The sequence below is a fragment of the Falco peregrinus genome, unplaced genomic scaffold (genome assembly GCF_023634155.1).
Source record: "Falco peregrinus isolate bFalPer1 unplaced genomic scaffold, bFalPer1.pri scaffold_40, whole genome shotgun sequence".
In the NCBI taxonomy this organism is placed as follows: domain Eukaryota; kingdom Metazoa; phylum Chordata; class Aves; order Falconiformes; family Falconidae; genus Falco; species Falco peregrinus.
Window position 1 is genome coordinate 124,062 of NW_026599607.1, and position 71,460 is coordinate 195,521.

Genomic DNA, 71,460 nt, shown 5'->3' on the forward strand with positions numbered 1-71,460 from the left:
CAACGATTTGTAAACAACTCGGCCAACCCCTGCTCACAGGGTCCAACAGCTTTGATAGGTATGCCACCGGTTTCTTTTGTCCGGCCCATCCCTGAGTTAATACTCCGAATGCCGTTCCTTCATATATGTTAACAAATAAATGGAATGGCCGCTTTAAATCTGGGAGGCTTAAAACCGGCGCTTGGCTTAGCTCCCTTTTGAGACTGGCAAACTGCTCTTGATCCTGAGGGGTCCACTTGGGCATTTTGTCTTTAGACAGTTGTTCATATAAGAATTTAACTTTAAAGCTGTAGTTCTCTATCCATTGCCTACAATACCCAAATAGCCCTAATGCCTGCCGAATTTGCCTCTTAGTGACAGGCATAGGTAATTCCAGAATTCCTTTAATGCGCTCTGGATCCAATATCTTCTCGCCGTTAAACAAATAATGCCCCAAGTATTTCACTTTTTCCTCCACAAATTGTAACTTTTCTTGTGATACCCGTAGTCCCTTTTGTGCAAGAAAGTTTAGGAGTCGAATGCTTTCTTTCCTTACATCCTCCTTATTATTCCCTGCTATGAGCAGATCATCTACATACTGTAACAGCACGTTTCCCGTTTGTACTTGGTATTCTTTTAAGAGCTCTTCCAGGGCCTGTCCAAACAGATTAGGGGACTCAGTGAACCCTTGGGGGAGCACGGTCCATCTCAATTGCTGTCTACGGCCTGTCTACGGCTTAGCTCAAAAGGGAGCTAAGCCAAGCGCCGGTTTTAAGCCTCCCAGATTTAAAGCGGCCATTCCATTTATTTGTTAACATATATGAAGGAACGGCATTCGGAGTATTAACTCAGGGATGGGCCGGACAAAAGAAACCGGTGGCATACCTATCAAAGCTGTTGGACCCTGTGAGCAGGGGTTGGCCGAGTTGTTTACAAATCATTGTTGCTGCTGCCTTATTACTTGAGGAAACAAATCGCATTACCTTTAATGGAGAAGTTGTCTTATATGCGCCTCATAATATCAGGGGAGTGTTACAACAAAAAGCAGAAAAATGGCTTACAGATAGCCGATTATTAAAGTATGAGGGAATACTTATAGAATCCCCTAAACTATCTTTGAAAACTATTGCAGCAGAATGTCTTCCCATTCAAAGGCAAAATAATCACAGCATTCTTCTGCCAGTGGACAGGCCCAAAAGGCATCCTTTAAATCAGCCACACTATACCAGGAGTTATGGGGTCCTAGCTTGCTTAGCAGTGTGTATGGATTTGCTACTACAGGGAACCGGGTGATAGTTCTTTTGTTTATTTCCCTTAAATCATGTATGAGCCGATATTTCCCATTTGGTTTCTTTACAGGCAGAATGGGGGTGTTAAAGGGTGACATACAAGGCTCTAAGATTCCTTGTGCTAACAATCGATCGATTTCTGGTTTTAATCCCCTCCGTCCTTCTAGGGATATGGGATATTGCCTTACCCTCACAGGTATGTGGGGTTCGGAAATTTGGATTTTAATCGGTGGGATTTCCAGTCTACTAATTGTGTCCGGAGAGTACCAGACATCGGGGTTAATTTGTTTTTGATCATCCACGGTCAAAGGATAAGCAGACACTGTTAGCTCTTGATTTTTTACTTTAATTTCTAATTGCAATTCAACAATTAAATCTCGTCCTAACAGATTAAATTCTGCTTCAGGGACGAGCAAGAGTTCACCCATTCCAAATTTATTTTCAGTTTCGAATACCACATTTTTGATTTTGCTTACTTTAAAGGGTTCTCCTTTTGCCCCAATTACTTGTACTTTTTCAGGGGAAACTTTACATCCCTCAGGTATATGCTTAATAGTTGATTTCTCAGCCCCAGTGTCTACTAAAAAGGTGAACTCTTGTTTATGGGGACCTATTTTTAATTTTATCAAGGGCTCATGATGACTCCGGTCCCCTAAGATATAGAGCCCCTGACCCTCCTATTCCGTTTTCAATATTTCCTCATCCCTGATCCTTTCTCTGCAATTCTGTTTTATATGTCCCCTTTTTCCACAGTAAAAACAACATCTCTGTTCCTTCTTTACTACTACGTTCCCTTGTTTCGTTCCAGCAGTTCTGTGTTCACCAGTTCGCCCTTTGCGATCCTCTCTGACCGCTGCTACCATCATTTTTACTTGTCGCTTGCTGCTCTCTTCTTCCCGCCTTACGTAGACTTTCTGAGCTTCCCTCAATAATTCATCCAACCCTCTATTCTGCCAGTCTTCTAACTTTTCAATCTTCTTTCTGATATCTTCCCATGATTTTGCCACAAACTGAGTTTTGAGGAGCGCTTGCCCTAAAGGGTCGTCTGGATTTACCCCAGAGTACAGCTGAAGGGCTTTCCTCAGTCGTTCCAGCCACTCAGTAGGGCTTTCATCTTTCTTTTGCATTTCATTAAATGCTTTATTGATATTCTGGCCACGGGGTACTGCTTCCCTAATCCCCTGGATTACTATAGTTCTCAGGTCCTGCATATGAGTTCTATGCACTGGATCCTGATTATCCCAGTTAGGTCTTTGGAGTGGCCATTTAATATCTGCTTGGGGTCCCTGGGCATGCTGAGCATCCCACAGTCTCATTCCTGCTCGTCTAATCATATCTCTTTCCTCGGTAGTAAATAATTGACCAAGGATAGATTGCATCTCATCCCAAGTATAAAGGTTTGGTCCCAAAAATTGATTTAATCTTTCTGCCACTCCGAGTGGGTCCTCAATTAAGTTTCCCATCTCGGTTCTTTTAAAATCTCGTAGGTCAGCCGAGTTTAGGGGTACGGAAATATATCCGATCACAGGTTGAGGTCCCCCCATGGGTATTTCCCTTAGGGGGTACATCTGAGCTGCCCCTTTCTGACTTCTAGTTACGTGTCTAGGAAGAGGGGGAGACCCTTGTTCCGACTCTGGTGGGGGAGTGGGCGCTCTGGGGACCTCTGCGGGAGCAGGAGGAGGTATGTAAGGAGGGGGGGTTAGAAGGGTTTCGTCCAACTCTTCCTGCTTTTTCTTTTGTTTAGTTTTCATTTCATTCAGTGGGTAAAGTCTAGCTCCCGGTCTTTCTAGCCACACTTGCGCATATCGACTCTCCTCCGGGTTAAGGGGTTTTTTATTATTAACCCAGAGGTTTAATTGCTGTCTTACCCAATCTTCTTCTGACCCATAGACTGGCCAAAAGACATTTTTAGAAATTTTCTTCCCTCCCCATATCTTAGTACAATATTCTATCATCTTCTGCTTATCTTTCCCTAGAGTTCCAGGGAAATATCTCCAATTGTCTAAGATATATGCCAGAGGGGTATTCTTAGGTACAGTGGGTACCCTTCCCATGGGAGTCGAAGGCTTGCTGCCCTTCGCCCCCATCTTCTGGAATATCCACAAACATACACTCACTCGCTCCCCTTGTTCCTGGCCCAGTCCCTCGCGGGAGATGGGAAACGCAGTACTTAAGAGTCCGCACTCGCTTGGTTCAGTATATCGAACCTCTCACTCGTTATATTCCAGGAAACCCAATCCCGCCCGAACGGCAAACCCGCGAACAAATTCGCAATATACTTACGCGTCCTGCGTCTTCGTCCGGACTCCCGTGCACAGAATTTTTATGGGATTTTACCGGTTTCTCCTTTGCTCATTATTCTAGAATTTAGGTTCGTCGGTAAGGTTGGAGTAAGCTGTTGGTCGCGGGGCCGCGAAATGTCGCGGGGCGCCTCCCCGGAGGACCAAAGCCCACCGTTCCTTATCCGAGTCACGGCACCAGAATTGTTATAAATTGAGACCACAATGGATCATAATCCAATTAAAATTTTTATTAATTACAGCAAGTAGAATACGAGCAAAGACAGCGCTGGACGGCAGGGGAGTCTGTGCTTCACCAACTGCCGTCCTGAGCAGTTCAAACAGTCCCTTTTTATACTTTTTTTACTTTCGTGTTCATGAGGTAGTGGAGGTGTTGACCCTTCACTCATATGTCCTTATATGGGGTTGTCTGTCCTGTTTCTGTCGGCATCCTGGACACCTGGCATTATCTTATCTTTCACAAGCGGCATCCTGGACACCTGGCGGTTATCTTATCTTTCACAAGCGGCATCCTGGACACCTGGCGGTTAACTTATCTTTCACAAGCGGCATCCTGGACACCTGGCGGTTATCTTATCTTTCACAAGCAGCATCCTGGACACCTGGTGGTTATCTTATCTTTCACAAGCGGCATCCTGGACACCTGGCGGTTATCTTATCTTTCACAAGCAGCATCCTGGACACCTGGCGTTATCTTATCTTTCACAAGCGGCATCCTGGACACCTGGCGGTTATCTTATCTTTTGTTGCCTAATCTTTACATTGGGCTTAACATAAATCTTAATAAACAATACCCTTGTCCATAGTTTCTTACAACTCATATGGGTCTGAAAAGACATATTTTTTTTTTCTATCATTTTTTTTTCTGTGCATCATTTATGGCTGGACTGCATGGACAAGATGGTTTTCTTAATTCTGTGAAAACACTTGCATCTATTGATGCCTGCACCTCTAAACATAGTGATATGGTCATACAGCCAAATCTGCAAAGTGGATTACTGTTCTTACACCATTCTGGGCATAGCAGGCATACCCATAGAAACACCCCTAACGGCCTAATGGTCATGCCTATTTACACATTTATTTCTGCTGTTTCATCCTCTGTAAAGAACAAGTGCTCCTTTCCTCGACCTGTCTCAGAAGAAACCTGAATACTTAAGGAATTAAAACAGGTAAGTCGGCCAAAGGAAAATTTAAACATACTTACTTTAACAATGCCAAGGTGTTATTACTAAAATGCATGCACTTTGACAGCAGGTATCTTATGAGTGCTGTGCAAAGCGACACAGAAAAGCCTCAAGAAAAATCTACTAGAGTTTGGGTCAATCCACTAAATCCCAGCACAATGGCTCAAGGGTAAGGGCACTAAAACAGAATGTGTCCTGAATCGTGTTAGCAAGAAGACAAAGAACATATCCGGCTGGAAAGATCATTCGTGATTAGGAAAACTAGATCAGGCTACTATAAATTTGTCCCAGGTTAGAAAAGGCCAAGAATCTTTCAAAGGACGCCACAAAAAAATAACATTTAAGACAAAAGGCAGCGTAGTAGCAAATGGAATTAAAAGGAGTCCTCGAAAGTAAATCTTTCAGTAATAAGCAAGCAAGGCTAATAACAAGCTAGGGCATAGAAAAGATTAGTTCAGCAGCAGGATGCACAGCAGATAGGAGAGCAAATTAGTTCTGTCTTACCAAAATGTAAATGGAGGGGCGGGGGGGGGGGGGAAATTCAGAACTTAAAGTGTTTCTCTTTATTTTTCCTGCATCTAATTTTTAACTGTTAAGAGAAATAACACAAGAGCTTTATTTTTGCTAATGCCAGGCAACCGGAATCTGGAATTTAAATTAATCCTTTACACACTGCCATTTGGGGATCATTTCTACCAGATCCAACAAGGATACAAGGGATAGGACAAGAGGAAATGGCCTCAAGTTGCCCCAGGGGAGGTTTAGATTGGACATTAGGAAAAAATTCTTCACTGAAAGGGTTGTCAAGGCCTGGAACCAGCTGCCCAGGGAAGTTTCAGGGTGGCCTCACCATCCCTGGAGGCACTTCAAAGATGTGTAGATGTGGTGCTCAGGGACACAGTTTAGTGGTGGGCTTGGCAGCGTTAGGTTAACGGTTGGACTCAATGATCTTAAAGGGCTTTTCCAACCTAAATGATTCTATGATTCTATGCTGTTCAAAATGACCTACAGTCTTCCTTCAAAAAAGAGGGTTTATACTGCTGTTCCAATTGTACTGGTTATCAGGTAATCCAGCCTCGTAGCACTCTTTAAATTAAAGTTTACAAGCACCAAGATATCCCCCAGTGACTGCACTTTAGCTAGTTTGATACTAAGCTAGACATTTTTCTTGACGTGATGAGCAGCATATCTCAAGCTACGTTTGAACATATTCTTAGGTGAATATGTTCACCTAAGACCAGACGGGGGGCGAGCCCCGGGAAGGGCCGCTGCCGCACCGGGACGTCGCGCAGCCCCTCCGAGCGCCGAGCCCGGCCGGGGCTGGCAGCGACCGTCTCCTCGGGACCTGATGCTTCCGTCCAACGGCCGGATCCCATCGCCCGCCGCGCAACGGATCGAGCACCCGCACGGCCGAGGGACCAGGTACGCGTGTCTGCGGGGACGGGAGCTGGGGGGCAAACCCACAAAGCTAGCACAGCTCTTTGCAACAGGAAGATGCTTTATACACCTGGAAAAACCGTTTACGATGACCTTTAGTCACACTTGATCCTCACTGGGTCTTACGAGCCTCGTCCCCATTTAAAGGCACAGCGGTCTTTACTTTCACTCAAGTGTTCATGCACAGTTCAAGTAATTTCTGTTTGGTCCCATTAACCAACTGGTTCTCCTTGAGCTTACCTTGTGCCCCAGCTTGCCCCATGGCGTCTGTTCCCCCTCCCGAGGCCGTGTGCTGCCAAGCGCCTGCGACACGCGCTGTCCTCTGGACCCTCTGCTGTGCTTCGCTGCAGACACATCTTTCCTCTACGCTGCCACTTAAGGCGCAGAGCTGCCTTGTGCTGACCACCTACGTGCAAGCCGTCGGTCCGCAACGCTTCCCGGGGCGCCGGGGGCTGCCTGCGGCGCGGCGCGGTGCGGGGCCGGGGGTGGCTCTGCGGGGGCTGCCGGCGGCTGAGGCGGAGCCGCGAGTGCGGAGCCGCGGCGCAGCCCCCGGGTTCGCCCCCTGCGCAGGGCTGCCCGCTCCCTTCCCTGCGCGCTCCCCGGCGCTCGCCGCCTCGCTCCGGCCTCTCCCGGAGAAGGGGTCCGGTCTCCGGCTGGCAAACGCCTGCCCCGAGCCGGGCACGGCCAGCGCCGCCGTCGCAGGAGCGTGTCGGGCCGAGGGGCGGCGGCGAAACGTCTCGAACCTCGGCAGCGACAGCCCTGACCGCGCGGAGACCCGGCAGCGAGCCCGGGCCCCCCGCGGGAGGCGGCTCCGGCTGACCGGCACCTTCACGCCGCACTCGCGGCCTCTGCCGCGGTCGTGCCCGTCCTCCGCAGCCGCTCGGGGGGGCGCCCGTCACCCGCAGCTCCCCCGGCTCGCCCGCGCCGCTCCCGCAGCCGCCCCCGGGCAGGGCGGGGGGGGACGGCGGAGCCCTCCCCGGCTGCCGTGCGGGCTCTGCGGCCCGGGCACAGCGGCCCCGCCGGCGCACCCCGCAGCGAGCGCACCGCGGCGCGGGGGGGCGGGGGGCGGCCACCGGCTTCCAGCCGCCGGCTGGCCCCGACGGAGGGGCGGGCGGGGTCGCTCCAGCCCGCGGCACCGGTGCCGGACCGCCCGCCGGCCGGGAGGGGTGTCCCCCCGCCCCGGGTGGCCCCGCGCCCCCCGAGCCGCCCCCCTCTCGCAGCCCGGGCTGCTGCCGAGCTCCGCTGCCGAGAGCCCGAGCGAGATCGCTGCCCCCCGGGCCCCGGTGCCCACCCGGCGCTGGAAAAGCGCAGCCCCCTGCGGCGTGCTTACAGGCACCAGGGGCTGGGGGCTGCCTCTGCCTGCCTGTGCGGGTGTGTACACAGCGCTGACCCTACCTGCATGCACACGTGTGTGTGGCGGGCATGCCCGCTCGGCACGCGTGTGCCCACTGGAACACACTTCCTTGGCCGGAGCCGGGGGGGGGCTGCAGCAGCCTCCCCTCTCTCCTGGGCTGATACCTCTGGCACGACAGATTTCCCTCCAACAACGAACATGAAAGGTAATGCTGCGGAGAGGCAAAACAGGTCACTGACTTACATCCAAGATGGTATTTCTACTGCAAATGCCTACTCTGTTTAAATCATTATTTCATTACATCGTACTGACGTGCGGAATTGGACTCTATAACTCGAAAGTTATAAAGTAGGTATGTTTATTGCGTGCAGATGCACAGGGGATCGCTCCTCCACAAGCGTGCATGCCCGAAGTGACGAACCATCTCACATTTATACAATAAAACAAATGAATATTCAATTAATGCCTATACATGTTCGAACCATCTCGCATTTATACAATAAAACAAATGAATATTCAATTAATGCCTATACATGTTCGTTACCTAAACCCGCTTACTCTCGCTTCGTATGTTAGTTAGCTTATCAGTCCGTTGCCTGGAATGTGGTGGTCTTGCAGGTTTGTAGGTGATTCATGTTCTTGTGACCATCCGATCTTCTTCAGCAAGGAGACTTAGCACTCCCTCCCTCTAAATAGCATTGGAATATCTCTCATCCTTTTCTCATTCTTTTTTAAAATAGCCCCTTTGTTAGAGGAAGAAGGGCAGGCGTCTCCTCAAAACTGTAGGCGTCTCCTCAAGGCTGTGTGCCTATGTGACCAGACACCGCACCCATGACTAGTCACCATACCCGCATTCCTTGAGCAGACATAGACAATCACAATCGATGTCCATTGTCCCCATTTCACGCTATTTCTCCATATCAGTCCCCCCTTTTCTATCAAACTAAGTAAATTCTTTTACTTGAGCAGTCTTCCCGAATGATATAAAGCATCATACATAAGCGTTACCCTTTTAAACATTCTCCAAACCCACAAATATAACGTAATGGTTAGTATTAAGGAAATTCCTAAACTGATCAGTAAGATCACAATGGGGTGTACCATAGCGTTAAGGATTCCTGTTGCAGAAGGTGACCAGCCAAAGAGAGTATCCCACCAATTATGGTTTCCATCAGGAAATCATTTACATATTCATTAAAATTCCGGGAATTCATTTACATATTTCGATCCTGCGCAATGTCCTTGAGGAGTGGTCATCTGGGGGTCTTCAGGATGAAGATCAGGAGTCTTCCTCCAGTGAACCTTTTTTACCTTCTTGTTTCTGCGCAGACTCTGTTCCTCGATAGACTAATGAGCATGATTCAAATTCCTTGTTTAGGTAGCGTTATATACACACCAGAAACTTAGGACCAGATGGCCCTTATAAAGATAACAAATCGAAGGACCTTGTGTCTAGTACATCGGTGGTGCTGACACTTAAGGGTCTTGGTGTATTCATCATGTTGACAATAAGGGTCCTTGAACACCTCCCAGCTTTGAATAATTATATATAAGCACATCATTTTCTAAAAAAGTAGTATACCGTTCATCACTCATTGTACGTAGCTCATTATTCAATCCCCCCTGTTCTAAAAACTATCATTACGCTCTCTGATCATTATGCTTTCTGATCATTCTTCGACAGCACCAAACAGAACACTGAAGTAATACGGAGTATGTAATTGCCAATCTATTCCCAATACTGTACTCACTTGTTGTACTATTTTGGCACAAAATTGTGAGTCTCTATTGGAAGAGATTGTTGCCGGAACCCCAAAGCGGGGGATAATTTCATTTAACAATCCCTTCGTTACCTCTCTTGCTTTATTTGTTCGACAAGGAAAGGTTTTTGGCCAGCCTGAAAACATATCAGACATAACTAATAAATATTGGTACCCCCCTTTTCTTGGGAGTTCGGAAAATCATCCTGCCACTGTTGTCCTGGATAATTTCCTCTACTAATGTTCCCTAGTTTTATTTTATTTGCTGTATTGGGATTATTGTGTAAACACATTTCACATTGTTGAGTCACCTGTTTTATTACAGTATACAAGTTTCCCCCAATCAATTTCTGATTTAGACTTTCATATAAAGTATCAGCTCCCCAATGCGTCTTATTAATGATAGGGCTGTGGTCCATATTAAATTGGATGGTACCACTATACGACCATCCCTTAAATAAGTCCACTTATTTGTTTTTATTTTATCATTCATGTCCTGAATTACCTTTAAGTTTTCTTTAGAATAGTTTGGCTCCTGATCTGTACTTACAGTTTGGCTTTTATCATCTGGTATTAAGGATAATTCCTCCTTTCCTACCTCCTCTGTTACTTGTCTGGCCTCATGGTCGGCCAGGCGGTTTCCAATTTCCAAATCAGTGCCTCAATGGGCCACCTTATGTTCTTCCTTCCTGGATGACCCTCTTATAACAGCGGGGGCCATTCCTCACATCAAGGTCTGGCATGGCACATGTTCCCACCGCTCAACGCCTACTGGGTTGCAGCCAGCAGCGGAGCTCAAGATTCTTCTTGGTGGCAAACACAGAGGCCAACCCAGTCTTGCCCTTGACTATGGTAGGAGGCACCTGACCAACCTTATTCCTTGTACTTCGTTGTCAATGCAGTTTCATCTGCACATCCCATAACAAGTCACTGTCATGGCAAAACACACAGATTTACATTAGTAGAACTACTACAGAGTGTATTTTATTTCACTTTTTCTGCCAATATCCCCACAGCCTTGCTGACCAAGGGATATTGTTTTTATCTGAACTGGGCAAGCCTCCCCCTTATCATTTTACTGTATCAGGTAAAGCATTTTTCACCTTTCCTGGAATTTATTTTCAGATACACCTGGTTAAAAATTTCTCTTACTTCAGGGAGGTCCTCTTTTCCTCTTTTCTGCTGAATTAAAGATAAGCTCAATATTTCAATTACTTGATCATACTTAACTTTTAATTTCATTTCCCCTTCTTTAAACGTCTAGATGTTCTAATAAATCTCATCCCAACAAAGATTTTAGTGAATTTGGCATTCTTATTTGTTTTTTTAGTTTGTACTTTAAAGGTTTCAGGATGTTTTCCTGGTGGCCAGCAGCTCCCACAACTGTAACAAATTATTTTTTTTTACTGAAGTTTAACAAATAAGTTGGTTTTGTATTCACTAAAATTCCACCTCATACCCATTCCCTGCCCTAGAGGGGCCGTTACCGGTCCCGTTGTACTGCAAATGCTGCAGCAATTGGGGTGACATTGTCAGGTCCTTCTGCTCAATTGTCAGCAAGAGCAACCCCTCCTCCCCACCATCAGAAGGGTTCGGGGCAGGAGATGCTCTTCGTGCTCTGCAGGTTACACAAGCCTGCCTCTGCTACAGCACTTCTGTTTTAACTCTTTCTGACCCTGAATGCAAATCTGCTCCTTGTTGCTCTAAGTCTGTGTTCTTACATATCAGCCTTCGCAGGCAAACAGCAAACACCCTGCCATGCGTCCCAGCATGATTCAGTCGCACCTTCGAGGGGGTACGGGGGTTTGTACAAACTCACCCCAACACTTCAACACTTTCACAGGGTCTTTGATTCTCCACCACCCCCACCCCCCCGCCTCAGGTTTTACATACATTAGTACAAGTTTTTATCTTACAACGTGTTTCATTCTGGTTGCTCCACAGAAGGAACCACAACCTGAGCTTTTTAATACAAAAATTTCAACAAGAACATCTTTCTAGTTTAGGTCTCAGGTTTTTTTCCTTATCCTTTTCTAGAGCCATCATCAAAGATCAGGTGATGTTAATCCCGCACTCTTTCTAGTGCTAGTACCACAGGATCCCGAGGGGGTACTAATCCACAGTCCTTTTGCCACTCGGGTTTGTCCTGGAGGACGAAGAACATGTCTGCATATGATACTTCGTCCCATTTTCCTTCTCTCCTCAGAAACAACATTAATTGCAGGAGAGTGTTATAATCTAACGTTCCTCCCTCCTGAGGCCATTTCGCATCACTCTCCAATTTATACAAAGGCCACCACTGATTACAATATTTAATCAACTTCCTTCTATTTTCGGTACCACCCTGTCCTACAATATCCCTCTGTGAGAAACTATGGACTAGGGTATTGTTTATTAAGATTTATGTTAAGCCCAATGTAAAGGTCAGACAGCAAAAGATATAAATAGCCACAAGATACCACTTGTGCAAGATAAGATAACCACCAGATGTCCAGGAACCGACAGAAACAGGACAAACTACCCCATATAAGGACATATGAGTGAGGGGTCAACTATGGGACAAAGGAGGAAGACTTCTTACTTCGGCCTCAACGACCACCAGAAGGCAGAAAACGACCCCCTAACAACAACTGAAGCATGCGCAGGGTACCTCCACTACCTCATGAACACGGGAGTAAAGATGTATAAAAAGGGACTGTTTGAACTGCTCAGGACGGCAGTTGGCGGAGCGCAGACTCCCCTGTCGTCCAGCGCTGTTTTTGCTCATATTCTACTTGCTATAATTAATAAAATTTTAATTGGATTATGATCCGTTGTGGTCTCAATTTATAACACTAGTGTATTTTGGTTTATCTTGTAGGGAAATATGTCTATCGGGGATTAAAGCCCCTGCTACTTTTATTTTCGTTTTGGCCACTTTTTTTGCCTCTCTGTCCGCCAGTTCATTCCCTTTTTCCAAATCTGAGCTCGCTTTCTGGTGTGCCTTAATATGCATAATTGCCACTTTCTCAGGGAGTTGGACAGCTTCTAGTAACTTCAGAATTTCTTCTGCATGTTTGATATTTTTCCCTTGGGAGTTCAATAAACCTCTTTCTTTCCAAATTGCTCCATGTGCGTGTACAACTCCAAAGGCATATTTTGAGTCTGTGTAAATGTTTACAGTTTTGCTCTGAGCCAGTTCCAGGGCTCGAGTTAGGGCAATTATTTCTGCCTTTTGTGCGGAGGTGTTCATGGACAAAGGTCCTGACTCTATTACCTCTTGACTGGTGGTGATGGCGTATCCTGCGTGCCGATTGCCATTCAGGACATAGCTGCTCCCGTCTGTGAACCAGTTTTCCCCGTTTTCTATGGGGCTATCCTTTAAGTCTGGGCGACTTGCGTATGTCGCTTCAATAGTTTCTAAGCAGTCATGATGCACTGGTTCTCCTGTGTTTCCGCTGAGAAAAGAAGCTGGGTTGGCAATGTTAGTAACCACGATTTCCACATCATCCTGTTCCACTATTACAGCTTGATATCGCAGGAACCTTTGTGGAGATAGCCAGTGTCCACCCTTTGCTTCCAATACTGCCGACACTGTATGGGACACAAAAACGGTCATTTTCTGGCCCAGGGTGAATTTTCGGGCTTCCTGTATATTTAGTATCACAGCCGCAACCGCCCTTAGGCATCCAGGCCAGCCCTTTGCAGTCACGTCTAACTGTTTAGAGAGGTAGCCAACTGCCCGACGGTACGGACCTAGCTCCTGTGCCAATATTCCTAGGGCAATGCCCTGTTTCTCGTGAGAAAAAAGGAGAAACGGCTTACCCACATCCAGGAGTCCTAAGGCCGGGGCTGACATCAGGGCCTTCTGTAGTTGTTCAAAAGCTTGTTCAGCCTCTTTTATCCCATTCGAGGTGTTTCTGTTCAGTCGCTGTCAGTGCATATAATGGCTTAACAAGCAGTCCATAATTGTAGATCCACAATCGACACCACCCTGTCATTCCCAGAAAGGTTCGCAATTCCTTTACCGTCTGGGGTTTTTTAGTTTGGCATATCACCTCTTTGCGGGCCTGTCCCAAAGTTCTTTGTCCCGCACTGATCTCATAGCGCAAATAATTCACTTTACGCTGCATTACCTGGGCCTTCTTCTTGGACACCCTATATCCTTGAAGCCCTAAGAAATTCAACAGACTCACCATCCACTCCATACAATCTTCCTCTGTGTTGGTAGCGATCAGGATGTCATCCAAGTACTGCAACAATTTTCCTTTCTCGGATGGGGCTTCCCAGGATTCCAGGTCTCTCGCAAGCTGATTGCCAAAAATGGTAGGACTATTCTTAAATCCTTGCGGCAACACCGTCCAAGTGAGCTGGGTCCTTCGACCACTTTTAGGATTTTCCCACTGGAATGCAAACAACTTTTGACTGGCTTCGTGGAGAGGGAGGCAAAAGAAAGCATCCTTTAAATCTAGAACAGTAAACCAGATTAATTCAGGTGCCAATGCAGTCAGTAGGGTATACGGGTTTGCCACGACTGGGTAGAGATCCTCAGTAATCCTGTTCACTGCACGCAAGTCTTGAACCACCCTATATGACCCATCGGACTTCCGAATAGGTAATATAGGAGTATTGAATTCAGACTCACATTCCTTTAATAGTCCGAGCTGCAAAAATTTTTCTATCACCGGCCGGATTCCTTCCCTGTCCTCTTTCTTTAGAGGATATTGTTTAATTCTTACCGGTCGTTGACCTTCCTTTATCTTAACTTCAACAGGTGGAGCATTTTTCGCTCTTCCAGGCACATCAGTAGCCCAGACTCCTGGATACACTTGGTTCAGAATTTCCTCATTGATTTTCCCTTCTGAGGGGAGACTAGTTAGGACTAGACTTAATGCCTGTGTATATCGTTGATCCTTTACCTCCAAAGTAATTTCCCCTTTCTCAAACGTGATCTTTGCTCTTAATTGTTCCAACAAATCTCTCCCCAAAAGTGCCTTTGGGGAGTTGGGCATATATAAAAACTTGTGGATACCCCATTGCTTTCCCAATTTATACTTTAAAGGTTTGCAAAAATACGCCTTTTCACTTTGGCCAGTTGCTCCCTGGACTACAATGTAATCATCTCCTAAAGGCATTAAGGCTTGATTCAAAACCGAATATGTCGCTCCTGTATCTATCAAAAACTCCACTTGCTGCTGCTTTTCCCCTAGCTTAATTATAACCAGTGGATCCGCTAGGGTAGATTCCCCAGGTTCCCGTCAGTCTTCTATCACTTTGGCTATCTTCACGTTCGCCGAGGTTTTTCGACCCCCTTCCTTGTTTCTAGGACATTCCCTTTTCCAATGACCAAAGCCCCTGCACATAGCACACTGATCCCTTTCCAATCGAGACGAATCTCGCCTACCACCTCTCCGTTCCCCTTTTTCTTGATGGCAGCTATCAATTTCCTTTGTCCCTGCCGATATTCTTCCTCTCTATTACTAAACACCCTCCACGCTTCATCCAACAATATCTCTAAGTTTCTACCTTCTGTAGAACGCAGCTTTTGAAGTTTTCGCCTTATGTCCCCTGTAGATTGACCCAGGAATAAAGAAATTAATTGCTGGATCCCTACCTCAGACCCAGGGTCCAGCGGCGTGTTACGGCGCATCACATCCCTCAGCCTATCCAGGAACTCAGACAGGGACTCAGAAGGAGTTTGCTTAACTGCATATAAAGCTGACCAGTTTATAGTTTTGGTAATTGCTTTCTCCATTCCCTTCACAATCCATTCCTGATATTCCCGTAATCTTTGCATATGTGCCGATCTATTAGCATCCCACTTTGGGTCTTGGAGGGGGAAATATTCCTTAACATCCCCTCCTGTAATTTTATAATAGTCTTCAGCCAGATTTCCTGCTGTTTTCAAAACTAGCTGTTTTTCAGTTTCAGTCAAATACTCCAATAATAATTGTATATCGTTCCAATCGGGATTGTGTTGTTTCACGATAAATTGGAACTGCCTGGTTACACTTATCGGGTCTCTTCTATAATCCTTTGCAATCTTTCTCCACTCTCCCAAATCAGCAGTGGAGAAAGGCACTTTAATTAGCATTGTTCCACCGTCTGGCCCCACCGCCTCTTGGAGGGGTGCTTGTAAAATAGTCAGGGCAGACTTCTGCCGAGTGTGGGAAGATACAGGGCTATCAGGAGGATTAAAAGCTCCTTCCGAATCCGCATCCTTGTCCCGTGCCCGGGGGGGAGGTTTAAACAAGTCATCTAAGTCCTGTTCTGGGGCTTGGTGAACCTTGTCTGCCTTTGTACACCTCTGCCCAATGCTGCAGGAAGAACAGCATCTTTTCAATTTACTTCTACCCTCCTTATTTTCCCGCTCCAATGCGCGTACCATAGGGTCCTGTGGGGGTATTATCCCACAGTCCCTTTGCCACTCCGGATGGTTTCGCAGAGTGAAAAACATATCTGCATATGATACTTCATCCCATTTCCCTTCTCTTCTCAAGAACAGCATAAGCTGTAACAAAGTATTATAATCCAATGTTCCATTAAACGGCCACTTAACTTCGCCCTCTAACTTATACAATGGCCACCACTGATTACAATATTTAATGAGGGTCTTTTTGCTTTCTGTGCTTCCCTTCCCTACAATATCCTTCCAATGGGCGAGTATACAACCCAGAGGACTCTTTTTCAGTATCCCTCCTTGGGTGTTACCCATTTTCAATATACTCTTAAGGGATTCAAACTGACTTTTAAATTCTCTCTTTCTACGCCTATCAGCCACACTCTCACTTATTCTCACTCAATTCCACTCTCACGGACGTCCATGCACTCAGAGAAAATCACACACACATCACTTTACACAAACACTATGGTTCGACAAATTCAAATCGATAGTCTATTCCAAATGTCTTATTGCCATAACCAAAATCAATACCAAGAGAAATTTAACACAGCATCGCTCCAGTTAACAACCTTTTAGCAGCTGCAAATATCTTGTGAATTACAAGAGGCCCGCTTACCCCTCTCCTGTTTGTCCTGGCTCCCAACAACAGGATACAGCAGTTACCTTAAACTCAGTCGATCTATCCCCGAGATCGCTACCGGCCGCTCTATCGGCCAGCGAGTTTCTCAATTACAGTCCCAAACCCAATAGGTACCTAACCAACGGGCACTATGCTGCACGCCAGACGTCTCTGCATGATTTATCAGCAGTCCGAATATGCGTACGCTCAAGTCCCTTTGTTAAACATACCGTTAAATCCGCAGCTCCAAGAGGCTGTTGTCCACTCCCGCGGTGATCGGCCGGCAGCGGAGACTCCTCCGAGCAAAACGCTCGGGGCGCGCCTAGGAGCGTCCGCTCCGCAGTCGGTCCCGCAGCCGAGTGGAGATCCTCCTGGCTGGCTCGCCAAAACTGACGCGCGGAAAACGGACTCCACAATCCGTAAGATTGTAAAGTAGGTATGTTTAATCAGCGCTGGGCAGCACGGGGGTAGTCCTGCCAAAAATCGTGCGCGCCTGGTGCGAAAACTTGCGCGATTTTATAAGGCAACTCATTACATATTCATAACTATGTCGTAATACGCCTATACATATGCATTACCTATCCCCGCTTTGTATTAAAATTAGCTCTGCGAGTCATTTCCATATTTTTCTCTCAACTGAGTTTGCGCAGTGTCCCCTGGTGGTGGTCGTCAGGGGTCCTGAGGATGAAGGCAGGTGAGTCTTCCTCGTGACCGCTAGTTGCCCCCACACCTGGCGCAGGCTCAGTAACGTCCTGCTCTTTGTCCAAACCGCAGAACCGGCTTTGGCTTGTTCTTGCAAGCCTGTAATCTTTCTTTGGACTTATATGGTCATAAAGCTGGACTTACATGGTCACGAAGCCCTTTACTCCCGTACACCTTGTCACAGCACCCAAGCAAACCGTGTAAGATTTGGCAAACAGCTAAACAGACTATCATAGTCATTAAACTTTACAACTTTTACCCTAAACAGCTAAGCAGACTATTACAATCGTTAAATCTTACAACTTTACCCTAAACAGCTAAGCAAACTATCATAATCGTTAAACTCTACCCTATCTCTTACCCCCCCCCTCTCTCTCACTTAAGCTAAGCATTACATACCAGGCAATCCCTGTTTGGTTAACTACAAACAAAGGACACTTTAAGTAAATTTTTACACTCATCAATTAACAGCAAAGTGTTACTTCCCCTTGGCACCATCTGTTCCTCATCTTCTTACCTTTTCTCGGCCAGACTCATTCTGTTGGTTGTTATCTATTCACCCTCCTTATCCTCCCAGGGTCTTCATGTAAGACAGAACAACGAAAACAAAACACCCAAAGAATAAAGAGGCACCAGCCACAATTAGCCCCACTTCCCTGAGGTAGGTGTGTGAGCAGGAGAGCTTGAGGATCTGTGGGATTTCACAGAAGACCTGTCCCAGGGCATTGCCGTGGCAGAGCGGCAGTGACAGTGTATTGGCCGTGTGCAGCGCAGCATAGAGAAACCCACTGGCCCAGGCAGCTGCTGCCATGTGGACACAAGCTCTGCTGCCCAGCAGGGTCCCGTAGTGCAGGGGCTGGCAGATGGCCACGGAGCGGTCATAGGCCATGACGGTGAGGAGAGAACACTCCGCTGAAAGGAAAAAGACAATCAGGAAGAGCTGTGCAGCACATCCTGAGTAGGAGATGTCCCTGGTGTCCCAGAGGGAGTTGGCCATGGCTTTGGGGAGAGTGGTGGAGATGGAGCCCAGGTCGAGGAGGGAGAGGTTGAGGAGGAAGAAGTACATGGGGGTGTGCAGGTGGTGGTCACATACTACAGCAGTGATGATGAGGCCGTTGGCCATGAGGGAGGCCAGGTAGATGCCCAGGGAGAGCCAGAAGTGCAAGAGCTGCAGCTCCCGCGTGTCTGCCAATGCCAGGAGGAGGAACTGGGTGATGGAGCTGCTGTTGGACATCTGCTGCCTCTGGGCATGGGAACCTGCTCAAGGAGGAAAGATAGCAAGAAGTCAGAGGATAATTCTGTGAGCCAAGTGAAAGCCGTTTCTCCTAGATGCGCCCCCGCTGCCCCATGTTCCCCCCTCTGCCGTTCCTAGGAGAGCTCCCTTCCGAGCCGTGGCTGGAGCTGTGCTGAGTGCTGGCCGAGTGTGCTGTGAGGAGCAGGGGCTGTGCCCGCTGGCTGCCCAGCAGTGAGCCCTGCTCTGCAGCAGGGGCTTCATGGGAACCGTGGGGGCAGGGGCCAGTCCTGGCCTTGCACTGGCTCAGCCCAAACTGCTCCCAGCGCAGAAGGGCCTGTCAGCATCGGCTCTGCCCGTGCTGAGCAACGGCCATGGCCAGAGTCAGGTCAGGAGGGCTTTGTGCTGTGCTCAGGGAGAGCAGAGTGAGTGCTGAGAGGCAAGGGCACTGTCTGTGCCTGAGGGCAGAGGCAGGGACTCTGCTCTCTCCATCCCTCTCCTTCCCAGCTGCCCGGCAATTGCTCCTTTCTTAGATGGAGAGTGATCACACTGCCATGTTACCCTGACAAGCAGCCAGGCACTGCTGAGAGCAGAGGGATCCACTGCAGAGAACAGAATGCCTCATCCCTTACCGAAGGCTCAGCACCACACTGCTATCCAAGGACACCCAGGGCTCACTGTGTGCCCTGGCAGGCACATACAGCTTGGGTGGACACCCGAAGTAGGTAGTCAGGTGTCTTGACCATGGCAAGTTCTTGCAGGAGACTCAGCTCCTTCCCCAGCCTCACAGACTGCATTGCCCACAGCATCACAGGTTTGGGGAAAGCTGGGACACCTCCTTGCTGAGGACATGTCTGCACAGGAGGACCCACAAGGTCTGCGCCTGAGCCGGCAGCTGAAACCCCTATTGCCAGAGAGCCTGTCTGCAATGCCAATAGCATCTGAGCAAGGCCAGGAGAGAGACAAAGGGACACTCGGGAACTCCTTCCCCTTCCCCAGCCCGGCACACCACCTCCCACACAGCAGCAGTGCAGGACAGTCACCCTCAGGCTGTGCTCAGCGAGAAATGGCACCGTGGCAGCAGGAGAGATGCACTTCATCCCTCCTGCTGCTCTGCTGGACCAGGAGGTGTTGAAACACATGGAACCAACGGTCTAAAGGCTGTGCTGGGTGGGAGAGGAGAGCAGAGGTGTGTTGCTCAGGGAAGGCACCTGCACGGCAGACCATGGCCAGGAGGTGCCCCTATCTGCCCTGCATCAGGGTCCCCCTCAGCATCTCCCCCCGTCCCTGCCCAGGGCTCTGCTGCCTGCAGCTGTCCCTGCCAGCAGCTCTTTCTCTGGCCCCAGGGCTCTTCCCTGCCAGCGCTCACAGAGCCCAGCTCAGCCCCTCTGTGCTTTTGATTGTGTCCTTGACCATGGACATCCCGTGAGGCAGGGACACTCTGAAAATCATTGGTCTGTTTCTCTATTGCCTCACCACAGCGATGACTTTCAACAGTGCTGGCTAACTGGGGAGGTCCAAGAAGGCTGAATGTTAGTCACGTGCTGCCCACCTACAAGAAGGGTAGGAGGGAGGTTCGGGATAACCAGGAGGTCAGGACCAGCCAGCATGGATGTATGAAAGGCAGGTCCTGCTTGATGAATCTGATCTCCTGCTGGGACAAGGTGACCTGCCTAGTGGATGAGGGAAAGGCTGTGGATGCTGTCTAACTGGACCTTAGGAAAGCCTTTTGGCTGCATCTCCCACTGGATTCTCCTGGAGAAACTGGCTGCTCATGGCTTCGGTGGGTGTTCTCCACGCTGGGTTCGAGCTGGCTGGACAGCCAAGCCCCAAGAGGGGGAGTAAATGAAGTGAATTCGGGTGACGACGGCCCATAAGGAGTGGTGTTCCCCAGGGCTCAGTGTTGGGGCCAGTCCTGCTTCAGAACTTTATTAATGATCTGGCTTGAGTGCACCCTCAGTGAGTTTGCATACAACACCAAATTGGGTGGCAGTCTTGATCTCCATGAGGGCAGTAAACCTCTGCAGAGGGATCTGCACGGGTTGGATCATTTGGATGAGTCCAGTTGTATGAAGTTCAACCAGGAGAAGTGCCAGTTCTGTACGTGGGTCACAACAGCCCCCCACAACGCTACAGGCTTGGGCCAGAGTGGCTGGAAGGCAGCCTGGTGGGGAAGTACCCTGAGGGTGCGGGTTGACAGATGGTTGAACATGAGCCAGCAGTGTGCCCGGGTGGCCAAGAAGGCCCATATCATCGTGTCTGCTATCAGAAACAGTGTGGCCAGCAGGACCAGGGCAGTGATGGACCCCCTGTACTCGGCACTGCTGAAGCCACACCTTGAACACTGTGTTTCCATTTGGGGCCCCTCACTTCAGCAGTAATGTTGAGGTGTTTTAGTATGTCCAGAGAAGGGCAACAAAGGTGGTGAAGGGTCTGGAGCCCTGCACTGTTGAAGAGCACCTGAGGGGACTTAGGTTGTACAGTGTGGAGAAGAGGAACCACAGGGGGGATCTTTCTGCCTGAAAGGATGTTGTAGACTTGAAAGGTTGGGTTGTAGACCTGAAAGGTGGGGTAGGTCTCTTCTCCCAGGTAAGAAGCGACAGAACAAGAGGAATATGCCTCAATTTACACCAAGAGAGCTTTAGATTGGATATGAGGAAAAACATCTTCACTGCAAGGATGGTCAGGCATTGGAACAGGCTGTCCAGGGAGCTGGTGGAATCACCAGCCCTGGAGGTGTTTCAAAAGTACATAGATGCAGTGCTTCGGGACATGATTTAGTGATGGGATTGGCCGTCCTGTGGTAACGGTTGGATTTGATTATCATTAAGGTCTTTTTCAACCTAAATGATTCTCTGTTCCTATGCTTCTATGATATTGCAAGCCTACCTAGACCAGTTACTGAGCAAGTTGCTCTAGCTGACCCTGCCTCAGTTGGAGGGCTGGATTCGATGATCTCCAGCGGTCAGTCCAACCTGGAAAAAAAAGCCATATATATGAAAGATCATATATCATGTGTATGTCAACACAACTACGGAAGTTCATGTGAAGAATGTTTCTCCACTCAAATGGCTTGTGGGAAATGCATTTGAAAAATCTGAAAGAAACAAGGCTGCTTTTCTGTGGCCAGGTCATGGGTTAGAATGAGGGTGACAGAGGGGTGTGTTATGAGGAGGACAGCTGATTCTCAGGAACTCCTCATGCAGGAGGACATGCCTGGCTGTGAAGGGGCCTGTGAGGTCAGTTCTGTCTCTGGAGGTGACAGGCCAGCATCAGGAACGTGGCTGGGACAGTCCCTCTGCCAAGGGACCCCATAGGCCCCATCCAGGAGAAGGGCTGGGGTACAGGCTGTCATGTCCATTTTGCCTGTGGACATGAGAGGACAGCAGCAGGCATGTGGCTTGGTCACGTCTCTGGGAGAAGCTAAAAGGCCAGCAGCAGCCATGTGGTTTAGAAGACCATGTGGAGGTGACTTCACTTTTTTGAGGGGAAAGACCACCAAAAATAGCTATTGAGTTATGTTCCCTGCTTGGAAGGCAGTTCCTGAGGTGGTAAAGCCTTTCTGGGTAGTGGGAAGAAAGAGGAGAGGGGAAAAGATTTCACAAAGTGTAATGTTGCAAATGGAGAGTGGCTATCGGGAGGAGGAACTGTCACTGCAAGGGTCCTGCTGCGGTGCCAGAGCTCAGCCAGAGGGAGCCTGGATCAGCCCATGGTTTGTGTTTCAAGGAACAGCCGGTGAGAGTGGAGGTACCTCAGCGAAGGTATGGCAATGTTGGGGTGAGAGCAAGGCAGGGCAGCGAGATGGTGCCTACAGCCTGCAGGGCAACAGGGGCAGGGCTCCAACCATGTAGGACAGCCTGTGGTGGAGAGGGCAAAGGGTGCTGTCAAGGCTGGAAGGCACCAGTAGAACCCAGGTCTGTGTCCCCTTGGCTGTGGCAGCTGTCTCTGCCTCTGAGGGTCATGTCAAGACATGATGTCCTCACGGCACGGGGGCATCGTTGCCTCCTTGCAGCCCCATGGGGAAGCTGGAAGTCGCTGTGCCATTGCTGTCCTTCACTGGGCATTGGATGCCCACCTTCCATGGTCCCCAGCAAGAGCCCTGAGCCCTCTGTGAGGGACAGCACCAACCTCCCCACAGGCTGCAGGTCACGGCTTGGCCTTTCTGCTTCATCAAGCAAGCCAAGGCTTTGCTCAGCAGCAGAGCTGCCTGCACAGCGCCTTTGCCTTCCTGCACTCACAGCCCCCAAGGACGGGCTCTAACAAGGCCATGGGGCGGCTTTCTCAGCCATGGCCCTCAGTGGGGCCCATTAACGCTTCCAGGGACTGTGGGCTTTGCTCCGGACTTGGTGATCTTGAGAGGTTTCTTCAGGCTCCTCTGAACACCTGAAGTCCAGAGCACCACAGACACCCTGGGCTCATGACGAGGGAGAACGCCCTGACGAGCCCTGTCTCCTCCATCAGGGACATCTGGTCTTCAAGTTTGGCTCCTACACTTAATGAGATAAGTTTCAGCCGTACAGTGAAAGAGAAAGGCAGGTAATGAGCACTTTGGGGAAAGGATAGAAGGCTTTTCCAATTACTATTGATGCACAGTGTCTCCTGAGGAGGTGCGGACAAGTAGGAAAAGCAGTCCCTGGAGCTAATCACTGCGTGGACAGCCTTGCTCCCCAGCTCTCCAGCCTCAATATTTTTGTCTTCAGCCCCATGAGACTTACATCACTTTACATCAGATCTTCAACCAACTCTGCAGCTGAATATAGCAAATTCTTGGCAGTAATTATTGCCTGCTTTTCTTAGAGAACAGGGTGTAAGCAGGAATAAAAGAGGGATTAATTATCGTGTGTGTGTGGGGGGGGGAGTGGGATAGAAATTAATAAATAAAAAATACATTTCTCAGCTGTATAATTGTTAGTTCAAGCAAATCCCCATGAGGTCTATTGCCACTACTGAAGAGTTGCCCATAGGGAATATTAGAGACACTACTGAAAGACAGTCCAAATTTTCCTCTCTGAACCTTAAAGCACAAGCTACATAGGTAAAATGGATTGGAGCGATCAAAGAGAAGGAGGAGAAAGGTATCCGGAGATGAACTTCTTAATCCATAGCTGTAAATCAGGAAACCAGGACGTCAGGCTATTCCAAATGTCTTCAATTTCATAGAAGGTGCAAACTTTCTGGAACTCACGACAAATAATAGGATGTGTCCAAATTTTTTTTACACATATATCTGTAGAATTTCTCCCACTTTGATCTACGTATATGCAACAACTGGTATTAAGAACAGCACAGACTCTGCCTTCAGACACCACCTTCATATCTAACGCCATTCCATTTTGCACAGCTATAGGGGCTATTTCTCACACTTCTTCCTGCAAAGCCTTCATGGCACCTGCAGGGTCCTTGGCCATCTCTTCCATTGCTGTGCATCTCTTTATCACTGCCTTCTCCAATTCAGGAACCGCTGACCAAGGAGTAACCGAGGCCACAAGCAGGCTGATGATCTGGGCTATCATTATGACACCCATTACATCTGAGAAGCTCATAGGAGGCACGTGGCCATGAAGGCGAGTTTGAGGTCCCTGGAGTCTCCAGTTTCCTTGGGGGATTGGCCATCAGCAGCCCAGCTGGTTATGGCTGCAGTAAGAAAGGCACTTGGACTCTGAGACAAAGTGTCATTTCAATTGGCCTTGGCTAGAGCCAACTCTCTACACACAGAGACAATCGTGTCAGCTGTATGCCGTCCCTTCCGAGGCCGGGAACACGGAGTTTCCAGCGTTGGGAGAGTGGTGCAGCAAGTTGTGCAGATCCTGCCTGCAGAAGGGTTATCCCACACCACTCCTGTCAGCTCTTGAAGTGTTTTCTGCCAGGGAAACCCATTCTAGTCATCACTTCTCGTGTTCTAAGAGGAGATGTTCACTTGGGAGTTGGTAACTGCAGCCTCAGACAAAGGTAAGGGCGTGCGGTTGGCCATTCACCAGCAGCTTCCTGCAGATTTCTTCTTCCAATATGGCTTGTTCTGCAACCCAGGGACACACTCAGCACAGCTCAGCCTGAAGGCCAAGAGGTACGTGGAGCACAGCACAGGCCTGCTCAGGTTTTCTGTGGCACTCATCACTAACTCCTCCATGTGCAAAGGGCTTCTGCTCAGATTCTCTCAACCTCCTGATGAAGGTTAGAAGGAGAACGACATCTCCTTTAGACCGCTAGAGAAAGGGACCTTTACTTGAAGGCCTTGGTTGAAGGGAAACTGGAAGATGATCTGCAGGAGCGGGCTGGAAATCAGGACCATGCGTGGCAATCAGTTAGCTGAAGGGAATGTGCTCGAGCTTGTAGGTCACTAACCCTGGGAAGACAAGGAGTGTGAATAGACACAAAAACTAACATGATGAGCCATGCTGAGAGAGCACAGGGGAGTGGGGGACGGATGCCGTGAAGGAAGGGTAACACCTTGCTGTTAATTGCTGGTAGTTAACCACCAATCGGGGATTGCCTAGTATGCAAGGCTTAGCTTCAAGAACCAATCTGTTTAAAACGCGCAGCTTCAGGAACCAACTGTTTAAAACGTGCAGCTTCAAGAACCAATCTTTTTAAAACGCGCAGCTTCTGAAAGTGTATATAAACTCGTGCTTCTGTACAATAAATTGACATTTGCTTGTATCACCCTGCGTCCCGTCTCTTCATTCGCTGCAATGATCCCTGACCAACATGGCACAAATGCTTTGCTGGACTTGTTTTGAACAAAAGACAAGGCAGGAATGGTGAAAAATGTGGACAGCACCTTTCTGTCAAGTATGGGTGACACTGGTAAAGTAGAATTCAAGAGCAAGTCAACAAGACAAACTGTAGCAGGGCTGAGTAGAGAGGAAAGATCACCTCCACCAACCCTTGGGCAGTGCTCTTCCTAATGCAGCCCAGGATGCCATGGGCCTTATTTGAAAGGTGCAAAGCCAGGAGAAGAGGAGGCTTTGGGGACACCTAATAACAGCCTTCCCATATCTTCTTGGGCCATATCAGCAAGAAAAGGCAGCCAGGTTCTTGCCTGTTGTGCATGATGGGAGTGTGGGGGCCAATGGGCATCAGCTGAAGCAAGGGAAGACAATGTCCTTCCCCATGAAGAACAGTCAAGCAGTGGAGCAGATGTCCCACAGAGCTTGTGCCATGTCCATCCTTGGAGCTTTTCAAGCCCCACTTGAAGGAAAGCCTGAGCTACTTGCTTCAACCCCGTAACTGATCGTTCTCTGAGCAGCATGTAGGCCTGGACACCTCCGGAGGTCCCTTCCAGCATGAATGACTCTGGATCTCCATCCACCATGGATCTTGCCTTCATGATGGCAGGGAAATCACTCAGGTTTCCAGCGGCTGTTGAAGCCAATCAGAAAGTTGGTCAGATGACCTGCGATGTTCTTTTCCCACTCCAAGCTTTGCTGCTCAGATGCAGGGCTGCTTGGCTGGTTCCTATGGACTCCTATTCTTCACCCTTTCCCAACTTTTCCCTCCTTTCCCACGCACAATTGCTCCTCCTTGACCACCCCTGTATCCTCCCATGCAAGCAGCTCACCTCTCCTTTCCCTTTCCTCCCTGGCCATTGACTGTCCTCCTTTGGTGATTCTTTGGAGGTTTTCACCATAGGTGGCCACCCAGACAAGGGATTCATCATCCCCCTTGACTCAGCATCATCCCCCTTGACACAGCACTGTTGTGGCCACATCCAGGTTATCTGTGCCTGGGCTTTGAGGTTTCTCATTCTGGAGGAATGGGGGAAAAGTGGAGAGGCTGTGGAGGATACCTGCCTGGATTGAGTTTGGTGCCTGTGGAGAGAGACTGAAGGTCCTGGGCTTCTTGATACTGGCAAAGTGGAGCCTCAGGGCACCACAGTAATAGCATGCACCTGCTTGAAGGGGGGTGTAAAGAGATAAGGGAGTGATTCCTGATAGCGACAGGAAGAGAAAACCTCCGCAAAGTGCTGCTTGGAAGGGTAAGATTGGATGTGAGGAAAAAGAAATGTCCCTCGGAGGGTTGCCCTCTGATGCCAGAGTTCACCCAGAGGCAGCCTGGATTGTCCCATGGCTTTAAGTCTCAAGGAAGAAGCAGGGATGAGGGGAGAAACTTCAGAAAAGTCAGGAAAATGCAGGTGTGAGGGCTGGGTGGGAAAGCAAGGAAGATGCCAACCCCCAGAGTGGAAAGAGGTGCCACATGGACAGTGTAGGGCAACTTGCAGTGGAGATGGCCCAGGGCTGCAGCGAGGCTGAATGGCCCAACTGGGGGCTGAGGCCTCTGTCCCCCTGGCAATGGCAGCTGCCTCTCCCACCAAGGCCTGTGACATAGAACTCGATTTGGAGGCTCTTATGTTCTGCCCTCCAAGAGCCTGGGGGTCAGGGCTTGGTCTTTCTGCTTCATAAAAAAATCTAAATGTGTTTTGCAGCATTACAGCCACCGACACAGTACCTTTGCCTACCTGCAGTTCTGGCCTCTAATTAGCTACTCTAACGAGTCCATGGGGACGCTTTGTCAGCAATGGCCCTCAGCGGGACCCATCAATGTTTGAAGGTATTTTCAGTGCTGCTTCTGACTTACATTCCTTCAGTGGTTGGTTCAGTCTGCTCTCAGTAGCTCAGGTTCATGGCAGGAGCCCCCAAGGCCCTAATGAGGTATTTGCTTTTCTCATTTCCTTCAAGTCTTGAAGACCTGTGCAGCTAATTGAATCTGTTCCATTCATGTAGGTAAGAGAGAGGATTTCAAAGTGCACTTCAAAATAAGTATTTTTTATTTCATAGGTTATATTTTGCTACTTTTTAGGTTAGAGAGGAGGTTCTAGCAGCAATCTCCAAGTGATAATGATGCAGAGGATCTCCTCAGGATATCTGGACTGGTAGGAAACGCAGTTCTTTGAGGTCTGACACCGGATGGACAACCTTGCTCTGACTGTCCCCATGACCACCCTTTTTCTCATTGTCCCCTGGGACTCACATCCCTTCTCCTTACGTCAGACCTCTCCCCTCAATTCTGCAGGTGGGTGCTGCAGCTCCTCTGCACCATCCCCACCAATTTGCCTTAGAGGACTGGCTGCACACCGGTACAGAAGAATTATTCAAATCTGCAAGCAATGTGAAGAATGATCAAGTGGCATAAATAGCCAACACCCTCCACAAGCATATGCCGAGTCCAAGCTGTCTCTGATGAAGTGCCTTTCCGCAAGGGACACTCTCATGAGAAATCTTTTAGGTGCTAGATACAGAAATATAGATCTAAACACAAGGGGAGAGTTGGGTAAGGAGACAGTTCGGCTGCAGGAAGACATGCAAGCTTTTCCTTCCTGAAGTAAAAACAGCAGCACAGGTGAGAGGTACCGAAAAGACCAAAGAGTAAAGGGAGGAGAAAACAGGTGAATAACTGAAAGAGCCTTTGCTGAGACAGTCTGCTGAAAAGATGACTTCAGAAGCCGTCACTGTCTCCTGCTCAGGTGCAAATATGTTAAAGATGAGAGAAAATAAGGGCGTAGTATAACTAATAATAATGGTGAAGTTCTGGTATAAAATCAATATTTCCTTGAGGTATCGCTTTTGAAAGCTCCTTGAATTGGCAGAGATCACTTGTGAGAAAGGACAAGTAAGTGTTGCATCTGTCTTGGAAGGAGTCCATAAGTGCAGCTCGGGGAACCACAGGCTGCTCAAACCCCCATGGTGAGGGGTGTGCCACCAGTTAGAGTCGCCTTGAGTGACATTTCTGGCACCTGAGCGGGTAACTGTCCAGGTGGATTTTCCAAGGGTAACTCCTGCCTCACCAACCTGACAGCCTGCAGTTGTGCGTGAGGAGCTCCACAGTGGATGTCATTTCCCTCAGCTTTACAAAATTCTTCTCATGGTCTTCATCACCGTTCTTCTGCCCAAGCAAGTCCATGACACTCTGGGTGCGAACAGAAAGAGATGAGTAAAACACCAGCTGGATGGTCAGGCTGAGAGAGCAGTGGGGAAGGGCTCACACCCCACCTGGAGGCCACTGGGACATACTGGGGCAGTGTGGGCAGCACAGGGGACTCTCCTGATTACAGTTTAAGAGCTGTAAAGATAATCCAGTGGAGGCAACTCTCACAGTGTCTGTCGGTGGCACCAAACTGAGAGGACCATCCCTGTGCCCTAGGGATGCCACGGAGGGGAACCCTGGCAGGTGGGGTGGCCGCCCTGTCAGGAGCTGCACAGATGCAGGACGGACCAAGGGCAGAGCCTGCACCTCCCTCGCATGGACTAACACCCTGCAGCTGCAGGGCCTGGGACCTGCCTGGCTGGGCAGTGTCTGTGCAGAAAAGGCCCTGCTGGTGCTGGGGGACAGAAGGCAAAACACAATCCCACCCCGTGACCTGGTAGCAGAGGCAGCCAGCAGTGCCCTGGAGCGTACGAAGAAGTGCCTTGCCAAGAGAGTGCGGGAAGTGATTGTGTCCCCACGCTCATCCCTCGTTAGACCCCCTGTCCGTGACTGTGTTCATTTTTGGGCCCTGACTGTGGAGGGAAGGGGGGAGGGAGCGGCTGGGTGGCTGCTGGGCTTTTGGCCAGAGACAAGCCTTGACAGCAAGGAAGATGTGTATAATTCGGAGGGAGTTGAGGAAGGAAGGGAGGCAACAGAAAGTCCCCAGGACTTGGAGGGCCACGGTTTCATATCTTTGGCAAACCCCATTCAGAATATGCTGGGAAGTGATGCTGACATTCCGAACCAACAAGGTCCATGGGCAGGCAAAGCTGTGCCTGTTGTTGTGACCCTAAGGAGACCCACACGCCTCTCTAAGGTGACCTGCACACCTACGGCATAGATCATGCTGGGGCTGAATCTCTTGCCTGGCTTCAATGGCCCCCCGAAGCCATGGACAAAGCTTTGGGTGGAGGCCCCAGGTGAGGCTGGTCAGGGCCAGGAAGGCCTAGGGATGCTCTCAGGGCCCTGCCCCCATGGGATCCCACCTGCCAGTGCCCTCAGCAGGCCAGGTTCTCCTTCCCTCCTGCCCTGGGCTGTGCTCTGCTGCTCTCCTTCCCCACGTGCCTGGGCATCAGAGACTCCACAATTTCATAGTCACTACAATCAAGACTGGCACTGCTCTTCACATCCCTGAGCAGCTTGTCCTCTTTAGGGACTCCAGGTGCAGGTGAACATCAGAGTGGGCAAACTGTTTAGTCTGGGGAACTTGCCCACAAGCCCCTGGACTTCTGGCATCCTTGCTTACATATCCAGTGGACACCAAGGAGACGGATTCCCCCAGAAAAGCCAGGTTTTCTCTGCCATTGTTTCTCCTGCATAGTATTTCACAATCCAAACACTTTTTTAATTGGCAATAAATTAATCTTTGCCACACATCTTTGTGTGGCATGTGGAAAAGACGACACTTCTTTGGCCATGAAAAGAATCATTAAGAGATCTCTTTGTCTTTATCTTGACCCATGAGCATTGCTGGTTTAACTTCTCCCTTTGTCCTGTTGAGTCAGTGCAGCTGACAACAAGTGATGTTTGTCTCACCACTGGCTCAGGTTAACCCACCACAGGACCACATCAGGACTGCTGAGCCCACAATGGGGCTCCCAGCAGATGAAAGACCCTGACACATCACAGCAAGTCCTGCAGAGGCCAGAAGGATGGTTAGGACCTGGAACACATTATGGACAAAGAGAGGCTGAGAGAGCAAGAGTATTATTTGAGAAATGGTTCTGAGTGAAAGACTGGAGCGCTGGACCCAGGCCAGCTGGTGGGATCTCAATCAATATTTGTTAGAACACCATGCCATGAGAACATGATCTTGTTGGAGGTGTCTGACAATGGCCTTCACTGAGAGACCAACTGTGGCAAGAGCTATGGGACTTGTGTGTAACAAGTGTCAGTAGGAAAGTGGCTCCCTTTATATTTAGAAATGGTGATGGAGTTGTGTATCACTGGGCAACGGAGGAGGACAGAGGTGGCCATGCAGCAGTGGTCCCTAATGAGGGCTGGGGTATATGACCAGGCTTGGAAATGAGCAGTGTTTGGGAATTTGTGGGGAAAATTTCCCTTCTGCAGCTTTCTGAGGGTGTGCAGGGAACACGGCACAGATCTGGCCCCTCAGTCCCGCTCCTTTGGTGCCTTGCTTGCTTCACCATGACCCCTGGGTCTGCACCAGGACACCCTGCTGTGTGCCCCCACCCTGCACACCCACACAGCTGAGCTCTCACTGGTGTTTCCCTCTCCCTGGACCTTCCCAGCCCAGCCCCCCCCACAGCTCTGCCCACCTCCCCTGCCCTCTCCCCAGCCCAGGCAGACACAGCAGCCCACGCGGGGCTGGCCCCATGCAATTGCCCACCCAAAGGGGGCTGCAGAGCTCTGGGCACTCACCCCATGGCCATAGACCATCACAAGGGCACAGGAGATGCTGGTGGGCAGAGAGGGGTCTCCTCCTGCCAGTCAGCCCCAGGGCTGGCACCAGCCATGGCATGAGGACACAGAGGCCATTGCCTCCCTCTGTCTGCTGCTCCTCTCTCACAGGGACCCTGCTTGCCCACTCCTGGCAGCCCCTCGGGGCCAGTCCCTGTCCCCAGCACCAGGCTGCTGGCCTGGGGGCTCCCCAGGCACCTCCTGCTGCACCAGGGACACAGCAGCCTGCCCCAGCTGGGGCATCCACAGAGACACCTGCTCTTGCCCAGGGATGTGGTCTCAGGCATGGCCCTGAGCAGGCGGTGCTGCTGTGCAGGGCAGCGGTGCCTGAAAGCCCAGGGAGATGGTCCCAGGCACATCCCTCTTGGTCACCCACCATTCCCATGGGCACTGGGCCCCCACACGCCAAGGCTCAACACAGGCCCATGCCCTAACGCGTTGCCCCATGCCCTCCTCCCCTGAGCCATGGGGAACCCAAGCCCAGCAGCATGGTCTTCTGGGGGCAATTCCTGCAGCCTGTTCCTGAGCTCAGCTTTGGAAGAAGAGACCAACCTCCAGATATAGGCATTGAAAAAACCCACCCTTTTATTACTGAGATGTGACACAGGAGTATATATGTACCATCCTCCCTGGCGCATGTACAAAGGCCTCTGGGTCAGGGAGGCTGGGTTCGTGCTTTTGGGGAAGGGGAGTGAGGAAATACATTGAAGTAAAACCATGATTGTCATAGATGGAATGTTAAACACACATGATGTCCTATACGTGACTTGAAAATACCTTGTAAAGAGCCACAGTCAGTTCATTGCCGCTGAGAGACACCTGACTGCATCAGCTTCTTCAGTGCGTCCTTCAGCTCCTGGTTCCTCATGCTGTAGATGAGGGGGTTCACTGCTGGAGGCACCAACGAGTACAGGACTGAGACCGCCAAGTCCAGAGATTTGGAGGAGACGGAGGGGGGCTTCAGGTGGGCAAACATGGCAGTGCTGAGAAAGAGGGAGACCACGGCCAGGTGAGGGAGGCACGTGGAAAAGGCTTTGTGCCGTCCCTGCTCAGAGGGGATCCTCAGCACAGCCCTGAAGATCTGAACGTAGGACAGAACAATGAAAACAAAACATCCACAGGCTAAACAGGAACTAATCACAATAAGCCCCACTTCCCTGAGGTAGGTGTGTGAGCAGGAGAGCTTGAGGATCTGTGGGATTTCGCAGAAGAACTGTCCCAGGGCATTGCCTTGGCAGAGTGGCAGTGAGAAAGTATTGGCCGTGTGCAGCGCAGCATAGAGAACATCACTACCCCAGACAACAGCTGCCATGTGGACACAAGCTCTGCTGCCCAGCAGGGTCCCGTAGTGCAGGGGCTGGCAGATGGCCACGTAGCGGTCATAGGCCATGACGGTGAGGAGAGAACACTCCGCTGAAAGGAAAAAGACAATCAGGAAGAGCTGTGCAGCACATCCTGAGTAGGAGATGTCCCTGGTGTCCCAGAGGGAGTTGGCCATGGCTTTGGGGAGAGTGGTGGAGATGGAGCCCAGGTCAAGGAGGGAGAGGTTGAGTAGGAAGAAGTACATGGGGGTGTGGAGATGTTTGTCACACACTACGGTGGTGATGATGAGTCCGTTGCCCAGGACGGCAGCCAGGTAGATGCCCAGGAAGAGCCAGAAGTGCAAGAGCTGCAGCTCCCGCGTGTCTGCCAATGCCAGGAGGAGGAACTGGGTGATGGAGCTGCTGTTAGACATCTTCTGTTTCTGAACACAGGGACCTGTTGAAGGACAAAAGGCAGGGAAAATTTAGGAGAGACTTCTTTGAGCCAAGTGAAAGCCGTTTCTCCTAGATGCGCCCCCGCTGCCCCATGTCCCCCCCTCTGCCGTTCCTAGGAGAGCTCCCTTCCGAGCCGTGGCTGGAGCTGTGCTGAGTGCTGGCCGAGTGTGCTGTGAGGAGCAGGGGCTGTGCCCGCTGGCTGCCCAGCAGTGAGCCCTGCTCTGCAGCAGGGGCTTCATGGGAACCGTGGGGGCAGGGGCCAGTCCTGGCCTTGCACTGGCTCAGCCCAAACTGCTCCCAGCGCAGAAGGGCCTGTCAGCATCGGCTCTGCCCGTGCTGAGCAACGGCCATGGCCAGAGTCAGGTCAGGAGGGCTTTGTGCTGTGCTCAGGGAGAGCAGGGTGAGTGCTGAGAGGCAAGGGCACTGTCTGTGCCTGAGGGCAGAGGCAGGGACTCTGGTGAGTCCCTCCAGCTCCTTCTCAGCTGCCCTGCACTTGCAGCTTTCTGTGATAGAGTCCAATTACACTGACATGTGTCCTGGTTTAACCCTGGCTGGAAATTATGTACCACAGGGATGCTCACTTACTCCCCCCTCCCCCATAGGTATGAGGAGAGGAATCAGAAAGGAATGTAAATCTTGAAGTTTGAGACGAGAAAAAAATCATAAATGCAGTAGAATAAAAATGAAATTACAATAACAATAATGAGAATGACAGTTATAATGAGAGGGAGGTAGTCGGGGGTAATAAAATCCAACAAGAAAGGAAGGAAAGGAAGGAAAGGAAGGAAAGGAAGGAAAGGAAGGAGGGAAGGAAGGAAGGAGGGAAGGAAGGAAGGAAGGAAGGAAGGAGGGAAGGAGGGAAGGAAGGAAGGAGGGAAGGAAGGAAGGAGGGAAGGAGGGAAGGAGGGAAGGAGGGAAGGAGGGAAGGAAGGAAGGAGGGAAGGAGGGAAGGAGGGAAGGAGGGAAGGAGGGAAGGAGGGAAGGAGGGAAGGAGGGAAGGAAGGAAGGAGGGAAGAATGGAAGAAAGAAACAAAGAAGGAAAGAAACAAGGAGGAAGGAAAGAAGCAAAGAGAGAAAGAGAGAAAGAAATGAAGAAAGAAAGAAAGGAAGAAAGGAAGAAAGGAAGCAGGGAAGACAGTGATACACAATACAGCTGCTCATCACCCACTGACTGATGCCCAGCCAGTCCCCAGCATCGACTGGCAGACCCCAGCAAACCCCACCAAGTTCATATACTGAGCATGAACATGTTGCATCACCTATAAACAACCAAAAATATCAGTGCATTTTCAAAATTGTTCTCAAAAGTCCTTCCCACTTAGATGAAAATTAACTCTATCCCAGCCACAACCAGGACACTTTGTTACCCTAAAAAGCAAGCAGACACTGCTGAAGAGCAGAGGGATCCACTACAGAGCACAGAATGGCTCGCCCTTTCTCAAAGTCTCAGCACCCCCCTTTCTAGCCAGGGACACCCATGGTCACAGTGTGCCCTGGAAGCAGCGTGCAGCTTGGGTGGACACCCCAAGCAGGTGACCAAGGGTCCTGATTACGGTGATTGTTAAAGGAGAGCCAGCTCCTTCCCCAGCATCACACACTGCATTGCCCACAGCTTCACAGATTAGAGGAAACATGGGACACCTCCTTGCTGTGCTCACATCGGCACAGGAGGACTCACAGGGTCTGTGCCTGAGCCTGCAGCTGAAACTCCCATTCCAACCGAGCCGGTCAGTTATCCCAAAATCATCTGAGCAAAGCCAGGAGAGAGACAGATGGGCACACTGGAATGCCTTTCCCTTCTCAAGCCCTGCACAGCACCTCCCAGACCAGAGCAATGCAGGACAGCCACGCTCAACGCCTGCAGCTGTCCCTGCCAGCAGCTCTTTCTCTGGCCCCACGGCTCTTCCCTGCCAGCGCTCACAGAGCCCAGCTCAGCCCCTGTGTGCCCAGCTCTGCCCTGCAGCCGCTCTCTGCCTGCAGGCCTGAAAGAACAGCTCCCCCAGAGCCTGAGGGAAAAGGAGAGCTGATGCTGCTTTGATCTGGATGCTGCTGCAGAGGGAAGGCACTTGCTGACCTTCCTCATAAACATCACTGTGATGCTCTGAGAGTCTCTGCCCCTGCTCTGACCTACACAGTTCAGATTCCATTCCTACCAAGATGAGCAAGATAAAAATGGAAGCAGAGATTCAGGCAAGAAGAGACTCCAGCAGAAAACCCCTGCCGTGAGTGTGCTCATGAGAAGTCGCCTTGGAAATGAGGTGGGCATGAGCAGAAGCTGCGAGCAGCCCTGACCAGTGCAGCACCCACGCAACAGCACGAGAACATTGCCCTGACAGGGTTCGCTCCTTGCACCCACACACTCTCCCCGCAGCCGCACGGGAGCCCCCCGGCAGGCTGAGAGCTGCCCCTGGCAGGCGGCAGAGCCCCTGCCCCAGCACACAGCCCCCTGGGCTGCAGGGACCCTGCTGGCAAGGACAGCCCTGGGCACCCCTGCCTGCACAGCCACCTTCACAGCCCTGCAGCCGGCCCTGGCACAAGGCAGCCCACATGCCCTGGCCCTCCCACGCTGCAGCAGGGAAGCCCTGCTCTGCAGCACACTGGCCTCCTCCACAGCACAAGGCTCCCACAGGGTCCCACAGGCTGGGGGGGGCCCCAGCTGCTGCAGACCCGGCTGGCAACTGCAGAGGCATTGCCCTGCAGCCACACACTTACCGGCTCCAGGGCTCTGCAGATTTCTCCAGCAGGGAGCTCTCAGCAGCCCCCCACCAAGGGCTGCTTTTGAGCTCTCCCTGCCTCCCTCCTCTGCCCCTCTGGGCTCCCTCCAGCTGTCCCTGGGGCTGCAGGGGAACCTGCTGGGCAGCAGGATGAGGCAATCCCTCACGGGCCTTGCCTCACCTGGGGGGACACACTTATTTCCAGCAGTGGCAATTCTCTTACTAGAAAAAGTTTTGTGCAGGAGTATCAACTTCTGTTAACGCATTACTAGAGAGGACACCAGGAAGACTGCAGCAAAGGACCCAAGTACTCCTAAAAGAGTGTGTGTGCATGTGTGTGTCTGGTGGTTCTACAGGCAGGGCGGGGAGGATGTCCCCAGAGCTTCAGTAAGCCCTGCAGAGCCCATTTCAGCACTTCATTGCACAGTCCGAGGGCTCAAGACTCAGCTCTCCCTTGCCCAGGCCATGTCTCTGCTCTGAAGCAAAGCCTTTGCACCCCCGGGCTCGGGGACACTTGGTACCAGGTTGCCTGGGAACCAGACGGACAGACCACCTCCCCTCACTGGGCACTCACCCACAGGCAATCCTCTTGCCTCACAGACCTCACTCTGTTCCACCGGAGGGCAGCAAAAATGCTCTGCTTTTCTGACATCTGAAAATACTCAACAGGAGAGATGGGGGGGAGCTGTGAAAAAAACTAAAGCTCTCTTACAATGCCTTCACCCTTCCCGTTCCTTAGCACTGGCGCCGCAGACGCTGACCAGCCCTTCTGCGTTGGCACTGGTTTCAGAGGACAAAGTTAAACACCAGGACTGGTCCCTGCCCCCACCCACTGCTGCAGAGTGGGGCTGGCTGGTCAAGAGCCCGTGGGCAGATGCCCTGCTCTTCATCACCCACACGGCCAGCACCAAGCAGGGCTGCAGCCACACAGCTGCAGGAAGGTCTCCGAGAAAAGAGAGGGATGTCTGTGTGTGACGGGGGGATGGTCTGTGGGAAATGGCTTTGATTTTGCTTGCAGAAGTCTCCCATAAATTATCACTGTACATTTTCTCCTGTGACAGGACCATATGCCCAGAGGCAGCAGATGTCCAACAGCAGCTCCATCACCCACTTCCTCCTCCTGGCATTGGCAGACACGCGGGAGCTGCAGCTCTTGCACTTCTGGCTCTCCCTGGGCATCTACCTGGCCTCCCTCATGGCCAACGGCCTCATCATCACTGCTGTAGTATGTGACCACCACCTGCACACCCCCATGTACTTCTTCCTCCTCAACCTCTCCCTCCTCGACCTGGGCTCCATCTCCACCACTCTCCCCAAAGCCATGGCCAACTCCCTCTGGGACACCAGGGACATCTCCTACTCAGGATGTGCTGCACAGCTCTTCCTGATTGTCTTTTTCCTTTCAGCAGAGTGTTCTCTCCTCACCGTCATGGCCTATGACCGCTACGTGGCCATCTGCCAGCCCCTGCACTACGGGACCCTGCTGGGCAGCAGAGCTTGTGTCCACATGGCAGCAGCTGCCTGGGCCAGTGGGTTTCTCTATGCTGCGCTGCACACGGCCAATACACTGTCACTGCCGCTCTGCCAAGGCAATGCCCTGGGACAGGTCTTCTGTGAAATCCCACAGATCCTCAAGCTCTCCTCCTCGCACACCTACCTCAGGGAAGTGGGGCTGCTTCTGTGTGGTGCTTGTGTAGCTTTTGTTTGTTTTGTTTTCATTGTTCTGTCCTACATTCAGGTCTTCAGGGCTGTGCTGAGGATCCCCTCTGAGCAGGGACGGCACAAAGCCTTTTCCACGTGCCTCCCTCACCTGGCCGTGGTCTCCCTTTCTCAGCACTGCCATGTTTGCCCACCTGAAGCCCCCCTCCATCTCCTGCCCATCCCTGGACCTGGTGGTGTCAGTTCTGTACTCAGTGGTGCTTCCAGCACTGAACCCCCTCATCTACAGCATGAGGAACCAGGAGCTGAAGGATGCACTGAAGAAGCTGATGCAGTCAGGTGTCTCTCAGCAGCACTGAACTGCCCGAATCTCCTCACAAGGCATTTCCTGGTCATCTCTGGAACATCCTGTGCATTTAGCGCTTTTAATGTCACAACTGTGTTTCTCCTGGAATGTTTGCATGCACTCCACTTCCTCAAAGGAATGAACCCAGCCTGCCTGACCGAGAGGCTTTTGTATGTTTGCATCCAGGATGGTGCAGCTGGACTCCTGTGTCACATCTCTGTAATTTAAGGGGCTTGTGTAGTGGAGACATCTATCAACTTCTGAGGAGAGTAAAGCACCAGTGTAGAGCTCAGCTGTGTGAGTGTGCAAAGTTGGGGCAAATAACAGGGTGGAGGCACACGGCAGGGTGTCCTGGTGCAATTCCTTGGGTCACGGTGAAGGAAGCAAGGCAGTAATCGGGTGGGACACAGGGCTCTGCTCGGTGCCATGTTCCCTGGATACCCAGGGGAAGCTGCCCCAGGTGCCCCAAGATGTCCTAAGCATCAGTCGTTTCCTTTGCTTGTTGTACACCCCAGTCGCTACGAGGAACATTTGCTGCATGGTCAGCTCTGTCATCCTTAGTGGCTCAGTGATACCCAACTCCATTGCAACTCTAAATGTAAATGGAGCCACTTTCCTACTGTCAGTGGTTACACACAAGTCCCATAGCTCTTGCCACAGTTGGCCACTCAGCCAAGGCTGTGGTCAGACACCTCCAGCCAGATCATGTCCTCACGGCTTTGCTTTGAGAAATAGTGAAGTAAACCACTGACTGAGTTCCCACCAACTGACCTGGGTCCAGCGCTCCAGTCTTTCACTCTAGATGTTATCTCAAATAAACCCCAGTTTCTCAGCCTCTCCTTGTCCATAACATGATCCAGGTCCCAACCATCCTTCTGGCTTCTGCAGGACTTGCTCCGGTCTGTCAGGGTCTTTGTTGTGCGGGGGAGCCCCACTGTGGGCTCAGCAGTCCTGATGTGGTCCTGTGGAGGGTTAAACACAGCCAGCACCCAGCCAGCACCACAGCTGCTCATCCGCTCCCCTGACTCAACAGGAAAAAAGCAGAAATTATACCAGCAATGTTCATGGGTCATGGCCAAAATGTGTCGTATTAAAATTCAATTTAATTTATTGCCAATTAAAAAATACATGGACTGTGAGAAACCAGGACTGAAACATAAAGACCATTCCCCTGACAGTTTCTCCAAGGGCCAAATTACTCCATTGTTCCCAATTCATCTACACACCAACACCCTGAGAGGTGCAAGGGTGCTGCGATGGAGAGACAGGACACTGCTTGATGCAAGCAAATGTTGATTTATTGTATACAAGCATGAGTTTATATATGTTACCAGAGGCCGCGTGCTTTAAACAGATTGGTTCCTTAAGCTAAGCATTACATACCAGGCAATCCCTGTTTGGTTAACTACAAACAAAGGACACTTTAAGTAAGTTTTTACACTCATCAATTAACAACAAAGTGTTACTTCCCCTTGGCTCCATCTGTTCCTCATCTCCTTACCTTTTCTCGGCCAGACTCATCCTGTTGGTTGTTATCTATTCACCCTCCTTATCCTCCCAGGGTTTGTGGCCTACAAGCTGGAGCACGTTCCTTTCAGCTAACTGATTGTTACTTATGGTCCTGATTTCCAGGCCCCCTCCTACATCTCCCCCTTCTTGTTTTTGAGCAATCCAAATCCTGTTTGTTTTAAACATGCATTCGATCAAGTTACTCATCACTCCTGGTAAGCGTTGAAACAAACAAGGAACACATAATACTAAAACCAACAATACTGTCAATACCATCAATGCTCCTTTGATTATGGTTTGTAACCAGCCCCCTAACCCAAGGCTTGAAAGCCAGTCAGAAAAAGGATCATGTCCTTCAGTAACATGCTTCATATTCTTGCGCAGTGCTGCTAATTTCTGAGCTATGCTTTTTGAGTGATCAGACAAATTCATACAACACATTCCTTAACGATGTTCACTACAGGCTACTCTCTACTGTTCGTGCTGATTCCTTATCTTCTACAGGTGACATTCCTCCTTTGTTCTGTCTCATCCTAGTTTCTTCTCATACTCCCTCAAAGTTATTTAACTCTTTGCTGCAGGATTTCAGCTGCACATTGTCAAAGCAAGGCCAAAGCTGCACTTTATCTATGTCAAAACAACCCACTGTCTCTGTTCTGTACAATTCTACAATTCCCCCTTTTTGTTTTTGAACAGCTAGTACCAGGTTTGCCGTGTTTTGCGGGGCCCTTGCAAACATGACAGCAACCAAGGCAACAGCAAACAAACAATACTGCCAACTGAGTGAATGGATGCCAAAAAGGCTGACATTTTCTCAGATTTTGATAACATGTTGCTGCAGTGGGGCGCCTAAAATCCATTCAGCACATACCATCAAAATCCTCACAGCCATGTCCTTGAGCCAACAACAAAAAGCCAATAGTTGCTCTGTTTTGTATGTCATAGTGGCAAATTTGACTCAGATTCTGAACTGCCTACCAAACAAGGTGATTTAACTCTTTGATGCTTTCCCTGCTGTTACTCTGGATAAGAGAAGAACCGCTGCAATACATTCCCATCATAGCCTCCTACTACATTAGCATCTACAGAAAGACAACTATCGACATTCCAAGTGCAAACAATATCAACTTCTTTTGGATTAACATTACACAAAGGTAATCAATTGTCCCAAATATCAAGGCTTTCAGTAAGATTCTTCATTCCCCACATACATTCACTTTTTTGCAACAATGTCCGCAAGTCAGTTTCAAGGAAGGGCACACCAAAGAAGGACTGGTTCAGTCAAAAAGTTCAAAACATAGCATGCTTTCTCTGAACGTGCCTCTGGGGTCATTCCCTTCATTCCCTCTTTTTTTTATGTAACCAGAGACACTTTCCCATAACAGAGAAGCCCTTATTTACATCTCTGAGCCTGGACACAAACCGCAGCTGCATGCACCACCAGGCTCAGGGCAGGAATCATTCAGCAGTTACATAGCTGTATATCACTACACGCATGCAGACACCTATTTATCACTAGATAACCATGTTCATCTTTCCTACTCTCCTTCACAGTACCCAGCTGTTCTCTCATCTCTTGTTAGGTCAAACATTCTCATTTTCCTCTCCTATATCTCTCTCCAGACATTCTCTATCCTCCTCTTTTTTGCTTGTTAATTGCGACAAGGCAAAGGTTGTGTGTAGCTGGGTGACCATGACCTGATTTATGTTACAATCAACTAAACACTGAATACAGGAAAAAAGGCATGGGAGACATAAGGCAAACATCACTAAGGTGGTTAAAGATAATGATAATAAATCCTGTAATACTTTTGAATCATGGCCCAAAGTTTCCCAGCCACGAGAAGAGACCAACGGCATCCCGCCCCTGGCTCTGCTGCAGATTTTTGTTTAAGGCTTTTAAGTATTGTATGCTTTAGTGGATTGATTCAGAGTGGTCACTCAGATTCACATAGCACATCCTATCAAATTCTTCACACTCGTGTCCCTGTTTTAATAATAAAAGTTAATAGCAACTCGGTTCTGTAACAAGATATGACGGAGAGAATCAACATCTGTTAAGAAGCCAAAAAAAAAAAAAAAGAAAAAAGATATAGTATTTGTGGTATTACTTTGATTAGCAAGCTAGCAGCCTAATTTACTAAGCAAGTTAAGAGTGTGTACTATTCTACAGAAGATTAGAGAAGCAAAAAAATGTGTTATGCTGCATTCCAGAGCACAACCTGAGAGTTACAGTCAGCTGTGAGTTCTGCGTTATAATCATTCTGACACATGTTGGCGTTGTGATTGTGAAAGCTGCCATTTACAATTTTCATTGGCATTATCATAGCTGGTTGTTTAAAAAAGCAACCCTTGAGCTTCCTGATGTTCCACTTGCTGCAAAATATTCTGAAGCCGATCAATCAAGTTAGTACATGACTCTTTAGGACCCTGCAAGACTGTGGCGAATGACTCGCTAGAGGCTCGCCCAGACTCCCGCACCCTGACTGCCTTAATAGCCATCTCCTTCATCTGCAAACAGTTGTCCCTGGGATACCTTGCCTGGGTCACAGAATCGGCACAACTACTTTCTCCAGCCAACTGCTCACAGTTAACAGCAATTCCCCAATTAAGGTTTTCAGTCAAGGCCACTACACACAGCTCACAAAAATCAGATAACCACATCATATACTGTATCAGTTAGTACCATACAAAGCAGTAACTTCCAATCATGCAGTGTGAGTGTATAAGGCTCTGCCATCACTTCAAGAAGGGACATAGCAAATGTATTATGAATCCTCCCTTCCCGCACTGCTTTGCTTAACTCTGTAACAGCCTCGTATTGCACAGGCTGCCACTCTGCAGGTTGATTTGTCTGACAAAATACTGAACATGCCATAGTGACTTCCAAAACCCCTCGCTTAAGCACCTCCCACTTGCATTCCTGCCACCAATCCCTCAGACCCCCTTTCACCCTCCCCGAAAGTACAGTCAATAAATCGGGAGAGGCGGTTGGGGGTGGGGGGGGAAGGTCTAATTCCTTTTCCAGATCTATAGGACCTGGATCAAAAGCTTTATCAGTGTCAATGGCATCATTGTTCAAGTTGTCCTGTTCCCGTGCTTGGTCCTGTGTTGTGAGGGTCGCTGCAGTCAGTGACAGGAGGAAGCTTTTGGGGCAGAGAAGGTGTGGACAGAATCGTCATCGTTGACGGTGTGTTGAGAAGAGTCTCGCTGTCAGTGGAATTTACAGCCTCCTCTGGTTTGGCACCGTTAGTAGAATTAGTCCACCCTTGGCAAAGAGTAGTCAGAATTTGCCACCAAGATGCTAAATGCATTCCCGACACGGAGCTCCCCTCCACGGCAGCATCATACAATTGGCTGCTGTCTGTACACACTTTCATTCTTTCCAAGTCTCTAAAGTTTCTTGGCTGCTCACCTGTCTCGATGCATACAGGTGTTATCCTCGGGGTTTAGGTTGTCTGCCTGGTCCAGACAGCAAGACGATCGTTCAGCCAAGCCGTCTCCTCCGGAACGCAGCCCTCTTCCACGAGCTGGCTTTTTTATCGACCAGTTCCGTCCTTATTCTTCCAAGGCTTGGGAACACCACCATAGGGGTCACCATTTGGGGAGACTGAGGCATGGGCTCCCGGATCTGACTAGAAGACCCTTTATGAGTTCATATACATTCCTCACAGGGGAAGACACTTGATTCCCATGTTTCCCACAGCTCATCTCTCAGTTCCAGAGGGACTTCATTTGCCGGTTCCTGCTACCTTTCAGCAGCTCATTCAACGTTCTGTGGGACTTGCAGCCTGCCGCTCAGCCTGGCGGTTCATAAACCCATCACGTCGGGGTCTCCAGTTTGCTGCGATGGATAGACAGGATGCTGTTTGATGCTAGCAAATGCCGACTTATTGTGCAGAAGCACGAGTTTATATATGTTATCAGAGGCTGCGCGTTTTAAACAGATTGGTTCTTAAAACTAAACATTACATACCAGGCAATCCCTGTTTGGTTAACTACAAACAAAGGACACTTTAAGTAAGTTTTTACACTCATCAATTAACAACAAAGTGTTACTTCTCCTTGGCACCATCTGTTCTTCATCTCCTTACCTTTTCTCGGCCAGACTCATCCTGTTGGTTGTTATCTATTCACCCTCCTTATCCTCCCAGGGTTTGTGGCCTACAAGCTGGAGCACGTTCCTTTCAGCTAACTGATTGTTACTTATGGTCCTGATTTCCAGGCCCCCTCCTACATAGGGGCGATAGTGAAGAGGGGGTGATGGCACAGAACATCTCTGTCGCTCCTTGCTCCTCAAACATTTCCTCTGCTCCAGCTTGCTTTCTCTCTATGGACCCCACCATCTTTGTGGTCAAAGGTATATGTGTTACATTTCTTTCTGTCTTTACTTTACTCTTTGATGATACCAGAATGACAGAGAATCGAGTTTGGAAGAGACCTCTGGAGATCATCCAGTGCAATCCTCAGATGAGGCAAGCTCAGCTTGAGCAGGTTGTTCAAGACCTTGTCTAGGTGCGTTTGGAATATCTCCGGGGATGGACATTCCACAGCTGCTCCTGGCAATCATTTCCAGTGATTGATCACCCTCAGAGTCCAAAATCATTTCCTTGGGTTCAGACGGAGTTTTATCTACATTAATGTGACCCTCACAAGGCTTTTCTTCTGCAAATGGAACTGTCTATGTCTCTCACGCTTTCTTCCTTTGACAGATGCCCCAGTCACTTCACCAGCTTGGTGGCCCTTTGTAGAACTTGCTTTAGTAGGTCAACAACTCCCTTGCTCTGGGAAGCCCAGCCCTGGACACGGCACTCCAGATGTGGCCTCAGCAGTGCTGAGAGGAGGGGAAGGGTCACCTGCCCCATCGGCCAGCGATGCTTTTCCTAATGCAGCCCAGGGGGCCGTTGGCCTTTGCCATGAGGGTGCATCGATGGCTCCTGCTCAGCTGCTTGTCCTCTGGCACCCAAAGGTCCTTCTCTGCAGAGCTGCTCTCTGGCCATAGGATCAGAGGAAAACTCACAGGGCAGGACAAAGACAGTACAATAGGAGAAGAAAAAGGTTCTGTCCATGCTGGCACCTCTTTCCACTCTGGGGGTTGGACTCTTCCTTGCTTTCCCACCCAGCCCTCACACCCGCATTTCTGTGCCATCACTGATGTCTCTCCCCTCATCCCTGCTTGTTCCTTGAAGCACAAAGCCATGGGCTGACCCAGGCTCCCTCTGGGTGACCTCTGGCATCAGAGGGCAACCCTCAGACAGACACAGCTTTTTCCTCATACCCAATCTGAACCTTCTAAGTTGCATTTTGTGGTGTTTTTTCTTTTCTTCTCACTACCTCTGAAGGCTGAAGGTGAAGAAGGAGGACAGCGCTCTTGCTTCAGTTCATTGCTTCCTGTGCTCCTGCCTTGTACCACAGTGAGTACTTGGAAACCTTGCCATAGGCAACGCAAGGCTCTTACATCCTCCCACAAAAGCCCTCCATTCTCCAGGGTGGACCAGCCCAGCTCCCTCAGCCTGATCTACCAGGGCCCGTGCTCCAGCCTTGACCTTCTCTGTGATTCTTTACTGAAATGGCTCCAGCGTGCCAGTGTCTCTCTGCTATTGCGGAGCACCAAAGCTAGACAAGTACTCTAGATGTGGTGAAACAAGTGGGAAGCAGAGGGGGGGAATGACTTGCCGTGGCTGTGCTCCTGGTCATACAGCCCAGGAGGCTGTTGGTCACCTTTCCTGGTGGCTCCTAGTTTGCCTAATGCAAACCAAGGGCCCAGCCAGGCAGTCCCTGCCCTGTGTCATCGCAGGGCCTCGGTCCACTTTAGGGGCAGGACTTTCAATTTGTCCTTCTTGGGTATCACGAGATTCATGGGTGCTTCCAGTCAAGAGGAAGTTCCTCCAGTCTCTAGGACCTTCCAGTGGGGATGGAGAATGGCCTCACTGGGACATCGGCCTGCTCACACAGCTCCCTGGGATGCCGCCCCTCCACCTCCCTGGAGTGGGAAGCATTGAATTTGGTCAAATGACTCCTGACACGATCCCCATCCACACTTGGCTGGTTCCCTCCAGAGTCCTGCCTTCAGGCACAAAGCTTTGGGACACGATGCTGGGGAAGACTAAGGCAAAGACGACCTGGAGGATGTTCAGATTTATCTAGACCTGCTCTTACTAAGCTCAGCAGTGGCCACACAGGGGCGTAGTTTATTTCTTAAACTGTTCTGCAAGTAGTGACAGATCCTCTTGATGCCCTTGAACATCTTGCAAGACCCCATACGAAGCAGGCTTTGGCTTCCCTGAAGACATCCCTATTTCTAAATTCCTCTTTGAGCCCTTGCATCCACCTCCAGGATGCTTCCTTTCCTCTCTGGAGATTCTTGAGGAATTCCTTCTTTAGCCAAGGATCTCTCTTGGCATGTCTGCTTGATTTCCTGCTCCTCGGTATGGACAGTTCTGCTTGGAAAATGCTTTCCTGAATGACCAGCCGTACACAGCTCTGCTGTCCTTGAGTGCTGCTGCCCATGGGACTACCGCTACAAGTCCCCTGAAGAGGCTAAAGTCTTCTCCCCCTATTTTATGAGCACTACAGCCAGGGCTGACACTGGTTTTCACACCCCTCAGCAGCACTGCCTGTTTGGCAAGGACCAGATTCAGGTGAGCGTCACCTTTGTTGGCCTGACACCTGTGCAAAGAATTTGTCTCAAGAGACCCCCGACACCAGCTGGACAGGGTGTATCCTGCTGTGCTCCCCTTCCAGAAAGCGTCAGGGTCATGAAGTCCCCCATAAGAGCTGGGATCATGGACTTGCAGACTTCCTTGGCTTGCTTAGATAAGCCTTTCTCCACTGCCGTACCCTGAGTGCGGGTGCTGTGTCTCCCACCAGGATGGCACACTAACCGGCCTCTCGCTGACACTCTCCTGCAAGGGCTCACCCAACCTGCTGCACACCCCGTAGAGGAGATCCGCACGTGCAACAAGTGCCTGCACACGGAGGGCATCCCCTCCTCAGCTTCCTGGCCTGTCCCTCGTGAAAAGCCCACACCTTCCCCTGCCGCACCACTGTGGCCTGTCCCACCACCCGTCATGATTTATTTCATCAATATCATGATTTACTCCATCCATATCCAGCACGATGACAGCATGTGGAAGTCCAGCTCCTCCTGCCTGAGCCCCAGGCCCAAGCCATCGGTGCGCTTTTGGGCTGCAGCACCTCAGCCGTAGCGCTGGGGCCAAGCTCAGGCTTCTCTCGGGCAAAGCTGGTACCAAGCACCCCCGACCCAGCGTGTGCCCGTGCTGTGCTGGAGACCAGAGACCCGCTGGAGTGGGTGGCGGTGGCAATCTAAGCGCACCAGCAGAGGAAGCCCTGCCCTCTGCAAGGCCAGAAAAGCAGTGCTGGGCTCTGCAGCCCTGGCAGAAGAAGGCTTGGCTAGCTGCAGTGCTGCTGAGGCCCCTGAAGGCCTGTGGGGGAGGGGAGGCTGACCTCCAGGAGGACATGGTGCTGCTGAAAATGTGCTTCAGTTTGCATATGCTGTGATCCAGGAACACTGTGAGAACCATGCACTGGTTCTTTGATGGTATCTTCACGGGGCTGAGCAAAGGATTGCTGGAATAAGTACCAGGGGAGTGTGGGAGTAGCCAGGTGATTGGAACCCCCACTGTGATGGGCTTCCTGTTCATGGACCAGCTGGATGAACTTGGGTCAGACCGTGACGCACTGCAGGGCTGGCATTCAGTTGCTGGTTGACAGAAACCAAATCTACCTGAGGTGCCACCTGGGCTTCCTCAAAGGAACCATATTCCTGACAATAAAGATTGGGATGCCCACGTTTTTATGTTGCAGAAGGAAGCCGAGCTACAGCAGATACCAGAAGCAGTTACAAATGCTGCAATACCTCTTGTATGGGCTTCAGGAACACCAGGGCAACCCCAAGCAGGGGAACCAGTAATCATCCAGCGGAAGCCAAATGGCAGAGCAGCAAGTCAAAAGCTGTACCCAGTTAAACTACAAGTCAGGAAAGGGTTGGAGTCCTTAACTGAACAAATCACAGATTTTGGGTTACTAAGAGAATGCCAATCAGAACATAACACTCCAGTATTACCTGTCAGGAAGCCAAATTCAGAAGAATATAAACTGGTGCAAGATTCACGAGCTATAAATGCAACTGTGCAAGATGTCCATGAGGCAGTAGCACACCCGTATGCCCTCCTGACCACCCTGAAGGAGAATGAGGAATGGTTTACTGTATGAGATGTGAAGATGCGTTCTTCTGCCTTGTGCTGGCTGCGGCCAGTCACCAATCGGTTGGTTTCAAATGGGAAAGCCCTGAAACTGGTCGAGAAACCCAGCTGTGCAGGGCTGTATGACTGCAAGGAGTTAAAAATAGCCCTACAGTCTTTGGAAATCAATTAGCCAGGGAGTTGGAAAGCTGGCAAAAGAGGTAGGAAAATGTCGCCTTGCTGCAATAGGTAGGTGACGTACTGCTAGCAACCAGTAGTAAAGAAGATTCTATAACAAGGACCTCCTAAACTTTGGGGGCTAGCAGGGTACAAAGTACCCTGGGAAAAGGCAGAGACCACCCCAGAAGACGCAACCAATTGGGGATTTACAATTTGCCTGGGCCAGCAGAGTCTTGGAGCTGGAGGAAAAGGGACATTTGTCAAATCCCAGAACCCAAATGAAAACAAGAGCTCAGAGCATCCCTGGGAATGGCCGGGTGGTGTCACTTACGGATAATGAATTTGGGACTTATTGCCAAGCTTATTGCCAAACTGGTGAATAACTGAAAGAGCCTTTGCTGAGACAGTCTGCTGAAAAGATGACTTCAGAAGTCGTCACTGTCTCCGGCTCAGGTGCAAATATGTTAAAGATGAGAGAAAATAAGGGCGTGGTATAACTAATAATAATGGTGAAGTTCAGGTATAAAATCAATATTTCCTTGAGGTATCGCTTTTGAAAGCTCCTTGAATTGGCAGAGATCACTTGTGAGAAAGGACAAGTAAGTGTTGCATCTGTCTTGGAAGGAGTCCATAAGTGCAGCTCGGGGAACCACAGGCTGCTCAAACCCCCATGGTGAGGGGTGTGCCACCAGTTAGAGTCGCCTTGGGTGACATTTCTGGCACCTGAGCGGGTAACTGTCCAGGTGGATTTCCCAAGGGTAACTCCTGCCTCACCAACCTGACAGCCTGCAGTTGTGCGTGAGGAGCTCCACAGTGGATGTCATTTCCCTCAGCTTCAGCAAAACTGTTGTCATGGTCTCCCTCAGTGTTCTGCCCGAGTGAGGCCATGACACTCTGGGTGCGAACAGAAAGAGATGAGTAAAACACCAGCTGGATGGTCAGGCTGAGAGAGCAGTGGGGAAGGGCTCACACCCCACCTGGAGGCCACTGGGACATACTGGGGCAGTGTGGGCAGCACAGGGGACTCTCCTGATTACAGTTTAAGAGCTGTACACATGACCCAGTGGAGGCAACTCTCACAGTGTCTGTCGGTGGCACCAAACTGAGAGGAGCATCCCTGTGCCCTAGGGATGCCATGGAGGGGAACCCTGGCAGGTGGGGTGGCCGCCCTGGCAGGAGCTGCACAGATGCAGGACGGACCAAGGGCAGAGCCTGCACCTCCCTCGCATGGACTAACACCCTGCAGCTGCAGGGCCTGGGACCTGCCTGGCTGGGCAGTGTCTGTGCAGAAAAGGCCCTGCTGGTGCTGGGGGACAGAAGGCAAAACACAATCCCAGCCCGTGACCTGGTAGCAGAGGCAGCCAGCAGTGCCCTGGAGCGTACGGAGAAGTGCCTTGCCAAGAGAGTGAGGGAAGTGATCGTGTTCCCATGCTCATCACTCATAACACCACATGTAGACTGCTGTGTTAATTTTTGGATCTTGACTGGGGAGGGAAGGAGAGAAGAAGTTTCTTAATGGCTCGAGACAGAACCCATTACAGCAAGGAAGATGTGTATGACTGGGAGTGAGTTCAGTGAAAAGTCACTGAGAGGCTCAGGGGGCAGAGACCACCCCAGAAGAAGCAACCAGTTGGGGATTTACAATTTGCCTGGGCCAGCAGAGTCTTGGAGCTGGAGGAAAAGGGCCATTTGTCAAATCCCAGAACCCAAATGAAAACAAGAGCTCAGAGCATCCCTGGGAATGGCCGGGTGGTGTCACTTACGGATAATGAATTTGGGACTCATTGCCAAACTTCTATATGAGCTGTCGGAGGAAAGGGAAACCTCCTCGTCTGGACTCAGGAGTGCAGAGATGCATTTACGGAATGGAAACGGACTGGAATGAGTGCTCCAGCTCAAGGCCTCCCAAATCTAGAAAACCCACTGGAACTCTTTGTGCATGAAAGGTGACACGTTGCCTTAGGAGTGTTGGCCCAGAGCCTGGAACCATGGAGCAGAGCCGTGGGGAGCTTTTCCAAACAGCTGGACAGTGTCAGTAAAGGACGGCCAACCTGTCCGCGCACGGTGGCAGCTACAGTATTACCGATGCAAGAGGCCCAGGAACTGACACCTGGGCAAAAATGACATGATCTCGGTGGAAAAGAAGAACCAACTCATGATTGTTTAAAGACAATGGCAGAGGTATATTCTAGCCGAGTGGAATTAAAAGGCACGCCAACAGAAAATGGAGACTGGGACTTATTTGTAGGTGGTAGTAGTTTTGTGCGAAATGGGAGCCAAAGAGCAGGACATGTGGTGGTAACTATCAGAGAGAGAAGAGAAGCCAAAGCCCTCTCATCTGACCCGTGGGCCCAAGAGGCAGAACTCACAGCCTCACTAAGGGCACTGGGATTATTATCAACAGACAAGGCTTTTTTAATGTATGGACATATTTGAAATTTGCCTTTGGAATAGACCATGCCGATGGGGCTGTTGGAAAGAAAGAAAGAAAGAGGACTCTGAACCTCTCAAGGATCCCCAGTCAAATTATGAGGCAAAGACCCCACAATCATTTCAGGTGACCAGCTGACCCAGGGTGCTGGCAATTATGCATTGTAAAGTGCAGCACCTTGGAGATAGCTCGGTGCATCTAGGACAGCAAGTGGCAGATCAAGCAAGGAAAGAAGCAGCTGAAAGTCAAATATTGCTAGTCCTGCCAGAGAAACGGCAGAAATTAGGACCTAAGAGCCCACAGGATCCACCAGAAAACAATTAATTGGCTAATATACTGAAGCAACCCCAAATCATGGATGGCGGGTGACTCCTTCGCATCAACTAACATTTACAGAGGAAATTATGTGTGAATTGGTTAAAAGGAAGCACCAAGAAACTCCCTGGGGAATTGAGAAGATGGTAGTCGTTGACGCAGTAGGCTCAGGCACAACTTATATGACCAATGTGATCAAGTTAGTGCCACGTTATTAATAGACTCACACCAATTTATACTCTACAGCTAAAAATGCACACACTACGCACGCTTTGTTATGTAAAAGGTGATCGGTTAAAACTACTCGTTCACACGCTCCCACCTCCCAAGTTGTTGGTCCCAGGGCGGTGCCAACACGCTGCTCCCCCCTTGTGCAGGCATCCTGTTTTTATCATCTTTCTGTCCAGCTCCCTTATCTCTCTGTGAATACACAGTTTCTTTGTCTCCCTTGGCCTTGCACATGTCCTTCACAACACCTGCAGCTTGTTAGAGCTGCGGCCTGTTATTACAACCAAGTTATTCGGTCTGGGTTGCTCATAATATGCCCGTTTTCTTCCAGCCACTCCAGAAATCCCCCTTTTTGTTTTTGAGCAATCCAGACCCCATTCTGGACATCTGTTTAATTAACCCATTCATTATGCGTTGCAAACATTGAAACAAACAAGGAAGTAACAATATCAAAATCAAGAACACTATTACCACTACCAATGCTCCTTTAACTACAATCTGCAACCATCCCCTTAGCCCGAGGCTATTGAGCCGGTCAGAAAAAGGATCATGTCCTTCAGTAACATGCTTCATATTCTCGTGCAGTGTTGCTAATTGCTGAGTTACGCTTTTTGAGTGATCAGACAAATTGGAACAACACATCCCTTTCAAAATCTTCACAGCCATGTCCGTGTGCTAACAATAAAAAATCTATGGCAGCTCGATTCTTCAAAGTAGTATGTCTAACACCCTCTACATCAGTAAGTAGCTCACTTACCATTCATGAAGTCAAATTAAATTGTTTCTGACCCCAGCATGCTAATCTACGTATATTTTTTGCATTCATGGCTGCCATTCCTCCTGGAAGAAAAATAGATGTGGCTATAGCAGTGCTACTGATGGCAGCTGTACATTGTCGTTACATGTATCATCAAAAGTTCAAATAGGTCTCCCATGATCCCTACTGACATTGAATAAATCTTTCACGTGAGGAGCAAACAACGTTAACCGTCCAAGGTAACAAGGCACACCAACAGGTCGCATGGGAATACGGGGCCATGCTCTGTCTCCCCAAACCAGAAACACTCCTGGAGGAAGTTTAAAACCCCCTGTGGTGCTTACATGTAACCTTCCGGCTCTCAAGTCACTCCAAAGGGAATGCCCTGTGACATTTAGATAACGTACATACCGGCCCTGCTCCCCTTGCCTTGTAAACCAACTATGCCGCGGTTTATCAAACCAGATCACTCCTGTACCATTCACTGGTTGGAGCTGTGGTGACATGCTTTTACAACCTGGCATTGCGGTTGCAGTAACATTATCATATTGGACAGGCACAATGCTAGCCAGTAAGTCTAACTCCTGTAAAGGTAACTGATGTAATTGATTTAAATTTTCAATGACCGCTTTCTGCCAAGCTGCGCCACGCATAGAGGGCCAAACATATCTGCTGTTCGGGCTTAAACAAGAACCGCTTTCTCTGTTAGCCAGGTTTACGCTCCGTGGATTCCAATACCCATCAAAGTCGGTTTCATTCTCCTGCAAAGGCATACCAATCACACAGGTTCAAAAAGGGTTATCTGCTTGTTGCAAGCTCAGACAAAAATCTGTTACCCCAGCTGAATTTGCCCATGTTAGCCAAATATTCGTTCTGGGTAAAACGTCAAAAATCCCCTCACTACCTGGTGGAAAACAAATCAACATAGCTGTGCTCTACGTCTGAGGTGTTGCCATCATTTTACCTCCTTTTCCCAGCCGCTCCAATGCACCTGCAAGCTTCGAGGAACGTTTATTCTAATTCTACAAATCCTGTCAACTATCTTATTATTCTGATTAAGACACTGCAAAGCTAAGCGTCTTAAAAGCCGGAAACTAATTTCTGCTAAAAACCCTTCACCCAAGGTCCTTAATGTAGCTTAAAACCTCAAGAAAACTACTGTTATTCTCAAAGTATTCACGCTTGTCTTTCCATATTAACAGCACATTACCAATATGCTAACACACCTAGAAAGTCAGACAACTCGCTCGCTTCAGAACAAAACACAACCCGATCATTACATGAGTGACATTTAAGCACACTATCTCGATCACATGCACGTGCGACTCTCCAAGTCTTCTTGTCACACCACGTGCAATGTATGAAAACCCAAGGCTGACAGTTCAGACCACGCTCTCTACAAGCTGTGTCGTTTTTCTTGACCTGTTCTGAGCTGGGCAGCTGCGTTCACATGGGGTCAAGACCAAGTTCAGTCGATGCTGGTGTCGTTGAAGTGCCTCAGGACATAAGGCTACCATTGATATTGACCCATGCCCTGTAAAACATAAGAAATCAAACCTGATCCTCTACTTCAGCCGGATCCTCTACTTCAGCCGGATCCTGTACTTCTTTATTCTTAAGATCTCCTTGCCAGGGCCTCACCCAGCGTCTCGGAATCCATCTAACACCGGTATCTGTAAAAACGCAAGCATTTCCTTGCCCCGTCATTTTTAGTTCCGCAGGTCCTTTCCATTCTCCTGTAGCGACATCTCGGTATTGGCCAAAAACACTATTTCCACACTGGTTTACCCCAGATCTCAAACACAAACTATGCATTATTACTGGCGGTTCATTTCTGTCACCTGTAAACCATAAATAGTTCAATACGTATATCGCTTTTACAAGATGCTCTGCCGGACCCAGTACCTCTCCCCTTTTTGTTTTTGCAAAAGCGCTTTCAGTGTTTGATGTACTCATTCCACAATGGCCTGTCCCGTGGGAAAGTGTGGTATGCCTGCGATATGACATATACCCCAAAGCTGGCAAAAAAGAGTAAATTTCCAAGAAGTGTAGGCCGGGCCATTATCAGGTTTGATTTGTGCAGGCACTCCAAGTGCCATAATGGCAGCATGCACATGTTTAATTACATGCCGTGCTGTTTCACCAGCTTGCGCCGTTGCTCAGAGCGCTAGGGAAAAGGTATCAATTGAAACATGCCCATATTTAAGCCTGCCAAACTCTGGGGTACGAGTTACATCCATCTGCCAAAATTGTAGGGGTCGGAGTCCCCGAGGGTTCACCCCCAAACCAAGGCCAGCTCCTGCCTTCTGACAATCAGGACAGGACTGTACAATTTCCCTAGCATCAGCCACAGGAATGTGAAATTGCCTGGCCAACACTTTTGCTGACTGGTGAAAAAACTCATGTGATAACCTAGCTTGTTCAAAGGTTTTAACAACAGGACCTGTCCAGGCTGGAGCGACAAGCTGCTCAGCCCGAGCGTTACCTAACGCGAGACCTCCGTATTTCTGATGACTGCGAATATGCACAATAAAATATTCATCCCGATGCTGGTTCAAAAGCGTTAACAATTGTAACAACAGAGTAAACAATACAGGATTTCACACAGGTTTCACCATACTATGTTCCAAACGCTGTACCGTGCCCACAACATATAATGAGTCTGATACTACATTAACGGGTTCTCGAAACCAGTGCTGAAATGCCCAAGTAACAGCTCGGAGTTCTAAAGTCTGTAAAGAGTCTCCGGTCACCCCAGGGAGCAGTTTATGTTCCCAGGTTTCTCCTACTTTCCAGGTGACTGCAGCTTTCTGAGATTTTCACCCAGCATCAGTAAAAACAGTTATCCCTTTTAAAGGAACCTCCGATCGCAAAGGCAAATGTTCAATGCGCTGATGAGATCACAACGGCAAAAGTTTGTCCGAAGGGTAAGTGTTAGTGAGAGTTCCCAAAAAATCAGCAGCTGCTATTTGAAATTCTGTTGAAGCAGACAACGGCCAGTCCAAATAAAGTTGAGACACAGGTACATATGTAATAGTCGGCTCGAGGCCTGAGATATCTGCAATTCGCTGCCTCCCTTTGATAATAAGCTGTGAAAACAATTCAGGGTGTGTAACCACTGTCTTCCTGGGCTGGAAAGGGAGAAAAACCCATTTCAAAATTCGTAAATGCAGTTTCCCTTCTCCCAGCTGGATAATAATAATCCCTAATGGGTGTTCTCGCTCACCTCCTGAGTTAATTATCATCAACGAAAGAGCTTGGTTGTCTGGTCGACTGTGAGCATAAGTTGTTACCATCTTATTAGCGATCACCTGCAACGCCTGTTGCTGATCCTCATTCAATTGGCGGCGCTCCTGAGCCTGTGCAGATGTTCCCAGGAGCGGCATCAATGGTTTCAGATCATCGTTCGTAATTCCGCAGATATTACGAACCCACTGGACATCTCCCGTTCATTTTTGCACATCAGACAATGTTTCTATTGCTGTGTTAATTTTCCCTTTCTGAGGTCGAATCATTCCATTTGTAATGATCCAGCCCAGGTACAACCACCTCCCTTTCTTCTGAATTTTCTCTGGGGCTATCTTCAACCCCCTTTTTCCAAGACTATGCGTGAGCTGACACAAAATTCAGCTGAGAAAACAGCTCAGAATCCAGCTGTTTTCCTGCAACCGAAATACCATCCATGTAAGGCTAGATAAGTAAATGAGGATACTGCTTACAAATGGGTTCTAAAGCCCAGGCAACAAACAATTGGCACGTCGTAGGTGAGTTTTTCATTCCCTGCGGCAACACCACCCAGTGATATCTTTTCGCTGGCTCTGCTTTATTTATCGATGGCACTGTAAAAGCAAACCTTTCAGCATCCTGTGGATGTAAAGGAATTGTAAAGAAACAGTCTTTTGAATCGATAATCACCAAATCCCAATCCTCCGGTAGCATAACCGGAGAGGGTAGCCCGCGTTGTAAGGCGCCCATATCACACATAACGGCACTGGTTGCTCGTAGTCATGTAACAGCTGCCATTTCCCAGACTTCTTTGGGATTGTAAAAACTGGGGTGTTCCATGGACTAGTTGAAGGCACGATGTGCCCAGCATCTAATTGTTCCTGCACCAAATTATTGACAATCTGCAGCCGGTCTTGCTTTAGCGGCCACTGATCAATCCAAATTGGATCATCAGTTTTTCAGCTGATCTCTTCCAATTAGTGCCACAGGCAGGTGCATTATGTAGGGACATGTAGTTACTACCCTACCATCAGAGAACATAAATGCAATTACGCCTCTACTGATAAAGGTAGCTTGAGTCCCACCAACCCCTACAATGCCGGTACCCGCTGGCATTAGAGGCCACCGCCTAGACCACTTAAGAAAAGGTACAATCGTTACATCACCTCCACTGTCTATAATCATCTGCAATTTGCACACTTGTCCACTAGGGTGTCTCAGTTATGTTTCTTCCTCCGGTTTTCCCCGACTGATGTGCATGGCTAGCAAAACACCAGGCTGACCGGTGGATCCAATGCCTTCTACAGCCCTTGTCTTTTGTTCTGCGTTAGGCACTTCTGCTTCAAAAGGAATTAATTGAGCAATTTTTGATCCCTCCTTAATAGTTATAGGGGGAGTTAGTGTGTAAACCATTATTTTAATCTGTCCTTCAATAGGTCCTGGGACTACAAAAATACCTTTCCTAGATACTGAAGAACATCCGATTAATAAGGCACTCACACCATGTCCCAAAGGTCCCACAAGATTTGAATCAACCGATTGAACTGTGGTGTCGGTAAGAGTAATAGCTACTGCTCTTGTCAGGTCCACTCTGGTGCTTCCGGAGGTGGCGGTGGAGCAGCGGTCCAAGCACCCTGGACTTGTGTCGTACCACAAGGGCGAGATGTGCTCCGTGTCTCGTTCCCCTTTTTCCGACAATCACTGGTGTTATGATTATCTTCCCAACACTGCACACACCATTTCTTTTGCTGTGAGCCTGGAACATGACATTGTGATTTAATATGTCCCATCCTGCCACAATTAAAACATCTCCTAGCTTGCCTCCCGTTATTATTTTTACCTTGCACAAGCGGCTTCACTGCAGCTCCTACCGCGGCAGCCATAAAGGCAGTTTTTTCCTGATCAATCAATCATTCTTTCTGCCACCTCCAACAGCTGGACAGCTGATGACCCACGTGGCAGGAGGCTTAAAGCTTTCTTAGTTCTCTCATTAGCATTATCATAAGCAAGCATATCAAGAAACTTTGCTTTCATATCCTCATTCAGATCAGGATTAATCATGAGAGCGGCATGCAGTCTGTCTATAAATTTTGGATAAGATTCTATACGTCCCTGTTCTATCCCTGTAAATGCTGGTGCTATTTTGTCATGATGGAGGGCAAAAATCGTTTTCAGAGCTAGTTCCTGCATTAATCGTAACACCTTGGGTTGGAATCCCACTTGCCACTCAGGGTTAGCGAAGGGGCGGGCACCTGTAAAGCATTTGGGCATTCACTCCAAACAGCGGATCCCCCTGCCGACGTGGCGTGGCCGCAGCAGCATGACTCGCTGCCTGCCAGCGTTGAAAAAACTGTATCTGCTGAGAAGCCGTTAACAAAGCTTGTGCAACCATACGCACATCATATGGAGTTAATAAATTTGCTGTGAAAATATGCTGAATTATTGAGTTAGTATATGGAGATTTAAACCCATATTGTGTTACTGCTAATTCCGCTTCTTTGATTACTTTCCAGTCTAAAGGTTCCCACTCGTTACCCTGTGGTGTTACTATCACAGCAAATGCCATCGGCCCAAATTGCCCCTCTATAATTGCATCCCAAATGACTCCCCACCATCGACGTGTTGGATTACAGTTACCCCCCATGCCTCCCATTGGAACCAGCGGTGGTAACGGTCCCGCTGCTAATGTCTCCCCAGAGCCACTCTCCCCTCCTCCACCCTGTGAAAAAGGATTAATAGAGAAGGGAGATAGTGGCAATGCTATAGGAGCAGGCTGTGCCAATTCTAGCATCCATGTCTCAAGTTGCTCCAATTTTTTCATGAGATCTTGCAGCTGTACATTCTCCAAACCACAGTGACGTTCTGCAGATGCCGATTGGGGTGATGGAGGCGTGGACAGAGGCAGAGGTGGATAGAAGCTGTCCTCTGTCGAGACGTTATGCGTGCGTTCCGGGTATTTCTCTCTCCAACATGGACCGGGAGATTCAAGCGGTGGCAGATTCATTTCCTTTGGCTCTTGGCGCTTTAGCCGCACTGCTGCTACACACCATGCATCCCTGTCCTTTCTTTTGGCTTTTGGGAACGAGGATCCCGAGAATGTCATAGCAGTAGCAGAGTCTTTTGCTCTAGCGCCTTCAACTTCTGCCGACAGGGCAGCAAAAGCAGAAGTGGTAGTTTGTCATTCTGCTTTCATCTCTTTCAGAGTTGCAGGAGCGGGCTGGAAACTAGGACCATGCGTGGCAATCAGTTAGCTGAGGGGAATGTGCTCGAGCTTGTCTAGACAACAATTAACATGATGAGGCATGTTTGCAGAGCACAGGGGAGCGGGAGACGGATGGCGCCAAGGATGGCGCCAAGGAAAGGTAACACCTTGCGGTTAATTGCTGGTAGTTAACCACCAATCAGGGATTGCCTAGTATGCAAGGCTTAGCTTCAAGAACCAATTAGTTTAAAACGCGCAGCTTCTGAAAGTGTATAAAAACGCGTGCTTCTGTACAATGAATTGACATTTGCTTGCATCAGGCTGCGTCCCGTCTCTTCATTCGCTGCAAATTGGTGACCCCGACGTGATGCGTTAAAGGATCTAACGTGAAGGGCTCTCGAATCGCCTATCTGAGCGACATGCAGCGAATCCCACAGAACTTTGAACGATCTGCTGAAAGGAAGCAGGAGCCGGCCAGAAATCCCTCCGGAGTTGAGAGGTGAGCTGTGGGAAATCCGTAACGGGGAATCAGGTTTCATCCCCAGAGGAGACGTATATGGACTCATAAAGGGTCTTCTAGTCAGATCCGGGAGTCCGTGCCTCAATCTCCTCAAATGGTGACCCCTATGGTGGTGTCCCAAAGCCTTGGAAGAATAAGGATGGAAAAAAGCCAGCTCGTGGAAGAGGGCTGCGTTCCGGAGGAGACGGCTTGGCTGAACGATCGTCTTGCTGTCTGGACCAGGCGGACAACCTAAACCCCGAGGATAACACCTGTATGCATCGAGACAGGTGAGCAGCCAAGAAACTTTAGAGACTTGGAAAGAATGAAAGTGTGTACAGACAGCAGCCAATTGTATGATGCTGCCGTGGAGGGGAGCTCCGTGTCGGGAATGCATTTAACATCTTGGTGGCAAATTCTGACTACTCTTTGCCAAGTGTGGACTAATTCTACTAGCGTTGCTAAACCAGAGGAAGCTGTAAATTCCACCGACAGCGCGGCTCTTCTCAAGACACTGTCAGCGATGGCGATTCTGTCCACACCTCCTCTGCCCCCAAAGCTTCTGTCACTGACTGCAGCGACCCTCACAACACAGGACCAAGCACGGGAACAGGACAACTCGGACAATGATTTTATTGACAATGATAAACCTTTTGATCCAGGTCCTATAGATCTGGAAAAGGAGCTAGACCTTTCCACCACCCCCTTGTCTCTCCCGATGCATTGATTGTATTTTGGGGGAGGGTGAAAGGGGGTCTGAGGGATTGGTGGCAGGAATGCAAGTGGGAAACACTTAAGTGATGGGTTTTGGGAGTGGCTAGGGCATGTTCAGTATTTTGTCAGACAAATCAACCTGCAGAGTGGCAGCCTGTGCAATACGAGGCTGTTAAAGCGTTAAGCAAAGCAGTGGGGGAAGGGAGGATTCATAATACATTTGCTATGTCCCTTCTTGAAGTGGTGGCAGAGCCTTATACACTCACACTGCATGATTGGAAGTTACTGCTTTGTATGGTACTAACTGATACAGTATATGATGTGGTTATCTGATTTTTGTGAGCTATGTGTAGTGGCCTTGACTGAAAACCTTAATCGGGGAATTGCTGTTAACTGTGAGCAGTTGGCTGGAGCAATTAACTGTGCCGATTCTGTGACTCAGGCAAGGTATCCCAGGGACAACTGTTTGCAAATGAAGGAATGGCTATTAAGGCAGTCAGGGTGCGGGAGTCTTGCCACAGTCTTGCAGGGTCCTAGAGAGTCACTAACTTTAATACTAACTTGATTGATTGGCTTCAGAATATTTTGCAGCAAGTCGAACATCAGGAAGCTCAAGGGTTGCTTTTAAAACAACGAGCTGTGATAATGTCAATGAAAACTGTAAACGGGCAACTTTCACAATCGCAACCCCAACATGTGTCAAATGATTGTAACGCAGAACTCACAGCAGACTGTAATTCTCAGGCTGAGTTCTGGAATGCAGCATAACACATTTTTGCTTCTCTAATCTCTTCTGTAAGAATAGTACACGCTCTTAACTTGCTTAGTAAATTAGGCTGCTAGCTTGCTAAAAAAAGTAATACCACAAATACTATTTTTTTTTTCTGGCGTATTAACAGATGTTGATTCTGTCCATCATGTGTTGCTACAGAACCGAGTTGCTATTGATTTTTATTATTAGCACAGGGACACAAGTGTGAAGACTTTGGTAGGATGTGTTACGTGAATCTGAGTTACCACTGTGAATTAATTTACAAAAGTATACAAAACTCAAAAGCCTTAAAACAAAGATCTGCAACAGAGCCAGGGGCGGGAGGCCTTTGGTCTCTTCTCACGGCTGGGAAACTTTGGGCCATGACTCAAAAGTATTACAGGATTTATTATAAATATCTTTAACCACCATATTGATGTTTGCCTTATGTCTCACATACCTTTTTTTCCTGTATTCAGTGTTTAGTCGATTGTAACATAAATCAGGTCATGGTCACCCAGCTACACACAACCTTTGCCTTGTTGCAATTAACAAGCAAAAAAGAGGAGGACAGAGAATGTCTGAAGAGAGATATAGGAGAGGAAGCTGGAGAATATTTGACCTAACAAGAGATGAGAGAACAGCTGGGTATTGTGAAGGAGACTAGGAAAGATAAACATGGTTATCTAGTGTTTAATAGGTGTCTGCACACTTGTAGAGATATACAGCTATGTAACTGCATGAATGATTCCTGCCCTGAGCCTGGTGGCGCATACAGCTGCGGTTTGTGTCCGGGCTCAGATGTAAATAGGGGCTTCTCTGTTATGGTAAAAGTGTTTCTCTTTGCATAAAAAAGAGAGGGAATGAAGGGAATGACCCCAGAGGTATGTTCAGAGAAGGCATGCGATGTTTCGAACTTTTTGACTGAACCAGTTCTTGTTTGGTGTGCCCTTCCACCTATGTATAATGTTAATCCAAAAGAAGCTGATATTGTTTACACTTTGAATGTCAATAATTGTCTTTCTGTAGATACTAATGTAGTAGGAGGCTATGATGGGAACGTGTCGCAGCGGTTCTTCTCTTATCCAGAGTAACAGCAGGGAAAGCATTAAAGAGTTAAATCACCTTGTTTGGTAGGCAGTTCAGAATGTGAGTCAAAATTGCCACTGCTTTTTGGTGTTGGTTCAAGGACATGGCTGTGAGGATTTTGATGGTATGTGCTGCGTGCATTTTAGGCGCCCCATTGCAGCAACATGTTATCAAAATCTGAGAAAATGTCAGCCTTTTTGGCATCCATTCACTCAGTTGGCAGTATTGTTTGTTTGCTATTGCCTTGGTTGCTGTCATGTTTGCAAGGGCCCTGCAGAACATGGCAAACCTGGTACTAGCTGTTCAAAAGCAAAAAGGGGAAATTGTAAAACTGTACGGAACAAAGACAGTGGGTTATTTTGACACTGATAATATGTCTTAGTTGGTTTTTTATTTGTTCTATTACTTGTGCCTTGTTTTTGCTCGGTTTCAGGGGTTCTTTTGTGCAACAGGAAGGGGGAGATGCAGGAGCGGGCTGGAAACTAGGACCATGCGCGGCAATCAGTTAGCTGAGGGGAATGTGCTCGAGCTTGTCTAGACAACAATTAACATGATGAGGCATGTTTGCAGAGCACAGGGGAGCGGGAGACGGATGGCGCCAAGGAAAGGTAACACCTTGCGGTTAATTGCTGGTAGTTAACCACCAATCAGGGATTGCCTAGTATGCAAGGCTTAGCTTCAAGAACCAATTAGTTTAAAACGCGCAGCTTCTGAAAGTGTATAAAAACGCGTGCTTCTGTACAATAAATTGACATTTGCTTGCATCAAGCTGCGTCCCGTCTCTTCATTCGCCGCACAGAGTCTCTGGGATCAGCCTCCACACTGTGGAGAGCTTCCCCCTGCCTTTAGAGCCTGAGCTAATGTCCTCCCACAGTGCTGCACCAACCTTTTCCTAAGTGTCTAGTTCAAAGCCGGCACTCACGGATCGGATTAATCCACGCTGCCGAGCCCACGACAGCAACCTCTTCAGGCTTCCCTCATCACAAGATAACCCTCTCTGAGAGAGGATATGTTGGAGGAGCTTCACCACTGCTGCTTCCTCTTTGCTCAGTGTGGACCCCATCTCCTCCCCGACTGCTCACCTGATCGGGGCAAGATTCCAACGGCTGTGCGCACGCATCTTCCCATGCAATGGGGCAGCACCTGCTACGGCCAGCTTCTTCTGCCCCCTCAAAGCCACCTCTGTGCTCCAGCAAGCATGGATAAGAGGGTCCCTGTTCGGGCGCCACTTGTTGACGCAGTAGGCTCAGGCACAACTTATACGACCAATGTGATCAAGTTAGTGCCACGTTATTAATAGTCTCACACCAATTTATACTCTACAGCTAAAAATGCACACACTACGCACGCTTTGTTATGTAAAAGGTGATCGGTTAAAACTGCTCGTTCACACGCTCCCACCTCCCAAGTTGTTGGTCCCAGGGCGGTGCCAACACGCTGCTCCCCCCTTGTGCAGGCATCCTGTTTTTATCATCTTTCTGTCCAGCTCCCTTATCTCTCTGCGAATACACAGTTTCTTTGTCTCCCTTGGCCTTGCACATGTCCTTCACAACACCTGCAGCTTGTTAGAGCTGCGGCCTGTTATTACAACCAAGTTATTCGGTCTGGGTTGCTCATAATATGCCCGTTTTCTTCCAGCCACTCCACATTTTGGGTCTGACTCGACTTGCATCGCCACAATTGGTTACCTCAACGTGCTGATGTGACCCCAATAAGGGGTATCATAAGGAGACCGTGAGACTGTGACCAGCGGGTTGCTGGGGAGATGGAGCCTGGTGAAGTGGAATAGCGCAACGGGACGGCTGCAAGGTCCTGGGAGACCCTGACACCAGAAAGGTGAGCCACCAGGGACATCACGGGGACAAATTTAAGGAAGATACCATGGTGCTGTCATGTGGAAGTTAAATGTTACAGAAGCATGGAACTACTTTAGATGGGCTGTGGTTAAGATGTATGTTATTGTGGGCCAAGAGACAAGGAGTAGAAGCATCCGCCATGACTGCTTTTAGTGTGTCGACCTGGGAGAATTTGGGATCGACACTGTTAGAAGCTGTGGCGAAAGGGGACAAAGAGGTGTCGGGGCTATGACTACATGGGCACTGCTTAGTGATGCTGGGGGGGGGGGGCTTGAAAAGTCAGCAAGACGTCAGTGGGGGTGTATCAGCCAGACCTCCCCTGGATCACCCTTCAGTCAACAGACAAGAGGGTGAGGTCGTGGGGGAGGGGTGAATCCAGGCCCCTTACCAGTCACCACTCCTCAATGTCCCAAAGCCCCCAGATCTGCCCAACAGTGTCGACCTATGTTCAGTAGTGATTCCGAGGATGAGGACGGCAAGCAGAAACCTCGGCGGACTGATCCCTGCCCCCCTGAGTCCCACCGACATTTATGGCAGCCCACACTCCCTCCTCCCCCAGCCTCTTCTCCCCTCCCGTCTGCCCCCTCTGCTCCTCCCCTGCCTACGCAGGGTGGAAATGCCAAAAATTGGGAATCATGTCCAGCTACGACAAGGTTATCAGTCAGAGGCAGCGATGAATGTGGTGGTGGTAGAAATCCAGTATCCAACGTAATGGTAATGCCACGCGGCCCTCGGCAATTTTGGCAGGCTCTAAAAGATGGGTTACAGAAAGAGGGAAACTGGAATTTAGTAGGACATACAGGTAGACCGCTCCTTGATGCTACTACTCCTTCCACTGTTGCACTGCATGCATGTCCTGTTATAACAGGAGACGTGGCTGCTGGTAATCCCAAGGTTCATACAGCACCTGCTTGGAAAATAGTGCAGGACTTGCAAAAACCTGTTTCTCAGTACGGGGTGAATTTGCCGGCTACAAAGCAATCGTTACATTTGCTTACCATGGACACTTGGACTCCTTTCGATGTTTCTCAGATGGCGCAGATCATTTTCCAACCTGTGCCACTAGCGGTCTTCCACGGCACATGGCGGGCAGCGGTGGAACAGCAAGGGCTGCAGAATATGAACCCTCCACAGGATGATCCCCGGGTTGGTAATGGGCCTGACGTGTTGATGGGTACTGGGCAGTATGCCAGCCCTCAACATCAGGCTCAGTGGTCCACCCTAGTGTTAGATCAAGTCCAAAATAACCAAGTCCATGTTAGTGTTTTTGATGCAGACTGTACAGGTCAAATATGTGCCTGAGTTTCTGCAACTGTGCCTCCTGGGAACATTCCAAAAAATACACGCCTTGCTCAGCTTGTGCCTTTTGAGAGTTTTGTTCCCCAAACAGAGCCTAGACAGCAGGGTGATGAAGGATTCACCTCCCCTGGAATACCTCAAGTGTCTTGGACACAAGAACCATCTCCACAAGGACCCAACATGACCTGCACTCTGGCGTTGTCGGGAGGCACTCCTGCACAAGTGAAGTTGAGCGGTCTTCTGGATACCCGAGCAGACGCAACTGTCATATCGAGAAAGGACTGGCCACCTCATTGGCCTTTGGTAAATAACGCAGCGGGAGATGTAGGTCGGGGGGCGTGACTACAAGCTACTTGTCTGTAAAACCTATACAGATCAAAACACAAGAAGGACAGACTGCCTCCGTCCGGCCATACGTTACCACCACAGCACTCACTTTGTGGGGCCGAGATTGTCTAGGACAGTGGGGAGTTTGGATCACCACGGGTTTTTAACTGGGGCCACTGTACTGCAGGCAGTGAAACAGCCTCCCCTTGGTCTACTTGGCTGACCGACAGACCAGTATGGGTAGGTCAGTGGCCCCTGCCCCAGGAAAAGCTGTGTGCCCGGCATGAATTACTTAAGGAAAAATTAAACACGGGCCACACTGAAGAGTCACATAGCCCGTGGAACAGCCCTGTACTTGTGATGAAAATGATTTCAGGTAAATGGCGATTGCTGCTTGACCTGCGTAAAGTCAATGCAGTGATGGCCCCTGTGGGGGCCTTGCAGCCGGGATTGCCGTCTGCCACCGTGATACCAATGGAGTGGGACATTGTAGTTATTGATCTGAAAGACTGGGTTTTTTACCATTCCTTTAGATCCAGAAGACAAAGCCAAGTTTGCCTTTACAGTAGCAACTAGAAATAACTCTGAGCCCACAAAAAGCTACCACTGGACCGTGCTGCCTCAAGGCACGAGAAACTCACCAAGCATTTGTCAGTGGTTTGTAGCCCAAGCCCTGAGCTCAGTGACAGACAAATACCAAGATGTTTACGGTTATCATGGCATGGATGACATTTTGCTAGCAGCACCATCAAAAGAGCTGCTGGAGACAGCTGAGAAGGATGCCAGGCACAGTTTAGCAGAGTTTGGGTTGATTGTAGCTCCTGAAAAAGTTCAGAGACAAGAGCCCTGGAAATATCTGCGCATGAATGTGCTGAAGAGAACCATGTCTCCACAAGCTATCAGACTGAAACTGGACGTAAAGACCTTGAATGATGTCCAAAAGCTTTCAGGAATGCTGAATTGGCTACAGCCTTATTTAGGCCTTAGTAATGAACAAATGCCACCTCTGTTGCAACTTTGAAAAGGAGACACAGATCTTTTAGCCCCAAGGCCTTTAACGCCTGCAGCCTTGGCACTTGTGAAAGAAGTCAAACAGCTGATCTCTGCACGATGTGTTGCATATAGATCGCACGCTTCCTTTAAGTGCTTTTCTTTTAAAGGACCAATCTTCTCCTTATGCTATGTTGGCCCAGTGGAACCAGGCTTGGGAAGATCCACTGCATGCACTTGAATGGTTGGTTTTGCCTCTGCAAGTATAAGCAAAATAAAAGGGTTTTTTCTCAGTGCCCATGCCTGCAGGTTGGGCTCTCCTCCCAAAGCGAAGCTCAGGAACAGGCTGCAGGAATTCTTCCCTGAATAACATCTGTGAGCTTGGGTTCCCCATGGCTCAGGGGAGGAGGGCATGGGGCAACGCGTTAGGGCATGGGCCTGTGTTGAGCCTTGGCGTGTGGGGGCCCAGTGCCCATGGGAATGGTGGGTGACCAAGAGGGATGTGCCTGGGACCATCTCCCTGGGCTTTCAGGCACCGCTGCCCTGCACAGCAGCACCGCCTGCTCAGGGCCATGCCTGAGACCACATCCCTGGGCAAGAGCAGGTGTCTCTGTGGATGCCCCAGCTGGGGCAGGCTGCTGTGTCCCTGGTGCAGCAGGAGGTGCCTGGGGAGCCCCCAGGCCAGCAGCCTGGTGCTGGGAACAGGGACTGGCCCCGAGGGGCTGCCAGGAGTGGGCAAGCAGGGTCCCTGTGAGAGAGGAGCAGCAGACAGAGGGAGGCAATGGCCTCTGTGTCCTCATGCCATGGCTGGTGCCAGCCCTGGGGCTGACTGGCAGGAGGAGACCCCTCTCTGCCCACCAGCATCTCCTGTGCCCTTGTGATGGTCTATGGCCATGGGGTGAGTGCCCAGAGCTCTGCAGCCCCCTTTGGGTGGGCACTTGCATGGGGCCAGCCCCGCGTGGGCTGCTGTGTCTGCCTGGGCTGGGGAGAGGGCAGGGGAGGTGGGCAGAGCTGTGGGGGGGGCTGGGCTGGGAAGGTCCAGGGAGAGGGAAACACCAGTGAGAGCTCAGCTGTGTGGGTGTGCAGGGTGGGGGCACACAGCAGGGTGTCCTGGTGCAGACCCAGGGGTCATGGTGAAGCAAGCAAGGCACCAAAGGAGCGGGACTGAGGGGCCAGATCTGTGCCGTGTTCCCTGCACACCCTCAGAAAGCTGCAGAAGGGAAATTTTCCCCACAAATTCCCAAACACTGCTCATTTCCAAGCCTGGTCATATACCCCAGCCCTCATTAGGGACCACTGCTGCATGGTCACCTCTGTCCTCCTCCGTTGCCCAGTGATACCCAACTCCATCACCATTTCTAAATATAAAGGGAGCCACTTTCCTACTGACACTTGTTACACACAAGTCCCATAGCTCCTGCCACATTGGTCTCTCAGTGAAGGCCATTGTCAGACACCTCCAACAAGATCATGTTCTCATGGCATGGTGTTCTAACAAATATTGATTGAGATCCCACCAGCTGGCCTGGGTCCAGCGCTCCAGTCTTTCACTCAGAACCATTTCTCAAATAATACTCTTGCTCTCTCAGCCTCTCTTTGTCCATAATGTGTTCCATGTCCCAACCATCCTTCTGGCCTCTGCAGGACTTGCTGTGATGTGTCAGGGTCTTTCATCTGCTGGGAGCCCCATTGTGGGCTCAGCAGTCCTGATGTGGTCCTGTGGTGGGTTAACCTGGGCCAGTGGTGAGACAAACATCACTTGTTGTCAGCTGTACTGACTCAACAGGACAAAGGGAGAAGTTAAACCAGCAATGCTCATGGGTCAAGATAAAGACAAAGAGATCTCTTAATGATTCTTTTCATGGCCAAAGAAGTGTCGTCTTTTCCACATGCCACACAAAGATGTGTGGCAAAGATTAATTTATTGCCAATTAAAAAAGTGTTTGGATTGTGAAATACTATGCAGGAGAAACAATAGCAGAGAAAACCTGGCTTTTCTGGGGGAATCAGTGTCCTTGGTGTCCACTGGATATGTAAGCAAGGATGCCAGAAGTCCAGGGGCTTGTGGGCAAGTTCCCCAGACTAAACAGTTTGCCCACTCTGATGTTCACCTGCACCTGGAGTCCCTAAAGAGGACAAGCTGCTCAGGGATGTGAAGAGCAGTGCCAGTCTTGGTTGTAGTGACTATGAAATTGTGGAGTCTCTGATGCCCAGGTAAGTGGGGAAGGAGAGCAGCAGAGCACAGCCCTGAGGCAGAAGGGAAGGAGAACCTGGCCTGCTGAGGGCACTGGCAGGTGGGATCCCATGGGGGCAGGGCCCTGAGAGCATCCCTAGGCCTTCCTGGCCCTGACCAGCCTCACCTGGGGCCTCCACCCAAAGCTTTGTCCATGGCTTCGGGGGGCCATTGAAGCCAGGCAAGAGATTCAGCCCCAGCATGATCTATGCCGTAGGTGTGCAGGTCACCTTAGAGAGGCGTGTGGGTCTCCTTAGGGTCACAACAACAGGCACAGCTTTGCCTGCCCATGGACCTTGTTGGTTCGGAATGTCAGCATCACTTCCCAGCTTCATTCTGAATGGGGTAGCAAAAGATATGAAACCGTGGCCCTCCAAGTCCTGGGGACATTCTTCTGCCTCCCTTCCTTCCTGAACTGCCTCCGAATTATGCACACCTTCCTTGTTGTAACGGCTTGTCTCTGGCCAAAAGCCCAGCAGCCACCCAGCCGCTCCCTCCCTCCTTCCCTCCCCAGTCAAGGCCAAAATATTAACACAGCGGTCTACATGTGGTGTTATGAGTGATGATAACGTGGAAAAAATAATTTCCCTCACTGCCTTGTCAAGGCACCTCTTCATACGCTCCAGGGCACTCTGGCTGCCTCTGCTACCAGGTCACGGGGTGGGATTGTGTTTTGCCTTCTGTCCCCCAGCACCAGCAGGGCCTTTTCTGCACAGACACTGCCCAGCCAGGCAGGTCCCAGGCCCTGCAGCTGCAGGGTGTTAGTCCATGCGAGGGAGGTGCAGGCTCTGCCCTTGGTCCGTCCTGCATCTGTGCAGCTCCTGCCAGGGCGGCCACCCCACCTGCCAGGGTTCCCCTCCGTGGCATCCCTAGGGCACAGGGATGGTCCTGAAAATGTAGTGCCATCAACAGACGTTGTGGCAGTTGCTGTACAGGGCACAGGAGAGTCCCCTGTGCTACCCACACTGCCCCAGTATGTCCCAGTGGCCTCCAGGTGGGGTGTGAGCCCGTCCCCACTGCTCTCTCAGCCTGACCATCCAGCTGGTGTTTTACTCATCTCTTTCTGTTCGCACCCAGAGTGTCATGGCCTCACTCGGGCAGAACACTGAGGGAGACCATGACAACAGTTTTGCTGAAGCTGAGGGAAATGACATCCACTGTGGAGCTCCTCACGCACAACTGCAGGCTGTCAGGTTGGTGAGGCAGGAGTTACCCTTGGGAAATCCACCTGGACAGTTACCCGCTCAGGTGCCAGAAATGTCACCCAAGGGGACTCTAACTGGTGGCACACCCCTCACCATGGGGGTTTGAGCAGCCTGTGGTTCCCCGAGCTGCACTTATGGACTCCTTCCAAGACAGATGCAACACTTACTTGTCCTTTCTCACAAGTGATCTCTGCCAATTCAAGGAGCTTTCAAAAGCGATACCTCAAGGAAATATTGATTTTATACCTGAACTTCACCATTATTATTAGTTATACTACGCCCTTATTTTCTCTCATCTTTAACATATTTGCACCTGAGCAGGAGACAGTGACGACTTCTGAAGTCATCTTTTCAGCAGACTGTCTCAGCAAAGGCTCTTTCAGTTATTCACCTGTTTTCTCCTCCCTTTACTCTTTGGTCTTTTCGGTACCTCTCACCTGTGCTGCTGTTTTTACTTCAGGAAGGAAAAGCTTGCATGTCTTCCTGCAGCCGAACTGTCTCCTTACCCAACTCTCCCCTTGTGTTTAGATCTATATTTCTGTATCTAGCACCTAAAAGATTTCTCATGAGAGTGTCCCTTGCGGAAAGGCACCTCATCAGAGACAGCTTGGACTCGGCATATGCTTGTGGAGGGTGTTGGCTATTTATGCCACTTGATCATTCTTCACAGTGCTTGCAGATTTGAATAATTCTTCTGTACCGGTGTGCAGCCAGTCCTCTAAGGCAAATTGGTGGGGATGGTGCAGAGGAGCTGCAGCACCCACCTGCAGAACTGAGGGGAGAAGTCTGACGTAAGGAGAAGGGCTGTGAGTCCCAGGGGACAATGAGAAAAAGGGTGGTCATGGGGACAGTCAGAGCAAGGTTGTCCATCCGGTGTCAGACCTCAAAGAACTGCGTTTCCTACCAGTCCAGATATCCTGAGGAGATCCTCTGCATCATTATCACTTGGAGATTGCTGCTAGAACCTCCTCTCTAACCTAAAAAGTAGCAAAATATAACCTATGAAATAAAAAATACTTATTTTGAAGTGCACTTTGAAATCCTCTCTCTTACCTACATGAATGGAACAGATTCAATTAGCTGCACAGGTCTTCAAGACTTGAAGGAAATGAGAAAAGCAAATACCTCATTAGGGCCTTGGGGGCTCCTGCCATGAACCTGAGCTACTGAGAGCAGACTGAACCAACCACTGAAGGAATGTAAGTCAGAAGCAGCACTGAAAATACCTTCAAACATTGATGGGTCCCGCTGAGGGCCATTGCTGACAAAGCGTCCCCATGGACTCGTTAGAGTAGCTAATTAGAGGCCAGAACTGCAGGTAGCCAAAGGTACTGTGTCGGTGGCTGTAATGCTGCAAAACACATTTAGATTTTTTTATGAAGCAGAAAGACCAAGCCCTGACCCCCAGGCTCTTGGAGGGCAGAACATAAGAGCCTCCAAATCGAGTTCTATGTCACAGGCCTTGGTGGGAGAGGCAGCTGCCATTGCCAGGGGGACAGAGGCCTCAGCCCCCAGTTGGGCCATTCAGCCTTGCTGCAGCCCTGGGCCATCTCCACTGCAAGTTGCCCTACACTGTCCATGTGGCACCTCTTTCCACTCTGGGGGTTGGCATCTTCCTTGCTTTCCCACCCAGCCCTCACACCTGCATTTTCCTGACTTTTCTGAAGTTTCTCCCCTCATCCCTGCTTCTTCCTTGAGACTTAAAGCCATGGGACAATCCAGGCTGCCTCTGGGTGAACTCTGGCATCAGAGGGCAACCCTCCGAGGGACATTTCTTTTTCCTCACATCCAATCTTACCCTTCCAAGCAGCACTTTGCGGAGGTTTTCTCTTCCTGTCGCTATCAGGAATCACTCCCTTATCTCTGACACCCCCCTTCAAGCAGGTGCATGCTGTTACTGTGGTGCCCTGAGGCTCCACTTTGCCAGTATCAAGAAGCCCAGGACCTTCAGTCTCTCTCCACAGGCACCAAACTCAATCCAGGCAGGTATCCTCCACAGCCTCTCCACTTTTCCCCCATTCCTCCAGAATGAGAAACCTCAAAGCCCAGGCACAGATAACCTGGATGTGGCCACAACAGTGCTGTGTCAAGGGGGATGATGCTGAGTCACGGGGGATGATGAATCCCTTGTCTGGGTGGCCACCTATGGTGAAAACCTCCAAAGAATCACCAAAGGAGGACAGTCAATGGCCAGGGAGGAAAGGGAAAGGAGAGGTGAGCTGCTTGCATGGGAGGATACAGGGGTGGTCAAGGAGAAGCAATTGTGCGTGGGAAAGGAGGGAAAAGTTGGGAAAGGGTGAAGAATAGGAATCCATAGGAACCAGCCAAGCAGCCCTGCATCTGAGCAGCAAAGCTTGGAGTGGGAAAAGAACATCGCAGGTCATCTGACCAACTTTCTGATTGGCTTCAACAGCCGCTGGAAACCTGAGTGATTTCCCTGCCATCATGAAGGCAAGATCCATGGTGGATGGAGATCCAGAGTCATTCATGCTGGAAGGGACCTCCGGAGGTGTCCAGGCCTACATGCTGCTCAGAGAACGATCAGTTACGGGGTTGAAGCAAGTAGCTCAGGCTTTCCTTCAAGTGGGGCTTGAAAAGCTCCAAGGATGGACATGGCACAAGCTCTGTGGGACATCTGCTCCACTGCTTGACTGTTCTTCATGGGGAAGGACATTGTCTTCCCTTGCTTCAGCTGATGCCCATTGGCCCTCATCCTCCCATCATGCACAACAGGCAAGAACCTGGCTGCCTTTTCTTGCTGATATGGCCCAAGAAGATCTGGGAAGGCTGCTATTAGGTGTCCCCAAAGCCTCCTCTTCTCCTGGCTTTGCACCTTTCAAATAAGGCCCATGGCATCCTGGGCTGCATTAGGAAGAGCACTGCCCAAGGGTTGGTGGAGGTGATCTTTCCTCTCTACTCAGCCCTGCTACAGTTTGTCTTGTTGACTTGCTCTTGAATTCTACTTTACCAGTGTCACCCATACTTGACAGAAAGGTGCTGTCCACATTTTTCACCATTCCTGCCTTGTCTTTTGTTCAAAACAAGTCCAGCAAAGCATTTGTGCCATGTTGGTCAGGGATCATTGCTGCGATGGAGAGACGGGACGCAGGTTGATACAAGCAAATGTCAATTTATTGTACAGAAGCACGAGTTTATATACACTTTCAGAAGCTGCGCGTTTTAAAAAGATTGGTTCTTGAAGCTGCACGTTTTAAACAGTTGGTTCCTGAAGCTGCGCGTTTTAAACAGATTGGTTCCTGAAGCTAAGCCTTGCATACTAGGCAATCCCCGACTGGTGGTTAACTACCAGCAATTAACAGCAAGGTGTTACCCTTCCTTCACGGCATCC

At 49.6% G+C, this 71,460-nt stretch overlaps 2 protein-coding genes across 2 annotated transcripts; both read right to left on the reverse strand.

The window, feature by feature from the left end:
• Positions 1-14,569: 14,569 nt before the first annotated feature.
• On the reverse strand, positions 14,570-16,810 carry LOC129783412 (uncharacterized). Its single transcript, XM_055793391.1, has 2 exons — positions 16,538-16,810; positions 14,570-15,796 (listed from the first exon to the last, which is right to left on the reverse strand). The coding sequence occupies exon 2, from the start codon at positions 15,791-15,793 to the stop codon at positions 14,570-14,572; it is 1,224 nt and encodes a 407-aa protein (XP_055649366.1). The 5' UTR covers positions 15,794-15,796; positions 16,538-16,810.
• Positions 16,811-31,420: 14,610 nt separating this feature from the next.
• LOC129783381 (olfactory receptor 14C36-like) lies at positions 31,421-32,356 on the reverse strand. Its single transcript, XM_055793359.1, has one exon. It carries the CDS (start codon positions 32,354-32,356, stop codon positions 31,421-31,423), a length of 936 nt encoding a protein of 311 aa, XP_055649334.1.
• Positions 32,357-71,460: the final 39,104 nt, after the last annotated feature.

What these genes read in the sequence shown, in the direction of transcription:
- LOC129783412 (XM_055793391.1), bottom strand. Translation starts at nt 15,793, where the DNA reads ATGCTGTTCTTGAGAAGAGAAGGGAAATGGGATGAAGTATCATATGCA.
- LOC129783381 (XM_055793359.1), bottom strand. Translation starts at nt 32,356, where the DNA reads ATGTCTAACAGCAGCTCCATCACCCAGTTCCTCCTCCTGGCATTGGCA.